At 43.9% G+C, this 72089-nt stretch overlaps 1 protein-coding gene across 2 annotated transcripts; it reads left to right on the top strand.

Annotated features, from left to right (window-relative positions):
* The first annotated feature begins 25588 nt into the window (after positions 1-25588).
* Positions 25589-60097, top strand: vstm2b (V-set and transmembrane domain containing 2B). Of its 2 annotated transcripts, XM_070896953.1 has the most exons (6): positions 25589-26365; positions 27030-27214; positions 29244-29276; positions 29894-30260; positions 37129-37158; positions 59449-60097. In XM_070896953.1, exons 1-6 carry the CDS (start codon positions 26293-26295, stop codon positions 59523-59525), a joined length of 765 nt encoding a protein of 254 aa, XP_070753054.1. In that variant the 5' UTR covers positions 25589-26292; the 3' UTR covers positions 59526-60097. The 2 variants fall into 2 exon arrangements, with proteins under 2 accessions (XP_070753054.1, XP_070753056.1); XM_070896955.1 differs by lacking the exon at positions 37129-37158.
* Positions 60098-72089: the final 11992 nt, after the last annotated feature.

Below are 72089 nucleotides of genomic sequence, written 5' to 3' on the forward strand. Positions count from 1 at the left end.
TGGCAGGATCAAATAGCCAGGTACGCCGTACACGAATTGCATATGAACATACTGTCCAAGTAAATCATGTATAGGGTAGGGAATTCTTCGGGGTGTGTGACTACATACACCACCGCAGACAATTCAGCATGCTCGGCGCCCATAGTACTGGGGAGTTTAATCGTCAGGGCAATGCCTGCCTCGGGGTCATAAACTCCGCAGCCAGTGAGTTAATTTTCCATACCCCTTCTGTGGAACACCAGTGGGATTTCCCTGGATAAATCATGTTGGCTGCGAGTCTTGGCTCGCAGAGATCCTTTACCCTTAGGTCCATTTGAGAGAGGAGCAGGGTCCAGCGAGCAATGCGGGCACTGCTCACTGTCTCGTCCTTGATTCTCCCATCCAGGAGCATTTGGGTGGGCGTATGGTGGGTAAGGAGTGTGATAGGGGACCCTCCTGTGAAGATCAGTGATCTTTTCACAGCCCAGTGAGTGGCTAGGAGGTGCCACTCACAGTTGGAGCATCCCTTCCCCATGTCCGTGAGTATCCTGGAGGAGTAGACCACTGGTCTCAGCCGGCCGTACTACTGCACTCAGGCTGTCCCAACTGGCTGCTACCTCCAGGAAAAACTCTGTACCCCCATCTATGGCCCCTAGAGCTGGCGCGGTCTGCAGGTCTTTCTTGAGTTGGATAAATGCTGCCTCGCAACCTTCGTCTAATTCCCACTCCACTCCCTTGTGTAGGAGTCGGAGCAGAAGGGCTGCTGTGGCTGCATAATCCTCAATGAAGTCTCTGCAGTACCCGGTTAGCCCTAGAAAAGATCTTACTCCTGTCACTGTGTTGGGGGCGGGTAACTTCTGCACTGCTTCCCTTCTAGCTTTGTCAATGGCTCTCTCCCCAGCGCGCACAGCCAGTCCCAGGAACTTTGCTTTCTTCAGGCTGATCTGTGCCTTCTTGGGGTTTACTTTAAATCCCTCTTCTTTCAGCAGCTCTAGCAGCTCAGCCAGCAGTGGGCCATGCTCCTCCCCCTCATCGGTGAACAGGAGCAGGTCGTCCACATACTGTACTAATTGCTGGGGTCTGCTGAAACTCTTTAAACAGTTGGCCATACACTGATGGAAAATACTGGGGCTGTTGTGGAAGCCCTGAGGGAGACAGTTCCAAGTGTATTGCTGTCCTTAAAGGTAAAAGCAAACTTGTACTGATCTTCCCTCCTTAAAGGTATGGACCAGAACCCATTGGAAATATCCAGCACCGTGAAGGTGGTCGCGGAGGCTGGGATACTTCCAATGAGGTCGGCGACAGCAGCAACGGTGGGTGCACAGGCGGGGATGTTACGGTTGAGTACTCGATAGTCCACCATGGCTCTCCAGGAGTTGTCCGGTTTCTTAACCGGCCACAATGGAGAGTTCACATGGGTAGCTATTGGTCTCAATACCCCCTGTTTAACCAGCGAACCCAAGGTTGTTTACATGTCTGTCTCCGCCTCCCTGGGGAAGTTGTACTGTTTCTGTGGTCGGGTCATGGGTCTCCATCTATGCTAACCTCGACCCCATTTATTCTCCCACAGTCGTGTTTGTGAGTGGCAAAAGCTTCAAGGTTTTTCCTCACATATTCTTGATATTCTGTTGGAGTGTTACTGACCAGTGATTCAAGGTCGTAACCCTCCTTTTATTTCATGGTGGACACCGTCCCTTTTCCCTGTTTTCCCAGGATAAGCATCACCCCACTCTCCTGTCCCGTGCAGACTGACCCCCAAAGACAGTGGTTTCGTAAATCCACTAGGATCCCGTGGCCTAGGATGAAGTCAGCCCCCAGGATCCCTCTCCCTTCCTGCTCCCACTTCATCAGGACACAAGTCCACTTAGTGTGGAGTGTACCTAAATGAATGGAGAGCGGAACGGAGAATGAGCCAGTCTGTTCAGTGCCTGTGAAACGCAGCAAGCTGTAGGGGACCCCGTTGGACAGGGATGAGGCGGCGGGGTTAGCTGCATAGACAAGGGTGCTTGAGGCACCGGTGTCCAGCAGGTAGGTCCCTTTTACATTTTCCACTTCATCTGTACGGTCGGTCTCCCCCACACATCATACTCAAGGGAACACAGGTGGACAGGCTGTGCCTGTCCTGGTCACGGTTTTGGTTGGGAGGGGGCAGATGGGATTTCGGTACCGGTGGCGGTGGCTACCTTTCCAGGGCCATCTAACATGGCTCGGAGCGCAGTTAAAAAGGTCTCAAACGAGTGGGGAGGAACTGGCTTATCTGTCTCGGTCTTTTGGGCAGGGGCTGGAGAATTCTTTCCTGCGCTATTCTTCCAAGGATTTTTACAATCCCTTCTCCAGTGCCCACTCTTTCCGCACCCAAAGCAGGTACGCTTTGTATCGGAGGGGTTACCCCCCCTCGTGGCGCCATTTCCTCTTATCTTGGTTAGGTCAGATTTTGTGAACCCTTCCCCTTTGTGGGTGCTCTTCTGTCCCTCTGCCTTTTCTGTAAGCTAGGGTCAGTTGCCTAAGCACTCCCTGTTCTGTGGCTTGGGGATCTCTGGGGTCGAACCAGGCCTCAGCCTTGGTTCTTATTCTGGGTAAACTGTTAGCTACTAGGCTTCGGAGCCAGTGTGCTAATTCGTCCGGGTTTAAGTTATCCCTGTCTATGTCCCCACTACAGGCGCTTTTGTACATTGGCCACAGTCAATCTGCGAAAGCCTGTGGGGTTTCTCCTGTGAGCTGCACCATTTTTTCTACTCTCGAGAAGGGACTCCCATCATTGCACCCCATAGCTTCTAAAATGTCTTTCTGGACAGCTGCAACTGTTTTTTGTCCTCTTTTGCTCTAAGTAGAGAGGGACTGGTACAGTTTGCTGTCTAGAGATAGGAGAAGCACCTTTGCCATTTCTGCATCATCGTACCCATTAATATCCTCTGCCTGTTCCACTTCCACAAAGTGAACCGAGGGGTCTCCCTTTGGAGTTGGCTTTCCCAGGTGGCTTATCATTAGCCCTAAGCTGGTGGGGAGTGTGGGGGACCACAAACTGACTTTTCAGGGGCCCTGGACCCCCGTTAAGGGTGGGTGGGCCAAACTTCTGTTGCTGGACCAGGCACATTGGCCCTGGTTCTGACTCTCCCTGTTCTGGCTCCCCTCCCTCTCTTCCCTGCGGCCAAGCCGAGCTGAAACTCAATGCTACAGGTGGTGATGGTTCACTATCCCTGTCCGGCCTGCAATTGATTTTCCCCTCCTGCTGCTGCACCGGTGTAGTCACCGATGCCCCAGGTCGTGGCCGAGTAGTTTCTTCCTTCTCTTCCAGGTTTACCTGGGGCGTACCCAGGCTTATTAGGCATACCATGCCTTTTGCCTTGGACAGAGCAAGGCTTAAACTTTTAATGTGTTGCTGGCAAGGACCGTGGTCTCCCGATTCAAACCCATTAGTGCTAGCTACTTTAAACGCTGCTTGCACATCTTTTAATCCTTCCTGGAGCTCTTTTACTTGTAGGGTGAGGCGAGTGCTTTCCTCCCTCAGTGACTTTTCATTACTCTTGACCTCGGTAACCTGACATTGAAAATAGTCCTGACTGTTTTTAAACCTTTCCATTATTTGGGTCCTTTCCTGTTTTAGTTTACAGAGTTCTCCTGATAATCTTTCTTCTGACATAACCCTTTCCTGATAGTTCTCTGCGCATTTCCATAACTCTGCCTGTAATGTTTCATTCATTATGTCGAGCAGTTGGACCTGCCACTGTCGACAGTCCAACCAAATTGCTTTCTCGACTGCTTCTTTGTGATCTGTACTTGCTGTGCACTGGGCTGCAGCATCAGCCGGACGCTCAGCGCGCAATAGACTAAGCATGCATTCTTTAGTTACATTGACCTTCTTATACACAAAGGAGAAAATCCTCTCTTCCATTTTGGTTCTTTGCCCCGAACCAGCACTCCCTACATCACACCCTTGTATCAGAATCCTGCCGCGGTCACCATTTTGTAAGGGGGGGTGTGTTTTTGATCTCTATGAGGGAGTCAGGTTCCCTTCTGACCAACTTGAGTGGTTTCGAATCGCTCCCCCTCCCTTGGGTTCTGTACTCTGGATTTATTTGGGGGGTGTGACAAAAGTGCAGAGGACACTGGTTTGATGCAAAAACTTTATTTTTATTACAGTTAAAGTAATACAGGCTTATTACTCTAGTAGGAAAATACATGGCCAGACTTACAATCACTCTAATAAAGAACAATACAAGGAAAGGTACAAGGTCAAACTTATAATCACTCTAATAAAGAACCACACACTATACATTCAAAGGGGGTTGCAGTAAAATTATACCTCCCACCTCCCAATACCTAATTCTAGCTAGGTTAGACTGCAGGGCAGGCAAGGACTTATGCTTACCAATCCTTTTGATAGTTAAGTGGTAGATAGTGATGTTCTTCCTTCCTTCAGGACTTCAAGACTTTGAGGCAGGAGAAGTTAGTTTTACAACTGTTGCATTGGTTTCTCCCCTTGTCTTGATGAGGTACTGGCACCCACTTCTCTCCTCTCTCTCTCCTCCCTCTCTTCCCTCTCTTCCCTCTCTCTCCTCTCTCTCCTCTCCCTCCTCCCTCTCTCTAACCTCTGTTGAAAACAGTGGCCAGTTATATGATTTCAGTGTTCTAATCTTGCCGCCCAATCTGTTCACAATTCTTTGTATAATTTTGGCGGGCTTGGTTCTGCTTTGTAATATTTTGTCGGGCTCGTTAAAGCTGATATGTCTTGGGTGGGTTGATGTTCGAAAAACTGTTTCCTGATGGAAATATTAGTTTGGTAATTGCAATGTCCTTTTGTGCTTAGTCTTTCGCATACAGGCTGGATTGGGTGTCTTTGTGATGTATATGCTGAAATGGTTTGTCCAAACCTATGTTGATGGGGAGCCATCTCTGGGTGATACTGTGATGGTAATGTCTCTTGTGGAGGAAGATTTCCAAATATTCATTCTTCCAGACAGGTTAACTCAGTCCTCATGCCCAGACAGTTCCAATAGTCAAATGGGCTTCTTTTGTTCTCTAGGTCCGTCCACAGGCTTGAATTTGTCTTGTAAAAGTTCATAATTCTATTAAAGTTCGTAGTTTCTTCCATAAGCACGTTAGAGTTCCAAACTTTTCGGTAGATAGTCCCAAATTAAATTTCCTTTCGAATGAGCCCAAACATAGGGTTTTGCTCTCTGCAAGCCTCTTGCTGGCCGTCATGAACACGATGGGCCAAAATGGCCTCCTTCCGTGCTGTAAACATCTATGATTCATCCCCCAACTCTGACAGCTTTCTGAAAGTGCTGATCAATCCTCAGGACATCTGGATTAAAACATTGAACCCATTGTACAAAGCTTCAAAGCCTGATCCAAGCTTTGGTGTCCAAGGAAGAGAGTGGAATTGTATCATTTGAAACGGAATGTGAAAATTGATTTTTGTTAAAGATGATGGAAAGGTTTCTTACCTTCAGTGGATAAGTACTATCAGTGTAAAACGTAGTGGTATTATTATACTTAACAAACTAGAACCAAGGACTGAAGTTACCATTCTGCAGACATTTTATATTGTATGCAATACCTGTATGGGTTTGAATGTCAAACACTGTATGGCATAACTGATGCTTGCTATCTGGCCTCGCTAATAGGAATGTCTCAACAACGACATCTATTTATATAGTGCCTTTAACATAGTAAAATGTCCCAAGCTGCTTCACAGGAGCGTTATCAAACAAAATTTGACACCGAGCCACATCAAGAGATATTAGGACAGATGACCAAATGCTTAATCAAAGAGGTAGGTTTTAAGGAGAATCTTAAAGGAGGACAGAGAGGTGGAGAGATGGAGAGGTTCAGGGAAGGAATTCCAAAGTTTAGAGCCTTGGCAGCTGAAGTCACGGCTGCCAATGGTGGAGTGATTAAAATTGGAGATGCACAAGAGGCCAGAATGGAGGAGCTCAGATATCTCGGCGGGTTATAGGGCTGGAGGAGGTTACAGCGATGGGGAGAGGTCGTATTAGATTCAATGTAGTTTGATTGTCATTAACAATATGATTTACTCTCATTACTAACCCAGCATAAAAGTCTTTCTCAGGAGTCACTAGGGGCCATATTTTCTTCTGCTCACTAATTTTAGCAAAACAGTACACAGGCATAAACAGTGACACAAAAGCAATGAAAAGCACTGGCTGACTCTTTGTCTACATTTAGTACTGCTCCTATCCAAAAATAGGTTTGGAAAAATTAACAAAAGGTAAAAATTTATTTTTTATGCCTTTTTAAAGGAATATCATGATAAATGTTGTGAGTTAGGTAGGGTAGGATGGGAGAAGCAAATCAAAAGGAAATGTTTAAGTCCTGGTCAGACCTAGAGCTGGTAAGTTTAACAAAAGGCAAAATTTCAAAGCATCACCGCAGCAGTGAAAGAAGTTATAGTACATTTGAAGTTCTGCCGCATTTTTGAATATCTGTTAGTGCAGATGACAAATTGGAAAAGGTAGACTGGGAGTGCAGTGGTATAGGAGGTGCAGAATTCACATCAAAGTCTAGTACAGCAGGAAGTCCATGACAACACAGTCAGCTACATGAGTGTGACAGAGAAGCAGTGCATGAGTAGGCACAGACACAACAGGGAGATTGGCACTGAGATGTGTTACTTGGCCTAGGAAGATCTGTAGGAGCAACAGTATACAATGCACTAAAAATGGCACTGCCTTCAACATTTATGCCACGGGAGACATATCAGGCGTTAGCAGTTTTCTTTGCACTACTCCATTAAAGCGGTAACTGAAGCCTGGTATCATCACACACTCCACTTACATTCACTATATAGCAGCAGCAGAACCAGCTGAATTTTAACAAATTGGTGGCTTCCCTAAGGTACAGGGAATTATTAACTCTATTCACGCAGATATTCATGTGCCCACCAAAAGTCTGACAGCATACCTAATAAGAAGGTTATTACAGTATAAACTTGCAAATGCTGTGTCTGCACCACCAGAAAATAATGTACCTCAAAGCACAAATCCTGGCAATGCATGTAATGCTTGTACTGAGAAAATGAAACATGATGCAGTTATTTGAAGAAGGGAGAATGGTGACCGATTCCTCAGAGATATGAGCTGACACTATACCTTTGCACCTACATCCCATAAAAGAACACATATAAAAAGGTATAAAAGCAGACCAGGGCCTTCATTGGACAGATATTTGAGGCACTATAGCAATACTTTAGATGCTATATGTCACAAAGGACAACAGAGTGACAGCAGTAATATTGCCCACAGACAGAAGCCTCAATGTAGAGTTTAAATGAGAAGCAGGAAAATCAGGAAACCAGTTACTGCAGGCAGGGGGTCAGGAAGATTAGGGTTTCATTCCAGTGAGTTCTGCAATTGGGCCGTGTTACTTTCTATTGGCCATCTTTACAATTACAGAACAGCTAGTTGTTTTAGCAGTATATTTTTTGTAGTGAACTGCACATTTTCTGGTAGGTTTACTTTTCAACAACTAAAACTCCCTTTTTTTGCACAATGAAAGCATTGACACATTGCAAAATATATCAAATGTGAAGGGTCTTTACATGTTTCGGTGCCCTTGGTGTACTTGTTTAATCTGTTTATATTGTGTGTTTGCCAACAATGAAGGAAGAATTCAAGGACTTTACAGATGGTCAATGTTGTATGCTCACACAGATCAGTGGTGATTCTGAGTTTCATCAGAACTGCTCTTTTGCATGTTGCTTATGCATGCACCAACTCTAACTGAGGGAGTAGCATGGTGGTGGACTGCACAGGCAACTGGTGAGCTGCGTGGGCTAACGGCAACCTGCTACCTTTAACTGCAACTAACCTGGTGAAGTAGGATTAGCGCGAGAATCTACTTTGCTGGACTCACCATGGGTCCATTTATTTCAGGCAGCACCTGTGCTCACTTAAGCAGGTCTACGTGATGGCAGTGTCACTGACGAGTAATAACTGATTGCTACTATGGGACCTCACACATGTCACTGCTGGAATGCATATCCTCAGAATCACCACTGATTTGCGCGGGCGTAAATCATTGGCCATCTGTAAATCTCTGAATATTTCCTTCAATGTTATCAAAATCATTCTCCAAGCAAATTAATGCCATTGGAATTTGAACCCTAAAGTCTCAATAGCAACAGTCATGAAGGATTTCCTACTATACCAAAGGCTTGACTTACTGAGAATGTCACTGCAGATGCCATCGATGTTTTCAACGGCACTGCATTCAACCAACTCTTCCTTCTACTCCCATGTATATGAAGGCAAGTCCTGCAATTCACATTATGCTTCCTCAGCCACATCATTATCCAATTAGCATCTGTAAGGAGAATAGATGGGACATTTGATAATATAAATATACTTATCCATTTAAGTACCATATTGTCATTATGTGCACTATTATGTGCTTGGTGAAAGATCAGTGTATATACACATATCAATATAGCAAAATCACTGAATAAATGATAAAATACAGTTGGTCTTTGCACCCCTCCAGTCTCTACGGTTCGGATTCTTTAAGAACCAGCCTCCAGAAATAAATCCATTATTCTCTCCTCAATTCAATGAAAGGTTTCTGCTAGTAGAGTTCACTATGCTGTTCCACTCTGCGCCTGTGATTATGTACGAGTTTGGCTTTTAAACATAAGAACAGAGTCAAGTGACTTGGCTCGTGAAATTCCTTCCTGTGGTACATTCTCTTTTTCATCACAGCATCCAAGTACAATTTGCATAACTCTATTTGAAACATTTCTCTAGGAGTACAATATTTTTAACAATTGCAAGTTTTCTTCATCTCCATATATGTCCTGTCTTATTGCTTTATTCTTGTCTATTTGCTTTTTCTAAGTTGTGTATTTACTTCTACAACTCTGCGTGATTTTCACAGTAGTAGATTTGAGGAAGAATTTTCCTCTGAACACTACCCAATTTTTACATAGGATTATATCGGATATACGTCAGGACATTCGGCTCAACCGGTCCATGCCGGCGTTTATGCTCCACTCGAGCCTTCTCCTGTCTTTCCTCATGTAACTCTGTCAGCGTAACCCTCTATTCCCTCCTCCCTTAAATGCTTATCTAACTGCCCCTTAAATGTATCTATACCATTTACTTCAACTACTCTTTTTGGTTGCAAGTTCCACATTCTCACCACTCTCTGGGTAAAGAAGTTTCTTGTGAATTCCCTATTTGATTTCTTGGTGACTATCTAATATTAATGGCCTCGAGTTATGCTCTTCCCCGCAAGTGGAAACACTCTCTCTGCATTTACTCTATCAAAACACATTTTAAAGACCTCAATTAGGTCACCCCTCAGCCTTTTTTCAAGCGCAAAGCGACCCAGCCTGTTCATCGTTTCCTGATAGGTATACCCTCACATTTCTGGTATCATCCTTGTAAATCATCCCTGCACCCTCACCAGTACCTCTATATGGCAACCAGAAACATAGAAACATAGAAACATAGAAAATAGGTGCAGGAGTAGGCCATTCGGCCCTTCGAGCCTGCACCACCATTCAATGAGTTCATGGCTGAACATGGAACTTCAGTACCCCATTCCTGCTTTCTCGCCATATCCCTTGATCCCCCTAGTAGTAAGGACTATATCGAACTCCTTTTTGAATATATTTAGTGAATTGGCCTCAACAACTCTCTGTGGTAGAGAATTCCACAGGTTCACCACTCTCTGGGTGAAGAAGTTTCTCCTCATCTCGGTCCTAAATGGCTTACCCCTTATCCTTAGGCTGTGACCCCTGGTTCTGGACTTCCCCCAACATTGGGAACATTCTTCCTACATCTATCCTGTCTAAACCCGTCAGAACTTTAAACGTTTCAATGAGATCCCCTCTCATTCGTTTGAACCCCAGAGAATACAAGCCCAGTTGATCCAGTCTTTCTTGATTTGTCAGTCCCACCATCCCGGGAATCAGTCTGGTGAACCTTCGCTGCACTCCCTCAATAGCAAGAATGTCCTTCCTCAAGTTAGGAGACCAAAACTGTACACAATACTCCAGGTGTGGCCTCACCAATACGCTGTACAACTGTAGTAACACCTCCCTGCCCCTGTACTCAAAGCCCCTCGCTATGAAGGCCAACATGCCGTTTGCTTTCTTAACCGCCTGCTGTACCTGCATGCCAACCTTCAATGACTGATGTAACATGACACCCAAGTCTCGTTGCAACTCCCCTTTTTCTAATCTGTCACCATTCAGATAATAGTCTGTCTCTCTGTTTTTACCACCAAAGTGCATAACCTCACATTTATCCACATTATACTTCAGCTGCCATGCATTTGCCCACTCACCTAACCTATCCAAGTCACTCTGCAGCCTCATAGCATCCTCCTCGCAGCTCACACTGCCACCCAACTTAGTGTCATCTGCAAATTTGGAGATACTACATTTAATCCCCTCGTCTAAATCATTGATGTACAATGTAAACAGCTGGGGCCCCAGCACAGAACCTTGCGGTACCCTACTAGTCACTGCCTGCCATTCTGAAAAGTACCCATTTACTCCAACTCTTTGCTTCCTGTCTGACAACCAGTTCTCAATCCACGTCAGCACACTACCCCCAATTCCATGTGGTTTAACTTTGCACATCAATCTCTTGTGTGGGACCTTGTCGAAAGCCTTCTGAAAGTCCAAATACACCACATTAACTGGTTCTCCCTTGTCCACTCTACTGGAAACATCCTCAAAAAATTCCAGAAGATTTGTCAAGCATGATTTCCCTTTCACAAATCCATGCTGACTTGGACCTATCATGTCACCTCTTTCCAAATGCGCTGCTATGACATCCTTAATAATTGATTCCATCATTTTACCCACTACCGATGTCAGGCTGACCGGTCTATAATTCCCTGTTTTCTCTCTCCCTCCTTTTTTAAAAAGTGGGGTTACATTGGCTACCCTCCACTCCATAGGAACTGATCCAGAGTCTCTGGAATGTTGGAAAATGACTGTCAATGCGTCCGCTATTTCCAACACCACCTCCTTAAGTACTCTGGGATGCAGACCATCAGGCCCTGGGGATTTATCGGCCTTCAGTCCCATCAATTTCCCCAACACAATTTCCCGACTAATAAGGATTTCCTTAGTTCCTCCTTCTTACTAGAACCTTTGACCCCCTTTATATCTGGAAGGTTGTTTGTGTCCTCCTTAGTGAATACCGAACCAAAGTACTTGTTCAATTGGTCTGCCATTTCTTTGTTCCCAGTTATGACTTCCCCTGATTCTGACTGCAGGGGACCTACGTTTGTCTTTACTAACCTTTTTCTCTTTACATATTTATAGAAGTTTTGCAGTCCATTTTAATGTTCCCTGTAAGCTTCCTCTCGTACTCTATTTTCCCTGCCCTAATCAAACCCTTCGTCCTCCTCTGCTGAGTTCTAAATTTCTCCCAGTTCCCAGGTTCACTGCTATTTCTGGCCAATTTATATGCCATTTCCTTGGCTTTAATACTATCCCTGATTTCCCTTGATAGCCACGGTTGAGCCACCTTCCCTTTTTTATTTTTACGCCAGACAGGGATGTACAATTGTTGTAGTTCATCCATGCGGTCTCTAAATGTCTGCCATTGCCCATTCACTGTCAACCCCTTAAGCATCATTCACCAATCTATCCTAGCCAATTCACACCTCATGCCTTCAAAGTTACCCTTCTTTAAATTCTGGACCATGGTCTCGGAATTAACTGTTTCATTCTCCATCATAATGTAGAATTCCACCATATTATGGTCACTCTTCCCCAAGGGGCCTCGCACAACGAGATTGCTAATTAATCCTCTCTTATTACACAACACCCAGTCTAAGATGGCCTCCCCCCTAGTTGGTTCCTCGACATATTGATCTAAAAAACCATCCCTTATGCACTCCAGGAAATCCTCCTCCACCGTATTGTTTCCAGTTTGGTTAGCCCAATCTATATGCATATTAAAGTCACCCATGATAACTGCTGCACCTTTATTGCATGCACCCCTAATTTCCTGTTTGATGCGCTCCCCAACATCACTACTACTGTTTGGAGGTCTGTACACAACTCCCACTTGGTATTCCGTAGCTCCACCCATACCGATTCCGCATCATCCAAGCTAATGTCTTTCCTTACAATTGCCTTAATTTCCTCTTTAACCAGCAACGCCACCCTACCTCCTTTTCCTTTCTGTCTATCCTTCCTAAATGTTGAGTATCCTTGGATGTTGAGTTCCCAGCCTTGGTCACCCTGGAGCCATGTCTCCGTGATGCCAACCACATCGTATCTGTTAACTGCCATCTGCACAGTTAATTAGTTCACCTTATTCCGAATACTCCTTGCATTGAGGCACAGAGCCTTCAGGCTTGCCTTTTTAACACACTTAGACCCTTTAGAATTTTGCTGCAAAGTGGCTCTTTTTGTTTTTTGCCTTGGGTTTCTCTGCCCTCCACTTTTACTTATCTCCTTTCTGTCTTTTGCTTCTGTCTCCAATTTGTTTCCCTCTGTCTCCCTGCATTGGTTCCCATCCCCCTGTCATATTAGTTTAACTCCTCCCCAACAGCACTAGCAAACACTCCTCCTAGGACATTGGTTCTGGTCCTGCCCAGGTGCAGATCGTCCGGTTTGAACTGGTCCCACCTCCCCCAGAACCGGTTCCAATGCCCCAGGAATTTGAATCCCTCCCTGCTGCACCACTGCTCAAGCCACGTATTCATCTGAGCTATCCTGTGATTCCTACTCTGACAAGCACATGGCACTAGTAGCAATCCCGAGATTACTACTTTTGAGGTCCTACTTTTTAATTTGGCTCCTAGCTCCTTAAATTCATCTTGTAGGACCTCATCCCGTTTTTTATCTATATCGTTGGTACCAATGTGCACCACGACAACTGGCTGTTCACCCTCCTTTTTCAGAATGTCCTGCACCCACTCCGAGACATCCATGACCCTTGCACCAGGGAGGCAACATACCATCCTGGAGTCTCGGTTGCGGCCGCAGAATCGCCTATCTATTCCCCTTACAATTGAATCCCCTATCACTATCGCTCTCCCACTCTTTTTCCTGCCTTCCTGAGCAGCAGAGCCAGCCATGGTGCCATGAACTTGGCTGCTGCTGCTCCCCGCTGATGATTCACCCCCTCAACAGTACTCAAAGCGGTGTATCTGTTTTGCAGGGGGATGACCGCAGGGGCTCCCTGCACTACCTTCCTTGCACTGCTCTTCCTGTTGGTCTTCCATTCCCTCTCTGGCTGTGGACCCTTTACCTGCGGTAAGACCAACTCACTAAACGTGCTATTCACATCATTCTCAGCATTGTGGATGCTCCAGAGTGAATCCACCTTCAGCTCCAATTCCGCAACGCTGGAGGCGGATACACTTCCCGCACACGTAGTCGTCAGGGACACAGGAGGCGTCCCTGATTTCCCACATAGTACAGGAGGAGCATAACACGTGTCCGAGCTCTCCTGCCATGACTTAACCCTTAGATTAACTTAAATTGGCAACAACAGTGTTAAAAGTTACTCACTGATATCAAAGAGAAAAAAGAAAAAACCACTTGCCAATCACCAGCCAATCACTTACCCCCTTGACTGTGACGTCACTTTTCTATTTCTTTCTACTTCTTTTTTGCCTTCTCCCTGTAGCTGCACAAGCTGGGCCTTTCCCCGCACCTCTTCGTGCTGCTCCCGAATCAGCGACGCATCGCCCGACCTCGCGGCTTTTTATAGGCCTTTCCATGCACCTCCTCGATGCTGCTCCCAACTCCGAATTGTATGCAGTACTCTAAGTGTCGTCTAACCATTTGCTGTCACTTGCTAACGTGCTCGTTGCCTCACCATTATATTCAAATGTTTTCCATGCAGGGTATCATGAGTAAAATGGGCTTTTCAAATTTGTGACTCAACCAGTTTGCATCAATATCCAGCATTCCATAATTACATTACTGAAATTTACATTACTTACACCAGTTACATGAATTATTAGCTGCTTAAGAAATGTCAATGGATGATTATTATAGGTGTATCATGATTGGCTACTCTCTCATTCCTGTTAATGAAATAACATTCAACCAAATTACACATTTAAAAACTGCACATTGCTACCATCTTGTCAGTGGACCATAAAAATATAGAGCATTTAGCCACCTTTGAATAAAAGAAGAAAATGTGGCCTAAGGTATTTTATAACAGTGAGTTTGTAATGTGTTCTTTTTATAATTCCTAATTTCTTTAGACATCTGCCATTCTGCTAAATTCAGGGATGATATATTGTATTTACAGTCTATTTTTTGTTCTAGGTAATAAGGAACATCAACACATATGCCAGAACAAAGACTATTGCTCAGGGCTTTCTAGATATAGCCCTATTTACTGCGAATGCATCACAGATGAAACATCTCCTGCAACAAGGCCCAGGGATACAGTTTTACTATTTCCTATTTGTTCTATTGGTGTGTATCTGAAATACCTTTTATTATATAGTACTATTAAAGTGGCCTCAGGAGCCACTGCTCAGCATCCATTGCATGTGATGGTACAACTATTAAAAGCAAAGCAGTGGTTTTTTTTTTGCAAACTATGAATTCAGCACTACAACATAGAAAATCGCATTTGTTTATGGGTGTGGTGGTATATTGGTTATTGGTAATCCGATGTCATAAGTTCAAATCCCATCTCGGCAAATTGTGGAAGTGAATTCAGAAAAATCTGGTAATTTGTGGGATAGCACCAGAAAGATTACCATCAAAGCTGCTGAATTGTTGTAAAGATAAAAGTGATTCACTAATGTTCTTTGGGGAAAGAAATATCACCCCTACCTGGTCTGATCTACACGTGACTTCAGTCCTACACTTAATGCTAAACTCTGATTTCTAGGGCATCTCATTCAATTGAAAAAGCAATTACTATGGCAACTATGGATGGACATTAAATGCAGCCCTGTTAGTCTCACCCACATGCCGAGAACAAATTTTTAAGAAAACTTGATTTGGTTCTATTTGTGTAAGGTTCATATACAATATACACCTTTGGATATTGAGAGGATTGAAATCGTATGGGTTCAGCTATTCAACATTTGAATTAACTTTTTTAAATGAATTAAATTGTCAAATAAGACAATCCATTTCCTCTTAAACTGCTTACTTGTAAGAAATATATAGACAGAAACACAAGTTTTCTTCTAAAACAAAGCATTGGTCTATTTAAGAATGTTTGAAAGACATTGCACTGAATGTAAGTATATATCAATGATGAACCATTTTTATATCTAGAATGATTAGTGAAATATTAAATACTATGATGGGTTGTTGTGCACCATCATACACTACAGATTTTGTTCAATGTTAACATTTGTTGTTTTACAGTGCATTTCCATCATACTTCAGCTGATTGTTGCAGCCCTGTTAATTTATAAAGGATCAAAGAACATAGAATGTGATGATCCCGAGCGCAGGCTCAGTGACAGGTATATTGGTTCATAGCATATATACATAGCTTGTTGTTTGAAGATTTGTCCTGTCTTTCACTTGGTAGCCCATAGGTTAAGATTGAACTTGAACCAGACAAGAATTTCTTGTGTAATAGGTATGTCAGTAGCAGAGTTGATTAGGAATGAGGGGGTAGAGTTGTGCTGGAAATGTTTCCTTCACAATTCGCTCAAAATTGGCCATACCAGCGCAAAAAATTGTGACATTTCAAGGGCATGTTACGTTCAGCACAATTCGAGTTTCCGCGATCTTTTGCGCTAATTTAAAAAACATCGCACTGGAAGTTGGCGCCACCCACTAAACTGACCACGCCCCAAGATCGAATTAATCACCACGGCAAGTTTCTGCTAATTGCCCCCATTTGCGGGCCTTCGAGGAGATTCTTCAAATTAAGCTTTTTTTTTAGGCACGACGGCAGTAATAGGCATCTGTTAAAATTTTTAAATATTAAAAATTATTTAGTTTACTAAGAAACTGTCTACTGCACAACAATGAAACTAGTAAATGGTTCTGTATAGTTTTTTTTTAAAGTCATTTTCAGCTATTTAAATTCGGGTATAATTGGAATATGCAGCATGGGCCAAATCTTATCAAAATAAGTTTCACACTTCTGATTTGATTGCGTAATGAGGTCAGGTCACAAGTTTAAGAATGTTCTTGTGCAGTGGGTCCATGATGAAGAGTCTCTATTTGATGGGCTAGGTAGACTAGGTGGTGGTGGATTGAAAATGCTTTTTTTGTGATAAATCCATTTTCAGCTGTATTAATCAAACTGCGCCAGGTTACCACTCTTAAATATATGAAGGAATATTTTTTAATGCAAGAGAAATAAAACAATTACATTCTAAATCGCTTTCCCATTATGATGGTTCATGGGCGATTTTATTTTTTTGATTATGCAAATGAACTTGAATGAAAATATGAACCATAGCTTAAGTTCTGAAAACTAGCAAAATTTTGAGTGCAATTTGTGCCAAGGTTGTCGATTTCACCCAAAACAGAAACTCTGGACTGTGATTTTTAACTGACAGGATGGGACATTTAACTCATAGTCACACTAGCTAAAGGTTCCAGGAGCAACAAGGATTAATGCTGTTCAAAAAAATGGAAGAAAAGATAAACTTGCTTCCACTCAGGCATGCATCGTCTTAAATTATTATTACAACATGCAGTTTATCAAATAGAGACTCCTCATCATGGACCCACTGGACAAGAACATTCTTAAACTTGTGACCCAATCTCATTACTCAAAGGCAATCAACTCAGAAGTGTTAATCTTATTTTGATAAGATTTGGCCCATGCTGCATATTCTAGTTATACCAAATGCATGTTTCACCATTCCAATTACCAAGCAATACTGGACACATGTTATATACAAGTGTAAGTTACATCCAGCATTAGTGAGGTGGTAATGATGGGAAATATGATGTATGATGTCAGTGTCATTATCACCTGAGTTAAATATGCCCACCCCTTTCGGCATCCAGCAGAAGTGATATGACAGCTGTAAAAACGAGCACTAATGAGTGCCCACACCAGTTTTCACTTTATGTTAAACTTACTTTTTTTTACCATAGTTTTACTATTTTAGAGTGGCCCAAGCAGAGATTGACATTGGTTATGTTGTCTCACTCACAGGCTCTCTCAGAAATCTCGTGGAATATGTGTTTATGATCTTAGACTGTCTGTCTAGAACAGGAAGTTAAACTGTACACTAGCCAAGAAAGTACTTCCCTAGGACCAAAAGGAGACCCCACTGGGTCTGTGAGGAGTGGTTGCTTAAAGGCAAGAAGTCGGGCTGTGTGTGTCCACAGAGACTGGCTGCTAGTGACCTGGAAGGGAAACTGTATGGGAATCGGAAGTGCAAAAATGTGATCATAGAGAATGACAGCCAGGAGCAGGAAGGTGACCTTTCTGGGTATGTGGGGTATGGTCATCCTGATCAGAAAATCTATGTGGAAAACAGCAAAAAGCTACTTAGACCAGGAAGAGATTTGTGTGACAGTGAGCTATGCCTGCCACGGATGATAACAAGAAATTATGAGACTGCAAAAAAAGAAACACCAATGTATGAGGTTAGAGAGAGCCAGTAGCTGCACAAGGGAGAATTGTTGCATTGGACAATGTTTAATAGCCTGAGTGGGACCATGATCAGAACCAATGTGCATTACTTGAAGGTTTCATTGCACATTTATTTTGTTGTACATGTAAACAACAAAATGTTATTTTACTTCTTAACTTTTGCCAATGTTTTAACTTGTTGGCTGTAAGAATAAGGTTTGTTTTAACGTATTTGAGCAAGAGGCCAGTTGTCTTGGAGGAAACGTTGCAGAATCTAGTCTACAAAGGCAAAGTCAATTGCTACGATATTTACTACGGTGTGGTTTCTGAGTGTGGGGTGGGAGGGAAAGAAGTTATGGTCGGGAAACCTGACCCCACGACGTGCGTGTTGTTTTTTTGAACAGATGCCCTGTCCCAGATGCCAGCCTGATTGACAGGCTTGGCTACCTGTTTAGCGGGGAATGCTCCAGAAAAGGCCATAGCCCGGGAGCAGGTAAGTTTTGTGGTTGTTGGTGGAAGATATCCGGTGGGGGGGGCGGGGGTGTAGGGGTACAGCATGGTTGGTAGGGTCGGAGGTGATCGCGGAAGAGTAGGAGGTTAAGGGGGTCAGGGAGACATCGGGGGGGGGGGTGTAGATGGGGGGGCGGTGATCGTGGGCAGGGGTGCGGGTCAGTGATGAGGGGGTCGGGGGGAGATTGTGGAGATGGGGGGGGTGTTTACAGGTAAGCTTATTGAGCTGGGCGGGGGTGGGGGGCGCTGCTCCTCCTGGCCCACAGCACTGTTGGATCCAGCCCTCCTTGCCTTCTTTTACCCTGCCAGGTTTCCTAAGGCCGGGGAATCCTGGGTTAAAAATAGAAATCCAATTAAAATGAAGGCACACAGCCTCCTTAAAAGGTTTCAGTAACAGACCTACCTCCTGAGAGTGGATTGGTCTCCCACTCATCATCCCATCTCTGTTAAAACCACAAGTGCATGGGTTCAAGGCGGATTGGGGTCCCCGTTTCAGATTTTTAACATTTTAACTTCTGAATCAATCCAAACCCACCCATTTTGGGGCATTAAAAATATCCCAATAACATTTAATTTTACTGAATGTCTTTATTGTACCATTAAAAGTCCTGAGCTAGGACTGTTTAACAACAGTTCCCACCAAAAATAGTATTCAATAGATAGTATTCAGAGACCTTCAGGTTCTATTTCTATCCTAAGTTTTCTAGGTGCAGAATTTTCTGCCAGAAAGCTCTGTTAGAATTGACCCATAGATAGCTGGACAGTGAATAAAACTTCAGTGCTTACACTGGAAGACCTTTTTCCTGCAACATCCGGACAAAAGGAAGGGTCAGCAGTCAGCATCTGACACCACAGTCATCAGAAAAATACAAAATTACCTTTAAAGTCAGAGTTACTGAACAAAGCTCTGACCAGAAAAGATATTGTCCTAAGCTAAAAAATTAAGTTTTAAAGGTTTATTTGGGGGGGGGGGGGGGGGGGGGGTTCATTGTTCAAGAGTGAGGGGAAGTAAAAAATATTTTTAAATATTAAAATAAGTAAAATTCAGCACTTGAGTTTGATGTTGCCCTTGTGTTTTCTGAAATGATACAAAGCTATTGAGGAAAGTTCATAAACAGAGGCTAATGTATGCTGCTGTATCTATAGCAATGTATTAGACATTAACAAAAATCTTACATCAGTGCCTAAGTAACTCAAGTTACAGGCAGCCAAGTAGCACAAAATGGATTGAAAGTTAACAAAAAACCCTAAAGCCATTGCCCAGGTAATTCTACCGAAAGGCCCTGAAAATGCACAATATCTAAATTTAAAACATATTAAAATGCTAAATTAAAACTTCACATCGTGAAACTAAGAGAAATAAGGTTATACAGCAGATTATACCCATAATTGTGTTCACTAAAAACTGCAGGGCATTGAAATCATGCGTGCAGTATCAGTAACACACACATGTATATGTATGAAAAGTCCTCTATCCACTACTTTAACAAAGATGTTCACCCAAATAAGGCAAGCAAGTCAATAACTAAAACAATAAATGCTGGAAAGGTCAATAGGTCAGTCAGCACCTATAGAGCGGAAAGACAAGTTGCAGTTTCAGGTATGGACCCTTCATCATGCCAGTGCCTTTGTTAAAATAGTAAAAAAAATGGATTTCATGCCAATACATCTGTTATTAATATCACACACCATGATACCAACCTTCAAGAGATGTTTTTGTTGTGTTTATATATCGCATTTGAAATTGATAACTTGTTTTATTTTAATTCTGGTACAAATCTGTGATTGCAAAATTTAACATGCATAATGTTATAAATGTTCAAAATGCAGATTGTGGGATTCAGTACGCAAATTCCAGTGTAACTAATATCAATTATCAAATGTTATATTTATATGTGTGGTGCCGACAACCTGGCACTTTGTTGCTCTTATTGCTGCTCTATAAAAGCAGTCAACTATCACCAATCAACCTGCATTTTGTTGGGATATTCTAAGGGTATCATTATACCACAATTACTGGTCTGGGATGGGTAGCAGCTAAGAGGCCAGCAGGTCCCCATTATAGTGATGGTCCCATTATACTTTGGCCAGAGAAAACTGAAATCTTTAGAATTGAGAGTGTGAGAGGAGGACGAGTGTTGGTACCACACAAATATAAAGCAGTGAAACAAAAAATGATGACAATTGGCTTTTGACTATTTTAAAAGTACCTGCTGGGCCCTTTAGATGAATTTCCATCTTCACCACCTATCAACACTAGACACCTGATTTCTACAGGCATGATTTAAGTTCAGCAGTAATGAGCCATAATAATGGAAAGTGGCATGTATAATATCACTGCATCAGTACCACCTCATACAATACGCCCATCTATTTTAGGGTGGATACTTCTGGTGTCAGACAAACATGATGTAAAATTTCAGGTCGGTGAGAAAGTGAGCAATTACAGATCGCCCTGCATTTCCTATTGCAGTACATCTTGGAAAATTCAAACTGAAATGTGCAGTATAATTGACCTATTAGACTAAGTTCAGGTCATAAACCTTTTCTAAAGAATTTTGAGTATATTTACCTCAAGCAATCAGCATATTATTTCATACCAACAAGTTCCATGGACTCCATTCACATCATATATATATATACATACATACATACATATACATACATACATATACATACATATATATATATACACATACATACATATATATATATACATACATACATGTACACATACATACATGTATATAAATATATATATATATATACAGTGTACATATACATATACTGATAGTCCAGTTCACACACAGCAGCTGTTTTATTTTGGCAGAACCTCACTAAGACTGATATTAGAGTATTCAGGCACTAATTATATTACCACGGTAGAATTTCATTGTGATTTTTAGATAAGTAGGTACCCAGAAATATCTTCTGGCTTTTTACTGCCTTATTTTGGGATATGTAATTTCTTTAACTGTGATCTCAGGGTGAAGCTGCTGTTTCACTCCAGGGTGTTAGTAAAACAATTACTGTGTTAATGGAGCCTGGAATAAGAAATCTTGCAAGTGGATGCACTAGATATCCTTTGAATTGTGTAGGAAATTAAATGATTTATTAAATGAGGCTGATGGAGGTTCTGCCAATTTAAATTAGATGCAGAAGATGGACTTGATTTCTAGTGATGCCACTAAACTGTTTTTGTGGTTCAATGCATGACCAAATATAACTGGACTTCTTTAATCACAGCAAGTAATGCCATTATTTATTTATTTATTTTTGTGGCATTGCTAGGATTTTGCAGTTGGCTCCTTTTGGGGATTGGGGTCATTTTAATTAGACATATTAGAGGAAGGTTTATTCTGTGTGCTTTTTGTAGCAAAGTCGCAAAGATTTGTAAAGAATATATTTGCATGGTAACTGCATAGCTGCTCATTGTGGGCTTGCAAGTACCATTTGCTCTCTACCTGAAAACATTATCATCACAGTTCTTTGAGCACCTAGTATCAATAGCAAACATTTCCGAAGCATTCTCAGGTTGAATATAGCAAGTAACTGATGAACAATTAAGAGGTTGTATTTCTGCCCTTCCTCCCATTCCATGCTAAATATGAGCAATGTACCCGAAATGGCCTGCCCTGGGGTATCCATGGAACTTTGAGCTGGCAGGCTACAGTGCCATGTTTTCTGAGCGCCCTTTGTCCTGGGGTGCCAAGCCGCCCAGTGATCTGGACAATTAGGTGGGAGGCTGAAAACACCCTCTCCCACCTCATTTACATGCCTCTGACTGACCTGTACTTATTGCGGTTACAGGTCAAGCTCTACCCTCCTCCAGGAAAGCTGGGGCAGCATCAAAGGATGGAGATTCCACAATATCGGTCTCTACCCCTTTTTCCTGACTTTTGCCTGTGGTACTAGGCATTTTCCAGCGACAAGTGTTAGGAAATTTCTCTTATAATCCCTATCTACTCTTCTCCAACAATGTCCTTGAACCCCAAAAGCGCGATTTAATGCACCAGCAGATTTCAGTTTTCCATTTCCCAGACTGGGTATCCTTATGGCCCCTTGGAGAGAGGCTGTTAATTTAAGGTTCATTTGTGCCAAATTGTGCATAGGTGTGTGCTGTGGACCCAAACCCTATAGAGACTGGGTTGAGACTGCTCAAACTCATAGCACATGGGACTCCTTGCAGATGGGAGGTATGAAGCGAAAAGGAAACACGTTTTGATTCTGTAACGTAACGACTACACCCCCAAACTTCAGTTCTTGTTAATCTTTGTATTAAATGTTGTCAAAATATGTAACACTAGATGTAAGGAATGCTTCAGATTTACCTGCAGTATCATTTGTTATTTCCTCTCCCGGGTTAAACTCCAAAATAGCTACAGTCGTACATCGTGTGGCGAAGCTTGGTTTGTTCGACTGGGGGAGGGGTCGAATGAGATTTGGCCAACTTGGCAGGAAGGGAACCGGACTGGGGAATGTCAACTTACCGAGTCCGAAAGGCCAAGCTGGCAGATGAACAGACTTGCAGGCCGCACCTGGTGACAGAGGTTCCCAGGAGCAAAATAGAGGCAGTGATCCAAAGCCGCATTGGCCAACCTCCAAATGATTGGAGGGGTCATGACCTCCACATTGGCTCCACCCCACTGGATCCGCCACTTGGTATAGCATGAACAAATGCTAACCTCAATTAAAATATTTAAATGCTGGCACTGATTACAGTGGCATCGCTCCATATAATGTAACACATTTAGTCCTGGGAGCTGCCACCTGAAGCCTCCAAGCTACTAGTCAGTGTAAAACCAATGTCAGCATGTCTTCCACCATGACCTTGATGTACTTGATTCCTGGTTCTTTACTCTTTGCTTTCAGAGTACATCTGCTGAATAATATTGTAACCGGTTTGATCCTGGTGATCACAGCTGTCAATGTTTTCATCACATCGTTCTGGTTCAATCCTCCCCACTCCACTCCACAAGAACAGCGCCTCGGTCAAGTTCCCAGCTGCATCAACTGTTGACCATTGTCTGTGCACACGATAACACCGCTTCCGAAAAATAAAGTATAACTGTACAAGCAAACGGCTCCATTGCCCCGTTCTTTTGTTTGACATTCTCTTATATCACAGGTTGACGTGTTCCTTTGACCGCCTCTGTTGGTGGTTCTTCCCAAAGGCGCAGAGAAAAGGCTCCATAACGCTCTTACTGTACACACAACAGACAAAACGGGTTAAAGATGTTTCGCAAGGAATGCCGTCACCTTCGGGAAGGGAAAGCTGTGAGATTATTGCACTTGTCGCTCGACTCAAAGCTCTGGGAACATGAAACGATGTTCACATTAATCATTAAACTGAACCACTCTTAAAGGTCACAGTTAAAAGGGCGCTGATTTACAGTATTTTTGTCTAAAACTGCACTTTGCCGAATTAATTTACAGTTCCCTTTCGAAAGGCTTGCTTTTTAGCTACCTTTGGAATTATTTGTTGAGATGGTCCTTGGGCACATGTCTTGTAGTTTATGATATATGTCAGTATATCAAAGTGCTGCAGATTCTCCCGAGTTCATTCCAGACGCTAAAACTGTGTTTGCGGTTGGTTGGTCAAATGTGTAGATGGTGTGTTTCGAAAAAGCCAATTTATACTCAAAAACAAAAGCAAATAACTGCAGATGCTGGAAATATGAAATCAAAACAGAAAATGCTGGGAAACACTCAGCAGGTCAGGCAGCATCAATCTTCACCATCTTCCAGGTCCGCTGAAAGGTCTTGTCCTGAAAGGTTAACTCTGTTTCTCTCTCCACAGATGCTGCCTGACCTGCTGAATATTTCCAGCACTTTTTGTTTTGATTTTATATTAGCGGATTTATATTCATCTGACTAATTAGTGCGAGTTTTTATATATATATATATCTTCAAATGGCAATGCAGTCTGTGCATCAGCCTATTGCACTTCTCGTGATAATTCAATCGAAGTTCTCTAAAATCATAACCCTCAGGGGATTATCAAAAGATTATACTCTCTCCCATATAAATATAAAAGCTTTACCAGGAATGAAAAAAGCAAACCAGCTTATATTTAGTTGCAGAATTCCCATTGCATTTATAAATCGCATCAATCCACAGGTTAACACTGAACAAACAGGGCTGCTGCCCGCTACCAGCACGGTTCAACATAGCAAGTACACGCGTGCTTGACACACTTTGCTTGAGAAACGCATTTGCCCTGAGCTGACCCGGTATGATTGTACAAAGTGTCTATGCGGGATGGCAGCCAGCAATGCATCAACCGCACAAAGCAAATACACCCGAATGTGAACAAGTCATCGGGGCAAATTGTAGCAAGATTAAGTGGAACAGGAGCTTTTTCCAATTGAACAATCTCTTGCTTTTGCATGAAAAAACTTCTCAATGTCGTTCCAGTAGGATAAGGAAAGTGAAATATTATGAAATGATTGGATAATAATGGACAGCCTGAGCTGGATCGCCGACTCACCCCAAAATAATCAGATATTTCGCTATCCCCTTTTGTTCACGGATCTTACTGTGGTTTAAGACTTATGAAGCAAAGAACTGGGAAATGAGAGAGGCGCCCCACAAATATAGCAGATGGGAGGTTTGTGGAGACGCACAGTACATTATCAATATTTATAACTGGGCACATAACGGACTTTAAGTTTGCATCGTGTACTGTAAAGGAGATGGGACGTGTCTGGTACATACTATTACAGTTTGCTAGTGTGATGTGTAATCGGTTCAGACACACAAAATACAGACCATGGGCAACCAATTATATGCAACACGGTCATGGGGCAAATGACAAGACACGGTGCATTCATTAGAAACATGCTGGTATCGGGACGGCGTGTTTTATATCCGACCACGTTATCCGCAGTCAACTGTATTAAATAATAGATAATGATGGAAATCTCAGCGGGTCAGGCAGCATCTGTGGAGGGAAAGCAGCGTTAACGTTTCGGGTCGATGACCCTTCGTCAGATTTACAGCATGTTCTGTTTTTATTCCAGATTCCAGCATTCGCTTTTGTGTCAACAGTACTAACATCGTTCAAAGAATTTCAGCAGTATCTGGTAACTGGGAAAGAGTTGAGACAGTCTAGTGTGTCACCGGCATGCAGAAATCCAACGTCCTCGCACGCAGACTACACACACACTGTGGATTAGAGAGAATTTCCCCATTCCAGTGGTGTGCTGTTATTATAGCTGCCCCTCAGCACTGCTATCAAAGCCAAAAGTCTGATTGAAATTCGTCCTCTTGCAGCTAAATTCATTTCGGATTTTTTTTAAACCCAGCCAGAGGCACCGGTTTTATTTATTGTCCCCAGGGGCTATCTGATTAGAGAGTCCCTAATGCATTGCAATTCAGGATGCACCTTTGCAAACATATATATATATATATATACGTGACTGAAAGGCATATCATATAGGATGGATGTGGTGCTTGCTCGGGATGGCGCAGCCGACAGAATTCGCAACTCGGGCTGCTTGCGTGAGACGTCAGTGTTATTCATTGGCCCGATAGGTTCAGGAGGGTGTTGATGTTGGAGCCGTTCGAGTGAGTGTGTGTGTGTATTTCCCGCTCCCTGCCTGTTGGTTGGGATTTTCGAGCACCGTGTTTTGTGTTCGTGCTATCTGTGAGCGCGCGCTGCTCCCAGTGCTGCTCCTGCTGCTGCCGTTTAGAGATGCCCAGGAGCCCTCTTCGTCTCTCCTCCCGCTGACCCACAAAGTCAGCGGCAGCAGCAATAACAACAACAACAAAAAAGGAAGATCCGACCCAGCGAGGTGCACATTTCCCACCAGCAGACTGGAGAATACGCGGCTGCATCGGTGAGCTTGTCCCGCGGATCAGAGACTGTTTCACACGGGAATGGGTGCTAGCGAGTGCAGCTCAAGTATCATTGCCCTGCCTGGTCCCTGCAGCCACTTCCCATCTCTGATTCTGGGGAAATAACCTGTGCTTCCGATCACACCTATATTCCGAATATGAATTCAAGCGAGACGTGTTTGTGAGATTGGGAGGCATCTTGGTCAGATACCAGAGGCAGCGTGTTCCCGCCAGGAGTAAATCGAAGGACGGGGGTCCCATCAAGTTGTTGATCGCCTTCTTCGTTTCCAGTCGGACTGCACTGAGTATTGCCCATTTGTAACCTTGGAGAGCGATTATTTGAGACTCTGTTAACTGGGATGGGATTGCCGCACTCCAGAGGACTCGAGATCTGACACTGCCTGGCGCTTGTTCTGCCCAGCACAAGTCTCTCTATGAAATGGAAAATCGCGGGATCGCCAACATTCTCTATTACTTGATGCTAAACGCACCACTTTTGCTGTGTGTAAACGGTGAGTGGTGTTTTGTAATCGATGCAAGCGGCTTATCATTGTGGAGCTCTGTGAGTATCAGTGGCTTTGAGCGGGTCGAGGCCACGGAAACTGCAGTAAATTAGACAAGAAACAACTAAGTGGCCGCGACTTGTAACTAAATGGTGCCAAGTGTTGACTGCATATTTTACAGAATTAGCCATTTCAGTCTCGCTGAGCTGCTAGTGTTGGTGACAGCCTCAAAATACGTCGTCAGTCAACAGTCTCTAGTTTTCGGAGTTGCCCAGTACTGAGTGAGAATGTTAGAATGCTCGTTCATTTTATAATCATTTGATTTTCATTGAAAGTCGCACTTGAAAAAATGGAGCGACTTGGACAGTTGGGCTGCTTCGCATGGGTGTTTTTCATTTTTTTGTTATATAGCATTGTGACTTATTTTAAATGCCAGCAATGAAGAAAACTACTGACGGATGCGCGCCGTTTAACTGGAATTGGGCGAAGTATCAGTAGTGTGTCATACCTGTTGTAGGCGAAGTCAAATGATTACATAGGTAGGAACAGGAGTAACGGGAGTACTTAAACACGGTAGGCTCTCCACGTTTCACTGAAGTCAGGGGTAACTGTCCGAGAAAGACTCATCCTGTATGTTAACCATCGATTTATAATGTTCTCTTCCTTCTGTCAGCCAAATTTCTTGAAGTCCCCCAGGATGTGGCTGCTAAAGAAGGGGACGACATTGAGATGTCTTGTGCGTTCCGAGCCAGCGGGACCACCTCGTATTCCCTGGAGATCCAGTGGTGGTACCTGAGGGAAGTCTCCAGAGAGCTGGCACAGGAGCTGGCACACAGCGCCCAGGGAAGCAGAGCCAAGGTAAGAACAAAGCTGGACAAGGGCAACTTGGACGAGGGCCTCCGGGGCATTTGTGGAATACTGACCGACATTCCTTAACCTAAAGAAATCCTCTGTCTATGTGATAATGCATTTACCGTCAATTATGAGGCGGTGGGGGTGGGGGATGAGAACTCGAATTTGCAGGGAGTCAACAACAGTCAGTGCCACATCTCACAACACTGAAAGAGAAAGTATATGAGGAAGCTTGTGGTAGAGACATTTCTTTAAAAAAAGAAACTAAAATTCAAGGCAAGGACAAGAGAAAAATCCAGCCAACGCTGAAATAAATGCACGAAATATGACAACTATGCAACAGTCCTAATAGAAGGCCACTGTAAGTCAAGGTTTGAACTTTCAAGGAGATACCTGATAGAGAATCTATCTAGAGAAGTAAAAAACCCAATGACGACGAGTCATAGAATCATAGAAATGTACAGCACGGAAGGAGGCCATTTCGGCCCTAATGTCCACGCTGGCCGACAAAGAGCCATCCAGCCTAATGCCACTTTCCAGCTCTTGGTCTGCGAGTGCATATCCAAGTACTCGTTAAATGTGGTGAGGTTTTCTGCCTTTACCATTCTTTCAGGCAATGAGTTCCAAACCCTCACACCCTCTGGGTGAAAATAAATCCCCTCAAATCCCCTCGAAACCTCCTACTAATTACTTTGAATCTATGTCCCCTGGTTGTTGACTCCTCTGCAAAGGGAAATATGTCCTTCCTATCCACTCTATCGAGGCCCCTCATAATTTTATACACCTCAATAAGGTCTCCCCTCAACCACCACTGTCCCAAAGACAAAAACGAGGTCATGTAAATACTAGTAGAGTCAATTTAGGGTTTCTTGTAGAAAATCGAGGCAGATGGGAATTTTCTCGGGTAAATGATGAATAATTCGGGACAGTACTTGTAATAGTTCAAACTCACTGCAGGCGAAAGTTTAGGATACAAACGCCACAATAGACTTACAACTAAACTGAGACTGTAAGGTGTATTGCACAGTCCTGAGGAAGTCAAATGCAGACCGTCTCATACGTGTGAGACAGCAAAGCAGACATTGGAGATGTGAGGAGAGCTGGAGAATGTCAGGGTAGCCCCGACATTGGAGATGTGGGGAGAGCTGGAGAATTTCGAGGTAGCCCCGACATTGGAAATGTGGGCAGAACTGGAGAATATCGAGGTAGCACCGACATTGGAGATGTGGGAGAGCTAGAGAATGTCGGGGTAGCCCCGACAAACGCCAGCACTACAGTGAACTAGCATCAGAATGGAAATCTTAGCTTTGATTGCAGTCTCAATCCTATTGACCGTAGTCATCCTGAAAGAGTCTTGAGGACAGACGAGCTTCCATGTAAGGGAGGCCCACACATGATGCCAGGAACTCAATAAGTCCTTTTCCTTTGGTCAAAGAGACAACGATCAAGCTTGGGGGGAGTTCGGGGACAGGAGTGTTGTGTTGTGGGACGGATCTGTCGCACAGGGTCTTCAATATGATCTCTTTCATTTGTTCCTCTGCGATCGGAAACCTGCCACATGTACAATAGCAGACTCCTGCAGATCTGCGTTAGTCATCCTCACACCGAGCACACAAAGCTGGCTGTGACACTGTAATACATGTAGCATATTATAATTGAACGAATACATGTATGAACACACTGTTACGTGCAATGCAATTGATGGCGTCAGTTAATGGTTTCAGGGCGGATTAGTAATGTTTCAAATGCGCTCTGATTCAGGTGCGTTATTTGCATAATAATTGCTGACGTCTAACTCCAGATGTGGCAAAAACATGGGGTGGAACCGAAATGTGTTTAAATAAAACACTAGTTAAATGCATTATTGATGGCCCAGAGCAATCCACACCATAGAAAAAAAATCAAGACCAAGCAATGACATTCCACTCTTGTTTCTAATAACCTCTTCCCCCTGCTGATATCTGTCAGACAGATTTGTCTTTCAGAGTGGCTTGCTTGTCTGGGGATTCTGATACAATCTCTTTACTTGTTCCAGGTCACATTAAGTAAGGATGCGACCAAAATAAGCGTAAGTGCCATTTTCCTCTACGTGTTGTTAATAAACAAAACCCTACTATGAATCCTTTGAATATGTAGCAACATTTTCCCTAAAAAATTACGTGGAGGCGACCTAGCCACATTAGAGAAGGTCATCCGTAGCTCTGTACTTCCTCCTCGTTGTAATCCGTAAAATGCTTGATTCACGATTTTACAGAATTGCGCTATAAATTCCTGCCGATAGAAATGATAGCGATATACTTAAAACGAGAAAGCTTTCATCCTCAGACACTTATGTTTCTTCAGCCACTATTCCCTAAATTAACTAATTACATGTTTAGCATATTTAAACCCAGTCATTATTTCATCATCATGCTGTTCTGTTATTATTAAAACTATTCCATTACCTCTTTCGTTTTTGTGAAAATCCACACACGTATATTTTTTTTTACAATGTTTCAATTGAATAGTGTTGCCGTTTTAATTGTTATTTACTTTTATTTTCTGTTATTTCCCCACATTCTTCATGTTGACTGGTATTAAGTTCATAGTTTGTATATGTTTCAATTCGATCATTTCCCTGTTAGTGACATTATTGTCTTGTGTCTGGAGCCCCGTGTTCTGATACCGCGCTTTCTCTGTCTGCAGACTGTCCGGGTGATGGGCAATGACATTTCGCATAAGCTGCGGCTCTCGGGTGTTAAGAAGGAGGACGAGGGCATTTATGAATGCAGAGTCATCGACTTTATCGACGACGAAACTCAGGAACACAAAGCCCAGGCCACCTTACGGGTCACAGCCCGCTACAGACCGGACATGCAAGCGGCCGAAGCGGTCTCCCACATTCAGAGTAACGGACCCCGCAGGAGCAGCGTGCGCTCCACCCCGGTGCCCGGCTCCGACAAGCGGCGAGTGGCGGAAGCCGCCCCTGGTGGCGAGGCAGCCTCCTCATCCACCCCCGCCTCTGTCTCTCCACCCCCGGGTAACGCAGCCATTATCGGACAGCACACCTCCGGTAAGTGGAGTCACATCGCCACCATGTGGGGAGTCAGTGCGATGTAGTGCGGTACTATGTGCTAATCTAATCCATTTATTCCCGGCATATAGAAAACCAGTCTCCAAATGGGGTTCCACAGGTTTTACGATGTAGCCTTACATTTCTATAATCTTCCCGTTTAATAATCAGTGCAATATCTCACGAGTCTTGCTACGTTGTCCAGGATCGACCGGAATATGTCTGAGCAGATTGCTGCTGGGTTATTTGAGAAAGACTTGCATTTATGTAACACCTTTCACCTCCTCAGGACTTCCCAATGCCCTTTATACGCAGTGAAGAACTTTTGAAGTATAGTCACGAGTATAATGTATCAAACGTGGTAGCCAATATGTGCACAAACAGCAATGAGATAATGACCAATTAATCTGTTTTACTGCTGTTGGTTGAGGGATAAATATTGGGCAGGACACGGGAGAACTCCCCTGCTCTTCTTCAAAATAGACCGTGGGATATTTTACGTCCATCTGACGGGGTAGACTGGGCCTCGGTTTAACTCTCATCTGAAAGATGGCATCTTTGACAGTGTTGCATTCCCTCAATACTGCACTGAAGTGCTAGCTTAGATTTTGCTCAAGTCTCTGGAGTGAGACTTGAACTCACAACTTCTGATTCAGAGGTGAGAGTGTGAAAATTATGTCAAGGTTAACATCTAATTACTACTTTGTCAATTTGCCATTGCTTAATTTGCATTTAAAAATATGAAACTATAGTTATTACCACCAATAACATGCATAGTTCGCAGTTCTGTGAATCTCTATAATGTTGAACACTGGACATTTAGAAACTCGCAGAAATAATGTCACATTTTTATCATATATATCTGTAGAAAATATCTGCTTATATTGAAAATCCTCCAGGAACCAAAACATAAATAAAAGGAGAGTATTAGAGAAATTAGTTAAGCAAAAGGAGAACAAAGTACAGGGACCCAGTGGGATACATCCAAGGATAGTGAGGAAAATGGGAGAAGAAAAAGTGGAGGCCGAGGAATCATTGGGGAGGGGTTGTTTCCTCACTGTTTTTAGTGCATTAGCAGTGTATAAATGGCGTGATAATTTGTTCAGGCAAGAGTAATCACTTGCTCCACTAGTTTGCAGCCATTAAAACACTATCCCCAAGCTGCATTGCATTATTTGAGCCTCCCTTTGGTCCCATTTTGCATATATCAGACTGATAGCCAGTGGCGTAGCAGCTGAGAATTTTCTGGGTTTGCACTGCCAATGCAATCTTGGTAAGTTAGTTTGAGATTCACTGGTAAGGCTGGCACTTTTTGACCATCCCTAGTGGCCCTGAGAAGGTGATGAACCGCTGCAGTCCATGTGGTGAAGGTGCTCCCACAATGCTGTTAGGCATATTTGTAGCAGTTTGATAGAACTGACTAACTTGCTAAGCTGCTTTAGAGTCAATCACAGTGGTGTGGGGCTGAAGTAACATAAAGCCCAGACTAAGCAAGGAGGGCAAGTTTCCTTCCCTAAAGGACATTATTGAACCAGTTGGATTTTCACGACAATCCAATAACTTTGTGGTCACTTTTACTGATACAAGCTTCTAATTTCCAGATTTAAAAAAAAACTGAAATCAAATTCTTATACTGGTGGGATTTAACCTCACCATTCTCTAGATTATTAGACCAACTCTCTGGATTACAGGTCCAGTAACATAATCACTACACTACCGTACAGTTTTGGTCTCCGTATTTAAGGAAGGATATATTTGCATTGAAGGCTGTTCAGAGAAGGTTCACTAGGTTGATTCCGGAGATGGGGGGGTTGACTTATGAAGATAGGTTGAGTGGGTTGGGTCTATACTCATTGGAGTTCAGAAGAATGAGAGGAGATCTTATCAAAACATAAGATAATGAGGGGTTTCGACAAGGTAGATGCAGAGAGGATACTCATATGGGAAACTAAGACTAGGGGGCATAGACTCAGAATAAGGGGCCATCCATTTAAAACTGACATGAGGATAATTTTCTTCTCTCAGAGGGTTTTAAATCTATGGAATTTTCTGCCCCAGGGTCATTGAATATATTTAAGGCAGAGATAGACAGATTTTTAACTAAAAAGGAATAAAGGGTTATGGGGAAACATAGAAACATAGAAAATAGGTGCAGGAGCGGGCAGTGAGGTAGACCTGAGTCCATGATCAGATCAGTCATGATCTTATTAAATGGCAGAGCAAACTTTAGGGGCCAAATGGCCTACTCCTGCTCCTAGTTCTTATGTTCATATACCTAGTTAAGTAATGCACCAGTTGCCAGGATCACCTAACCACAGCAGAAGTGAGGAGTTAGTGAGTTTTGATTTTTACAGCTGGGAAATGTTTTTTACAGGTTTTTTTGGGGGGGGGTGCGCGGGGGGATACCTGCACTTGCTTCTGACAGGGTCGGCCCTCTGGCATATTTTTGGACTCCACTTCTCTCAGTGAGGGCTTCTCCTGAGCAGGTATGGCATTCTTTATTGGCATATCATTGCATGCCATTATCATGGAGGAGGAGGAGGAGGAGGAGGAGCAGCAGCAGCACAGGGTGTTTCTAAGGAGAGACGAGCACCATTTCAGGAAATTACAGCACACCAGGTATTCCCTCCACCTCCCCCCCCCTCCCCAACACCACCACACCCATAGTATATACAGGCAACAAAGGTATTACAAGAGCCTATCTGCTGAATTGTGCATAAGTTGAGTGCATTTCAACAAAGAAGCAACAGGGCACCTCTTTCTGCTTCATGAAGACCTCAAGCCATTCTCATTTGCCTGCCTGGCTATATAGTTGACCACCATCCTTCAACTTCTTCGGCACAGGATCATTGCAGGATTCAAAGAGGATCTATCAGCCAGTGTGCAGTGCAGGCATGGATTTGTCAAGTCACTGGCACCCTTTACAGGAGAGCAGGCCAATTCATCACCTTTGATAATACTACAAGACAGCAGTGAGAGTGGGCCATACAGTTTTTTGGGATCGCTGGCTTCCTCAAAATACAGGGTCGAATCGATGGTAGCTACATTGCTTTGAGAGTGCCTACAGAGCACCCACAATATAAAGAGGAAGAGCTTCCACTCCCTCAGTGTCCAAATCGCATAGGACAACAATCAGATGATCCTGCATGCCAATGCTTGATTTGCAGGAAGTTGTCCTGATGCCTTCATCCTTCATAATTCAACCCTACCTGACCTCTTTAGAGAAAAGAATCAAATCAAGCGATAGCTTCTCGATGACAACATCTACCCTCTTCTCCCATGGCTAATGACCCCAATAAGAGTGACCCGAATGGCAGCAATGGAGAGGACCATCAGGGTAGTGAAAGCAGGATTTTTGCTGCCTGGATATGTCATGAGGGGCACTGCAGTATGCTCCAAATTGGGTGTCAAAAATAGTTGTAGCTTGCTGTGCCATTCACAGCTTTGCACTTCAGGAAGGGCTGGACTTTGACATGGATGATGAGGAGGCCCTTGCTCAGTTGGAACCAGAACTACATGGAGCAATGCATCACGATGGCCAGTACTCACGAATCCTCAGTGACTGTTGCAATGAGCTTGGCAAACAGATCATCTTTGAAGTCTTCTCTGTTGTGTGGCATAGTCCACCTTTGACACTACAGCCTGATCTCCTTCTCCCACAGGTACAAAGAGAGGCATTCTCTCAATCCACTACCCATCCCACCACATGACAGCACATCATGCCTTTTTGCCCTTACCATGCCAGTAATAATCATCAGAGTGAATAAGTCAGCACTAAATAAATGCATCCTTTCCTGCATGACTAACCTCCATGAATAACAAAGCACATGTCAATGTAAAGACTATTTTAATACAATAGCTGAAAATACACACAATTGCCCTACTCTTTCCTAACACCCTAGGTCCCTACTAGTGCTCTTTCTAAGCGCTATCTCAGAGCCAGGATCTTGGGTGGTGGTTGGCTCCTCATTCTGTACATGCGACTGAGGTGGCCCTTGTCAATGACTCTTGCGTAGCTTGGTGTCGCCTCCCATGTTCCTTGGAACAGAGGGGGCTGAGCGGAGGCCTCATTGAAGTGTATAAAATTATGAGTGGCCTAGATATAGTGGATAGAAAGGGCCTATTTCCTTTAGCAGAGGGGTCAATAACCAGGGCACATAAATTTAAAGTAATTGGGAGAAGGTTTAGAGGGGATTTGAGGGGAAATTTCTTCATCCAGAGGGGGTCTGGAACTTACTGCCTGAAAGGGTGGTAGAGGCAGAAACCCTCACCACATTTAAAAAGTACTTGGATATGCACTTGAAGTGCCGTGACCTGCAGAGCTACCGACCTAAAGATGGAAAGTTGGATTAGGCTGGATAGCCTCGTGTTGGCCGGCACAGACACGGTGGGCCGAAATGGCCTCCTTCTGTGTTGTAAATTTCTATGATTCTATGATTCACTCTAACTTGTTTTTTTTTTCAAACCTCACACTGCCCATTCTCCACAGGTGCTGCCTGACCCACTGAGATTTCCAGCATTCTCTGTTTTTATTCCAGATTCCAGCATCCGCAGTATTTTGCTTTTGTACCACTCATTTACATGACAGTCTCAATCTGCAGCTCTCTCCATATTGCCCATGCCTTCCCTGTTCCCTTTTTTTTGCTTGTTACAATATTATTCTGGATGAGGAAGCCATTCAGCAACATCCTCATAAATCTCCTCTGTACCCTCTCCAGTGCAATCACAACTTTCCTGTAATGCGGTGACCAGAATTGCATGCAGTATTCTAGCTGTGGCCTAACTAGTGTTTTGTCAATCTGCCCATGCTCCAATTGGAGTGGCGTGGGCAGATTGACAATCATAGAATCATGGAAATTTACAGCACAGAAGGAGGCCATGGCCAGCCAACAAGAGGCTATCCAGCCTAATGCACATGCTGCTCCCTGGAGTAGTATGCCGTCATGATGTTCCTTCTGCTCCCCGGCCTGCTCCGTGGTGCTCGCAGGCCAGGGGCCGCGCAGACGGAGCAGGAGAGCAATGGCAGCGAAGAGGGCGACTGGATTGGACGTCACCAAGATCCAGGTCACTGATTGGAGCGTGGGCAGGTACAGCAGGAGTGGCGAGGTCGGGGTAAAGGACCAGCGAGAGATTGTAGAGGGACGTGATCTTGGCCCAGGAGAGGCGTGAGTTCGGGGCCCAGAAGAGGCGTGGGCCCGGGGTAGCACAGCCAAGCCCACACTGCGATATGTGTGTGCACTAGGTCTGTGCAACAGAGCTGGTCTTCAGTTGTCTTGGATAACCCTTGTCACTGGACCAAGACCTTGCTCTGTCAAGCCCATGTGGTGGCTGGTGTGCAATGGCCACCACACGTTAAAAAAATCCACACACAGGCATCTTCCACCCTTCAAGATTTAGTTCTGGACCTGGAATATTAGGTCCTTCATTGAAACACCTGTGAACATTTTGGCGTGAAAACAAGTCGTCCTCGACTCGAGGGACCGCCTATGATGATGACTTAATGCTTCTCCTCTAAGGGGGTGAAATATGTAAAGTTGGGGAAGCCCCCTCTGGTGCTCTACCTGTGGCGGGCTTCATGCGTCAACTGGTCCTGCAAGAAGATAGAGTAAATGAGGGTAAAGCTCAGCAGTTAAGGAGTCTATGAAAAGTGGCATGGGAGAGGTGGCATAAGGAATGTGGGGATCTGAGGCTGTTAATGTGGAGCTTGTTTGTTTAAGTAATTATTGCAATGGGAACTGGGGTAGCCATAGTGCAATATGCCAAGTTAGAGCCCTCCCAAATGTTTGGAGATAACTGGTAACTTAAAGCTCTGATACAGAAGGCTTTTTTGTAAAGATTAACATGAATAAAAGAAACACGCTGTAAATTGAGGTGCTTTTGTATTTATTCATGTTTAGTTTGGATCTGGCAAGGCCATCGCCCATGTTCTGATTCCTCTAGTGTACATCGCCAAATCGATTCCCTTATCTTGGCAGCAGAATCATAGACCTACATTTCTGCCCTCGGGATAAGCAAGCTGGTTTTGCAATGTAAATGCTGCGCTTGTGCCATCCAAACTAAACAAGCAAGAATGCAGAAACATCTTCAGATAAACAGAGCTTGCTGTGGTTTTGAAAAAAAAAACTTGTTGTCAAGGCAATATTCGCCCTAATCCTTTCGAGGTTGAGGTAACCCCAGAGCAGCTTTTATGCAAAAATTAACCATTTTCACTGGAAATCATGTAGTGCTTGTTTTATGTAGCTGATACAAAAATGATACAGTGGGTTAGTGCATTGTCTTTTCACCTGGAACCTGGATTTGAATCCAGCCCAAGCTGATGGCATGACAGTCTTCTCTCTCTGCCAACTATAATAGCTCCCAGTAATATTATTTTATGAAGGTTATCGACCCACAGCACAAAACTGTCCATAAACCAGCACTAATTGGCAATCACACTCAAAAAGGCCACAATGATGACCAGTGCGAGAAATTGAAAAGTGCTGGTGCAGTAGGACTTCTCTTCTGGCTAGGATTAAGGAAAACAGTTGAGCTAAAGTAGATGGAGCTTTACTCTGTCTCTGACAATGTTCTATCTGACCTCTGTGTGCTTGATACATATTTGCTTATATGAAAAATATAACGATGTTCCATTAACTCCCTCCTGTGCCTCCGCCCCCGCCCCCCCCCCTCCGCCCCAGTCTGACCTTTATGAGAACAAAACTCGCTAAAAAGATTAAGGAAGAGCACTTGCATTTTTCAAAATTGCTGTACTCAAAATGGACAGTATTGAGTACCAGAGCCTCAAGAGGAAGAAGAACAGTGCAATTCTGAGACAGACTGAGAACACAACAGTTGCCTAAACATTGTCATGTATTTGCTTTTCATACAGGTGGGAAACCAACACAGACACTAACTTCAGGTAAGGCAAATAATAAAAGACTGTTTGACTTCTTTGAAAATAACATTGCCCGAGTTTAAATCTTTATGTTTGCCTCAACTAAAGTCATTACGTACTTTCCCTTTATTTCCTTGTTATGGTGTTTGTGTAGCCAAAAGTTACTGGCTGAGCCTCACATTTTCAATAAAGGTGATGTGAGCTAATTTAGTCCTACAGGACATCAGTATGTAGGCACATGTGAATGTATATATGTGTTTTTGTCTGTGACTGTTATAAAGCCAATTCATTTTCAGTCATTAAAATATTATGGGCCTGAAATTGATGCACTCACCGCCCATTACCGCCTTTTCTTTTGCACCTTTTCGGAGACCTTCACATCCTTCCTAAAATGCAGTGCGCAGAATTAGATACAATACTCCAGTTGGGGTCGAACCAGTAGTTTATACAGGTTCATCATAATTTCCACACTTTTGTACTCTATACCTCTACTTATGAAGCCCGGGATCCCATAAAACTTTTTAAACTGCTTTCTCAACCTGCCCTGTCACCTTCAATGATTTATGCACACATACCCCCAAGTCTCTCTGTTCATGCACTCTCTTTAGGATTGTACCATTTAGTTTATATGTCTTCTCCTTGTTCTTTCTACCAAATGTATCAATTCATACTTTTCTGCATTAAACTTCATCTGCCACGTGTTCGCCCATTTCAACGGTCTGTCTGAGGGCCCAACATTGATGCACTCACTGCCCACTGCCGCCCACTGCCTCCTCGGCTTCCGCCCAGTGCCAGTTTCAATCTGGTCTGGAGCGGGCGGGAGAGGAGAGCTGCCGGGAACCGCCCGCTGATGTCAGCGGATGGCCGAGTGGCGTTAGTGGACTCCCGCCCGCCAAGATGCCAGATTGGTGCGGGCGGGAGTCGGCGCCAGAACGGGGGTGGACCGCTGCGAGGAGACTGGTCTGTTCCCGACGGTAGGTATGAAGAGCTGAAAAAAAAAGGCGAGTAAACATTTTTTTTTCTCAACAGGGACTTACCTGTATGGGGTCCCCTGAAGATGTTCCGATGTTTTTTTGTTTTTTTTGATGCTTTCTCTTTGCTGGTCTTCGACCCTCTGTGGGCCCGACTCCATCCTTGGCGGCACTTGGGCGGCAAGCCCCTTTGCCGCCAAGATTGGGATCTCCCGCCGGCTGCCGCCCAGATTGGCGGGGTAAGTCCCTCATTTGCCGCCCGACGCCCTTTGAAGGACCTTTTTGATGAAAACCTCACCCAAAGTGCCGTCAGGTACCTCGGTGGCCATTGGCGGTCCTTTGGGCGGCACTTGGGCGGGTGGGGGCATTCACCAAATTCGGGCCCTATGTCTTTTTACATTTAAAACATTGTATTCATCTCAAAAGAGATCCTTTTTTATTTTCTCACCTTTGTCTACTTTCTAAGCACTCTTCCACTGTGTCCCCATTGTCACACTTTCACCTTCAGAAAAATAGGATGTTCTAGATTGGAGAATCAGAGCCATATCTCTTCTACATAAAAAGGTGCAATGCTTGCCATTTCGTGATCCACCTAAGAGCTGTCCAAAGCTCAGTCACACAAGTTAAGAACATCGAATCTCAGTACTGAGATTCATACACATGACGCTCAGAGTTGGGAATCCAATGTTCTTCCCTTCATGTCCTACCTGGTTAGCTATAAAGACATTTTATAAATAGAGGATATATTATGATCAGGGCCACTGGTTTACAGTGACTGAATGTCAAATTCTGTTCTGTTTATATTGGCATTCCTGGATTTTTTTACTGCTTTTTTGTGAGTTTCTCAATGTGTGAAAATGGAAAATTCATTGTATTGTTTATTAAAGTCAAAGGGTTGCTATTTCCTCGAACTGGTTTATGATAACGAAGTCACATTCCATTTTTTATTTGAGATTTTTGGATTGTTATTAGTGTTCTGGGGATCATATGCCATAATTTTTCCACAAAAGCAAAATAAAAGATTTAAAAGACTTACATTTATATAGCGCTTTTCACAACCTCAGAACGTCCCAAAGTGCTTTACAGCCAACAAAGTACTTTTGATTTGTAGTCCCTATTGTAATATAGAAAAATATATGTGGCTTTGGTCACGATAAACTGTGAAACACTTTTTATTTTGACTCTGAACCAACACCTCAAAATTAATGAATTTACAAGTGAATTATGGTCAGCCTCACAATTGGGAATAAAATGGTGTTTCAGAAGTGGCCATGACATTCTCTTTCTGATAATTCTTTGAACATATATAGGGGTAAATCTTCATCCTTCAACTTTGCCACTGAGATTTCCACTTTGAGAAAAGATGAAAATTTACCCCTTAAATTATATATCCTGACTGGGAGCGATCTAACACATTTGTCATGCAGGGTGTATTGATGCCCTTCACCATCCTGGGTCACCCCGACCTGCGAGAGAACACCTCCGCAGGTCGGGGCTTCAAAAAGAGCTGGAGCGGCGAGCCCTTCATCATCGGGGGCCACCCCGACCTGTGTGAGAACATCTCCGCACGTCGGGGCTTCAAAAACAGCTGGAGCATGCCACTGCAGCTCCCAGCGCGAGCTGACACAAATGTGCAACGGCTTCGAGGTAGGCAATTGGGTGACATCATGTGGACCCAGGTCACCGTTTGGAGCGTGGGAAGGAACATCGGCTGGGCCCTGGTACAGCAGAGGAGTGGGAAGGTTTTGGCGTACTTGCAACGAATGATCGGGGTGGAGGACCGATGAGGGATCATGGCTGAGATTTGCTGGGTGATCGCGGTGGAGGTTCTGCGAGTGTTTTTGTGGCAGAGGAACGGTAAGGGATCGTGGTGGAGATGCAGCGAATGTTTGTGGCGGAGGAGCGGCAAGAAATCGTGACGGAGATGCGGCGAAAGAGGGTACGGGGCGAAGAAGAGCCGAGGGCCCAGGGGCAGCACGGGCCAGCCCACACTGCGATATGTGCGCACACTAGGTCCGTGCAGCAGAGCAGGTCTCCAGTCATCCTGGTTAACCCTTGTCACTGGGGCCAGTACCTTTAGAGTGGAGGCGGGAATGTCCGGAGGACCACTAGATGGCCTTGGGATGGAATGGCTTCTGGAGCGTTGCGTGCAGGTTCCTCGAAGTTCGCGCTCTCATCCGTGGAGAACAGACCCAGCAGATTGATGGGCGAGAATCGGAGCTCCTCAGCACCAGATGTAGTAGGATCGTCCACCGACTCCTGCCCCACGCCCCCACCTTCTGGCCTCTGTGGTCTTGCCTTGGGACGTGCTGCTGACTGAGCTTCAAAACACAAATGAGGTTATTAGAGGAGAAGTGGGTGCTAGGGTGACAAGGTGAGTCCAGCGCTACACACATCATATGCATGACAAAAGCATCACCGCTATCAAAATCATCACAGACATCACATTTCATAACCATCAACACATTTGCATTGCAATGATTTTCATTAGGCCATCATTATTTATATGACAATTTTAGAAATCATCTATCATATATGATTGTTCAGCTATGAGTGGGTGTGTCATCTATTGATTTTACATCACACAATGGTGTAAACTTTACTCATGTGAAATCACTTCAGGGTCTGCAGATGTGTCCGTGGCTGTCCGGGTGTGCTTCCCCATGAGTGCGAACACTCGCTCCTCCATGTCAGTGGTGTCGCTGGGGACTGGTGGCTCCCCACCTGTTCGCCTCTGCATGGAGCTCATCATCGATAGCTTCTTTTGTAAAAGGTGACAGGACGACATGGCATGAGATCATTGCATGATATCATTGCTAGGTACTGTCACAGACACTGATACAATACATAACTGACAGATGTAATCATGATTATTATGATAATTATCATTCTTTACCTAAAGATGTACACCGTGACCACAGACTTTGAGTAAAACATTCTCGGTAAAAGTGAAAGACCTTACTTCTGATGATAGTCACTCATTACTGTTACAAATCAAATTATATAAATACATAAGTACATGTAAATCAATGTAATACTTACTCTTGCGGATCCCACAAGGTCATTCCATTGTTTGTGGCATTGGTGCATTGGTTGCCCTCACGCACCTCGTTGGTCGCCGACGAGACCACCTCTGCTATCTCGGTCCATATCTTCTGGTATGCATTTGGGGTGGGCTTCCCATGCCCTCTCTGTGTGAAATCACTCCAGCGTAACTCGACCTCCTACAGGAGGGAGGCATTTGCCTCGTCCAAGAACCTCCTGGCTCTTTTGCACCCTCCATTGTGCTCCTCTCCCACCTCACTGCTCTCTCCAGCGTCAGTCTCCACAGCTTGCTGTGATGCCTCCTCCTCTCACTCCATTTTAGGGCAAATTCAGTCAAACATGTGGCTGGTAACTGCTACTTTTTGTTTGCCTACTTGCTGTGAAGCTCTAAAGTCTCCCTCCTTCCTCCCAAAGCAGCCACACCACACCCAGACATGCCTTCAGTCCCTCGGAGCTCCGGCTCTCCCTGTGTTCTCTTCTGCGCATGTCATGATGACCCTTGACCTCCAGAATCGCGAGAATTGAGCGTTGCCATGCTGTTGCTAAGGACAGCTACACTTTACGGCAGAAGGTCAAAAAAATTTAACGCTACCGCCCATTTTATATCACTCGCGGTAACGCCCATTTTCAAAAGTGGAAACTAGGTGCTTTGTGAATGGGTGAGAGGCCGGCGATCTGTAAACCCTTTTTTAATTGCCCACGCCAGAAATGGGCGATAACCACAAAAGTGGAGGTTCTAGCCCTATGTATCTTAGGTTATCAAACTCAGCGGTCCTGTGAAGCACTTTAGGACATTTTATTAAGTTGAAGGTGCTATATAAATACAAGTAGTTGTTATCCTAAACTGACTCACTTACAAGGATTTGTTTTGAAGTGTGTATAGTCACTATTGCTTTGTGGGTGCACAGCAAGATCCCATTCAATGAGATGAATGACTAGTTAATCTATTTTTATTTGTGTTGGTTGAGGAAAGTATATTGTCCAGAACGCTGAGTGAATTTCTTATTCTTTATTTTTCAACTGGTAACATGAGATCTTTAACACTTCAATGTTGCCTCTCAGCAGAGGGACAGCAATCCAAACCATAACCTCTGGCTCAAAGGTCAGCATTCAGAGTGCCACCGACTGAGCCAAGCTGCCATGAGCTGAGAGAACATATTCATTATTCATACTCCTGCAGGCAGTCAATTCTAGGCTGGTGCTTTGATTTGAAAAGAAGTATTAAGAGCAATTGCATTGTTAGTCATCAACAAATGAGTATAGTGCACTCTCCAGCAAGTTCAATTCTGGAATTGGGAAGAAAATCCTTGCCTAAGGACCAAATTATCATGCTATACTTTAAACACCTTTCCCTCTCTGTGTCTCTTGCTCTGTTTGACATTTCAACATTAAAATTGTTGGAAACTGCATTGTAAACAACATTAGTCAAATGCACAGACCCACTTGTAAAACATTTATTTTATCCTGTATTCTCTGAATAGTCTTTTTTTATTTTCATCTTAATATAGAAATGCTGGTTGAGTTCAACCACAAATTGCTCTTGTGCTAATGGAAATATTCCTTTAGAATCATACCTACTGCTAACTTTTTAAAATGTCAAACATGGCGACCTTTAAATGTAGCTAAATTTTGTGTTGTCTGCTAATGTTAGGTTAATATTGGAGCCACTGAGAAATACTTATTTTAATTCGGCAGCTGCAAATTCAATACTTTCCTGATTCATTCATTGCAACAAAACATTCTGTCATATTTGGAACAACATCCCATCATACGCAGATTGATGATAATTTTATTCGTTCTTGGATCAATATTAATTCCATAAAATGGAGCCATTGCACAATTTAATTCTACAAAAATCATTCACTGTAACCTCTTCCACCTACAAGTTTTTAACCAATATTTCCAAAGAATGCTGCACAGGCAATTAGTTACAATTCTGACCAAACACACAAGGTACTGTCATTTTATAGAACATCAGACCGATAAATAGAAGGAAATAGAAATCTGTTTTGTTACTACATCTTTGATAATAAATGGTTACAAGTGAATTTCAAGGTAGTTACATGGGTGAGAGATTCTGATGGCATCATGAATCACAAGAGCATATCTCAAGCAATTTATGCCATGAAACTGGGATTTGTGTAGCCCCTTTGAACTTGCTCCATGGCATTTGTTGTTTTATATAAAAATTGATATAGATCAGTAACTTTACCCACAAACTTACTACTTTTTATTTACAGAGATGATTTGCACCCATTCTGTTCAACAGACATTGGGGTTATTTCTGTCTGACTGGATGCAAGACCCTGCCACATGGAAAAGTCAATCTTGATCGGCACCTGGGTTTTCCCTGTTGCTTAATATGATTTATGGATTCAAGAATTTAAATTCACCCTTTTGTTGGAATTAACTAGGGTTCCAACGTCAGTGAAGGTAAGTAGAAAAAAGGGGCTGGATTTTGATGTTCAGACGTGTTGGGAGCAGGGGGACCCGATAGCGTGTGGGAAACCCGGAAGTATGTTAAGCGCACCTGTCAGTGTCTTTTTAATGCAGCCACTTCATTATAATTTTATTTCCGGGTTTCCCATCCAATCAGCGGCAGCGCGTGTGATGATGACCCGCATGACACGATCTCAACTCCAGTATATAAAGGGACAATCCAATCATGCAAGTTGAAGGAGTTGGATTTGGGAAGAAGAGAAAAGGAAGTGTTCCAATGGAAGGTTAAAGGCTGCACCCCGCTTCACGGACACCTCCCTGGATGTGTTGCTGGGAGCTGTGAGACGTAGAAGGGAGATACTATTCCCTCGCAATGGGAGGAAGAAGCCTGCTGGGGAAACCAAGAAGGCATGGTTGGAGGTGGCAGAAGAGCAGATTGCCACATGCCTGGATCCATTGCAAGAAGCGGTTTAATGACCTAACCAGGATAGGAAAGCTGAGAGCAGTGGCCCATTCATCTACATCCTCATGTGAGTATCACCCCAACCTCCTCACTCTGCCTTCTCAGCCTACAGTAGCACATCACTCCTTACATCCAGTTATCTTGTAGGTGCTCCCATACCTCTCTGCCTCTGCACCTCCTGACATCTTCATCCATCCATTCACCACTGCCATTTACTCTCATCCTTATCCAATGTTATGTCTCTCCCTCATAGTCACCCTCAACAAGTACTCTCCATCCACCTGATGAACACATGACATTACTCTCACTCATAGGTCTCTTCTTTCACTCCATGCAGGAGAAGAGAGCAGAGAATACCAGGGAGAGTTGGAGAACCAGAGTTAGCTCTCCACAGATCTCACAACTCCCAAGAACAGTGGAGGAGGCACTGGTGACCAGCGAAGTCTCGGCATGCCAGGCTGTTGGAGATGGGGGCGTCCCAGCTACCTGGTGACAGAATTAAATATCAGAAATCCACATGGCATACAACACTCAGACATGTTGATGTGGTGTCAACAGCGAGTGAAATATGATCATGCTCACAATGATAACTTCAAATATTCTTACATTGATTGTGCTTATTGATGTATTTTATCTCCCACAGGGCCCTCACATGTGCAGCAGGAGTTGGTGGAGGTCGCCCATTATGACTCCTCAGAGGAGCTCAATCCCTCTGAGGGTGCACCATCACAGGACTCGTGCAGACCATGCACCAGCTCAGATACTCATACTTTGGTGGGACCAGTAAGAGAGATACTTGGGTTCTCACCTGGTGACTCGCACTTCACAACTCAGCAAGAGCGGATGGTGGAGTCAGGGACAACAGCGGAGAGTCCGTGTCGGAGGGCACAGGCCTCCAAGCTCTGCTCAGCTGACCGCAGATGCTGTATCCCGGGGCCCGTCGATGAGGAAGATAATCATTGAGCAGCAGCAGAGAATGTGCAATGTACTGACAGGCATTCCAAGCACACTGTCCACGATTGCAGAGAGATTGGAGCAGTCTGCCTCGAACATGAGTGGGTTCCTGTTGCAGGCCATCGTGATGATGTCTTCTTCCATGGATAGAGTGACCAACTGCATAGAGTATCAAATGCAGCAATCATATGAGTGCATACAGGCCTTCAGCAATGACTTGCAGACTCCGGGTGCTGCCTTAAATAGGATGAACAGTACCTTAGCCTTGGCCATTAAGCATCCCACTGATCTGCAGCAAAGTGTTCTCCAGCACAGTGGTTGCAATGGTGTGGCTGGGCAATGAAAGGGATGATGGCGAAAGGGGACATGAAAGTTGGGTCTCTGCTCAAAGCGCTTTTGCTTCTCACCCGTTGCCACTCCCCACCCCCCAGTTAGTACCTGACAAGCTACCTCATGTCCCAATAGCGGAGTTTGCCCCTACATTGGTGATGGAGCAGTCTTTGTTGGGGCCTTCACAGGCTCCAAAACCCAGAGGGTGTCAGCCAAGAGCAACTCAACAGTCAGCAAGGATTTGAGCAGCCTGCACCGACCTCTGCTCAAGCCACAGAGATTGCACCAGATCGAAGCACTAGGAAAAGGAAGAGTATTTGTTGTTGCACAAGGATATGTACATGGCTGTCTTACACATTTTGTATTGTTAAGTTTGATGCTCATAAATATTATTGTTTTACTCCACTTTCCCGTGTTGCCCACTCTTGGATGTTGGTTCACAAGTGGCCTATCTAGTTGTTTGATGATGAATGGGAAGACCTGAATTGATGACGACCAATGGGGGGATGCAAAAGGGATGCTTGGTTGTTTATGTTAGTGGCATTGGCGTTGGGGGTGGGGACAAAAGTGGATTTTGCATGAGGTTGTGAGATGAGTGCACTGTTGGAACCCAACTGAACCTCACAATGATCAGGGCATTCCGGGCAGCAATATGCGCCACTGGTGGTACATTGCCCCCATAACCTTCCGTCTCTTCTTCTTCCTTCTCGGAATCCTCCAATGTAGCTCTGCGCTCTGCGCCTTGGTCCTCCTGCAGATCCGAACCTCGCTGTCGGGTAATGTTGTGCGGAGCGCAGTGCATCAAGTCTATTCTGGAGACCCTGGCTGCGCATATTGAAGGGCGCCTCCAGATCTGTCCAGGCAACAGACGCGCATCTTCGTCATGCCGATGGCTTGTTCGAAGACACATCTGGTGGTCATATGACATTTATTGTAATGCTCCTTGGCCTCATTCCTCGGGTTTCTGAGAGGTAGCATCAGCCAAGTTTTACTTGTGTATCCCTTGTCTCTGAGCAACCAGCCGATAATTCTGCTTCCAGGTGCGAAGATATTTGGGAGAGTGGACTGCCGCAGGACAAAAGCATCATGGCATCTTGTGCACACCTGCATAAAGAACCTTTTGTGGTTACACATTGATGGAGTGGAAGCCCTTCTGGTTGACGGACACTCCTGGGTGATCTTGCGGTGCCTTGATTGCCACCTGTGTGCAGTCGATGACACCATGCACCTGTGGGAAGCCAGCCAGAACTTTCTGACGAAGGGTCATTGACCTGAAACATTCACCCTGTTTCTCTCTCCACGGATGCTGCCTGACCTGCTGAGTATTCCCAGATATTTGCAGAGCTTTGTTTGAATCTGGAACTAAATTCTGAGCACTCTGTGCGCGGTTGCAACCTGATTGGAGCTCCCCAGCTTTGTCGTTTGCTGTGAGTTTATCGAGTGAATAATTGAGCCATACTGACCAGTAAATTCCAGGTTTGATCCCCAGTCTGTGCTGATCTCAGCTGGAACAATGTTAGGAATGCTACAATTTGCCTCAGTGCCCCAGGTTAGGGAGTAGATAAATTGCGAGGTTGCTGCTCATGGTTCTAATGCAGCATTCCCTCCTGCACAGATGGATGTCAGGTGAGGACAGAATCAAGCCGGGATGTCCACCACGGTTGAATCACCTGCCAACACTCACTATCAATATTCATAAATAAATAGCAGCCATTTGGCAAGGTACAGGAGGATGACCAGAACCAATGTCTTAAGGTAGGAGGGCGAGGGCTAGAAAAATCACCAGAGAAAAAAAATTGAAGTCCATTCTGGATTGAATTTAATACCATAGGAAATCAGCAGCAGTGAAGATTACCATCAACCCACCTTCAATTTACATTAAAAAAACAACAAGAGTATTAATCTCCATTGGTTTGCACACCATGGAGGAAAGATATAACTTCACCACCTGGGTAGTAATGGGGCTGAATGGATCATCCACTCTTTGTAGAATTTGCTCGAGCTTTGATTGCAATGGGATGCAATTGTGACCAGTTTTATAATGAGCAGGCGATCCGCTCTCACATTCCCACCCAGGCAGTGAAGTTGAAAATGACCCGCAATGTCTGAAACCAGTTAGCACCAGTGGAGCAGGAAACGCACCTTCATCTGGAAAACAGGCCACATACTGGCACAAACCTAGTAAAAGGATCTATTCTGTGATGTGTTTTCACATAAGCAAGCATACATAATAGATTGTTTTACTTATAGGAGAATGTTACAAATTAATCCTGAGAGACAGGGTTATTCATTGTACTGTATGTGCACTATGATTGGAAGTTAGGTAAGGAATAACGAGAAGTTAAAGTGTTCAACCCTGAGTATAAAACAAATGTATGTTCATCTCATCTGATTCCATGCCTAAAACATAAATTATTTAGGACACAAATAAGACAATATATAATTCAATAATAACAGGGAAACAGGCAAAGACAGAATGTGTTTGAGAAATTGAAGAATACATCATGAGTATTAAATCAATTTTTTTGCCAGAATTCTTACATTATAAGAAACAAATCAATATTTAATGCATTGTTGCTTTTGAAGATTCACTTAATATATGCAGAAAGAAAATAATAGAATGTATACTCTGCTGTACAGTAAAGTCAAGAAAATATAGCAGTCTGCAGTGGGACTGCTAGGAAGATGTCTTTATTTGTGTATTTTTTTTAAATAGTTAGGGGAAGAAATTCAGGAGCACCCCGTTTGGGGCGCTAACTTTTGAAAGCTGGAGAAATTAGCAGCAGGCATTAATGATTCTCAGCTTTCTCTAAATTCGGTGATAGCGCTCCAGGAAGGAAGTGGAGCGCTAAATCAAGCGCTACTACTTCCATTGCAGCACTAAAGGACGGAGGCCGGGCAGTAGTGGTGCAGTGCTGTACAATGTCCCATGGTGCTGAGATACGAGGCTCCTTCCCTCCCTTAAAGAGAAGGGCCATTGCTGGAGGCTATGCATTGGGACGAGTTAGCTGATCCCTGACAGAGGCAGCGATCCAGCCCAATCAGCCCCAAGCACACCAGCAGAGTGCTGGGCTGATCAATCGCGGCTGAAGAAAAATCTAACATGATGCAATGAAACAATATTTCTACTTACCGCACCAATATCTGCTTTAACTTGCACCCCCCCAAGCACCCGACCTCTCAAACAATGGCTCCTGCAGCTGTTGGTGTTGTCACTCAGCGACACTGCAGGGGGTGGAACCGAAGTTTGGGTCTGTGGCGCTACTGGGACGATGCGCAGGACAATGATGTCATGATCTCTGGGTGCAAGAGATGTCGCAAGGTGTTACCGCCGCCGACAACCTCTCAGCCAATTTGGCGGGAGTCATTTCTTGTGCCGTGCCTATTTGTTAAGTCGTTAGCGCCCCCTGGCAGCAATAATGGGAGGCGCTAAGGAGGCCAATTTCTAGCCTCCGTTTATAAGGATAAATTATTTTTTACAGCTTTAGTACCCTTTTTCTGAAACATTTCACCAAGGGCAGCTTTTTCCTTCCTACATCATAAATGAGGGAAACATTCTGCCCTTGATGTGTATAAAACAAAATAAATATTATCTGCTATTAATACATCTACAGTTCTGAACCTTTGACCATTTAGGACTGCAGCAGAATTTCTGAAGCAAAATCAAAAGAAATGTTTTTTAAAGTTTGCTTTAATTGTAGCACAAATTAGGAAAGTAGATAATGCTGTGAGTTCACACATGACATTTCACTGCTGTAACCGGAATTTGTACCCAACGCAGGCTGACAGGCTGTAAGTGTCCTATGTTAAATGGAGTTGAGCAGTCCCAACACAAATTTACGAGGCACAAGACCAAAAAAAGGTTTACATCAATTAGCCATCTCACTTAGAGAAGCCACAAGTTGTCAAGTCATATTTGTATAATAGAAAGTGCTTTCCTGAGGTTGAAATTAAGATGGACTGTTAAAGTCATATACACGCTGCATGCTAACTCAACCTTGCAGTGCTTGGTGTTAATACTTGTTGCCAAAAGTAGAAAAGTGTCTCATTCCTCAACAGTAACACCTCTTGATGAGCACAAAAAAAAAGATTAGGTTAAAGAGTAAAATCTAACTGGCCAAAAGTGTGGACATTAATTTATGAGAAAACCTGGGATGAGCTCATTGTCACAATTCAATCAAATCTCAGTTCTCTAGTTGGTTCATTAGTCCCTTACTTGATTCAGATTGGCTGGGCATAGGAGCATAAGAACAGGAGTCGGCCATTCAGCCTCTCAAGCCACTTCCACAACTTAATCAGATCATGGCTGATCTATATCTCAACTCCATTTGCTGCATATCCCTTGATACCAATGTTCTCCCTAAGGTGTGCGGCCATGCATCAATTGCAAGGTCCCTTGCAGGCCTCTCAGCAGCTGCTGCCACTTTAAAGGGACCGGGCTGAAAAATAAAATTAGTGGGAACATTGCTTGATACCCTTAGCTAACAAAAATCTATCGATCTCAGTCTTAAAAGCTTCAATTGACCCAGCATCCGCAGCCTTTTGGGGGTGAGATTTCCAGATTTCCACTAACCTTTGTGTGAAAAAGCCCTTCCTGCTTTCACTCCTAACTGGCCAAGTTCTAGTTTTAAGACTTTGTTCTGGATTCCCCCACCAGAAGAAATAATTTCTCTGTATCTAGCTTTATCAAATCCCTTTATTATGTTAAAGACTTCAAACAGATCACCCTTCAGTCTTCTAAACTTGAGGGATTACAAGCCAAGATTATGCAACCCGTCCTCATAATTTAACCCTTTTTAATATAGCCTTCCTGAGGTTCAGTGTAGCAGCAGGTTCCGTGGTAAAAGCCCCTATTTGCTTTCATAGTTTTTGTAATGTATTCTTAGGGATCTACTGTCTATATCGTGTATACAAACAGTCAAAGACTGGACAGTAATAGTAAGTCGAGAATAATAAATGTATTTATGTTGTGCACATGTTGAACAGTCAAGAGTAAATCATCATCATAGGCAGTCCCTCGAAATCGTGGAAGACTTGTTTCCACTCTAAAAGTGAGTTCTTAGGTGACTGTACAGTCCAATATGGGAATTACAGTCTCTGTCACAGGTGGGACAGATAGTCATTGAAGGAAAGGGTGGGTGGGGAGTCTGGTTTTCCACACGCTCCTTCCGCTGCCTGTACTTGCTTTCTGCATGCTCTCGGTGACGAGACTCGAGGTGCTCAGCGCCCTCCCGGATGCTCTTCCTCCACTTAGGGCGGTCTTTGGCCAGGGACAGTAGTGACAGCAAACTGCTTGGATGTCTATCGCCTCTCCAGTTTCTTTACATTCGTGGTTCTTCTGTGTTTATTCAACTGAATCAGAATTTTAATATAAAATTCTTTTATTTTTAAACAGAATCATCCATCAAGTAATGATAACAATAAACAATGGAGTATGTTTCATGCTAACCCAGTCCACCTTGTTAATTAAAGTACTTTGTGCTTTAATCAGCTCCCTATCCTCTACTTCAGCATAAATCATACATTACTGTCATAATAATCCATGATCATGTAGTGTCTGGGATTGTGGTTACATTACCAGCAGCCAATAACTCCTAATAGATGTATTGGAATTGGTGAACATGTTCTAAATTCCTTATTATCAACAGACTGCAGGAGAAGAAAAAAGCAGCATTCAAAGAAAAATTCTTAAACTATTACCAGAACAGTCAAACAAAAATGCTTACCCAAACTATATATAAAAGTACCTCAGCATGAACCATGTTCCTCTAATGGCTGTGGTACATATTGGAGCAGGTTTAAAGCTGAAAGATCAAAACGTTGAGCTAACTAAAATGTGAGGTTCTCAGCTGGCACCTTATTATACTCTCCCTTCTCTACTCCAGCATGAAGCCCACTCACATTGGCCGGTTCTTCAAAGTCTGAGTCTGTTGAATCTTTGACTATGACTATGAATTATTTTTGTGGTTCTTTACATAACTAGAAATTGTATTTAATTTTAAAAATTCAGAAATTATGCAGATGGCAAGCTTGAGGCTGAAAAACTGAAAGGGTTCAAATGTAATTCTATTTCATTGCATTAATTTATATGCTGGCAGATCTTAATCTAAATCAGCTAAATTCACATAGATGATCAGCTGGTTTAATTTGGGGTCGTAAAAATGATCTGAAATTGGTAAGTAGTGTTAGGATTATTGGAAAAAGATACCCAGGTTTAAACCTAAATGTGTTTTTGTCAATTCTGACAGTGATGGGGTAATTTTGTCTTATTTGTTGCAACCTTGTGTCTCACAATAAGATTAGATTGGAATGTGAGAGGATCAGAGGTATGGTTACTGATTTCTAGTACTGTGCCAATCCATTACGTTTCTGTCTGAACAGGAAATATTTAGTATATAATCATATATAAGTATCAACTGTATATTATTAACAAATAGATTTAGAGCCAGACCTTGTCCTCTGTTTGCTACTGCGCTGGATAATTATACAACTAGAAAGGACATGATGCAAGCAATCCATGGTTCATTCAGATTAAATCATTCCAGCAATATACAGTCAATTGCTCAGCTAACAACCTGCAAGAATTTGCTTGTTTTGTTATTGAAACAATTTCAACAGTTTTTTCTCCGGTAGGATCTGAAGGACCAGATCATCTGTATTTTAATCGCTCCATCATTGGCGGCCGTGTTTTCAACTGCCTGGGCCCTAAGTTCTGAAATTCCCTCCCTGAATCTCTCTGCCTCTCGACCTCTCTTTTCTCATTTATAAGATGTTCCTTAAAACCTACCTCTTTGACAAAGCTTTTGGTCATCTGTCCTAATATCTCCTTATGTGGCACGGTGTCAAATTTTGTTTGATAACACTCCTGTGAAGCGTCTTGGGACATTTTACTGCGTTCAAGGCAGTACATAAATGCAAGCTGTTGTTGTTGTTGCACTGCCCATGTCATGCCAGCTTGTTCTCTCAATTATATTAGCCAATTAGTAAGTGTTTTACTGTTTGGATTTTGATATGCTCTGCTTGGTCATAAAACTGGCATTGTGAATCAGCACTGTTATGGACACCGTCCGATTTTCATTTCGATAACAGACAGCCGATTTGCAATGCCAGCATTACACCTAAACAGCAAGTTGAAAAATCCACCCCCATATTTCACAGCAGTGATAATAAAAACAATATTATTCTTGCCTGAAAATACTACATAGCACTTGTGTGGTCTTGACCTTGTGTAAACCCTGAGGTTAGCACTGGCCATGGGATTAATAGAATATTGCATCCAATGGCAGTGCATTTTTATAACCCTTTCACTCATGAAATAAACCTTCAGAATACATGATTTCCTGGGGAGTTCACATTTGTGAAAGAAACACAAAGATCCATCAGTATGCAGTTTCCGATATTTTTGATGATTGTTCATTGTTCACCAACTGAGTTAATATGGTTGTTGGATCTTGCCTTAAATATTCTCAGCTACAGCACTCCTATAAATGGTCTGACCATCTTATATTTACAGGCGTGCCTCTGCTGATTGATTTCTAACTATGCAATAGCATAACCCATAGGTGTAACAATCCTGGCACCCTTATGATCTGAACCAGGCATTCATGTCCCTCAGACATGCCCTCTCATTCCTCTCCAACCCTCTTCAAAGTGGACCAAGGAAATAGCTGGTAAGACGGGGCCAGATATTCATTCTTAAGCTGTTTTATTTCACAGTGAGTGAACATACACAGCAACTGATCAGACTCACTTCATACCATCAGTACAATTTAATCCTCATGTAATAATACAAAATAATGAAAATACTATGCATCCCCATGTTAGTGGATCATATTTGGGTCTCATTGCACCTGTTGTTCAGGCGTAAAATGGGCACAATAAGGAGCAAATTTGGGGACCAACCTCATGCCCAAAGGATGCCTGAAAGATGACCAAGCTGATATTAGACCAGGTCATGTTTCAGGCATCCTTGGTGACCAGTTAAAACGGTCATTAGGTCCTGTACATTTGTACAAAGCTCACCCAATTAATATTAAACTTTGTTTAAATAGTAAGGATTAATGGCATTATTGGGAGAGGTAGTTTGGAAGAGTTACTGAGCCCATTAGTGTGAAGGAGATGAATTAATATGTACAACTGAAATTACACGATTACTTGTGTTTTAATAGCTGATTTTTTGACCTTCCACATTCTACCCTCCGTAAACTTGAGGTCATGCAAAACTCTGCTGCTCGTATCTTAACTCGCACCTAGTCCAGTTCACCCATCACCCCTGTGCTCACTGACCTACATCGACTCCCAGTTAAGCAATGCCTCAATTTTAAAATTCTCATCTTTGTTTTCAATACCCTCACCCCTCCCTATCTCTGTAATCTTCTCCAGCCCCACAACTGTCCGAGATGTCTGTGATCTTGCAATTCTGGCCTCTTGAGCATCCCCGATTTTAATCGCTCAACCATTGATAGCTGTGCCTTCAGCTGCCAAGGCCCTCAGCTCTGGAATTCCCTTCATAAACCTCCCAACATTTCTTCCTCTTTTTCCTCCTTTAAGAATGTCCTTAAAATCAACCTCTTTGACCAAGCATCTGCCCTAATATCTCCTTATGTGGCTCTGTGTCAAATTTTGTTTTATAACACTGCTGTGAAGCGCCCTGGAACGTTTTACTACATTTAAGTCGCTATCTAAATACAAGTTGTTGGTGGTGGTGTCAATTCTTCTCCTGTTGGTATTGACTCCTTGTTGGGGTTCAGTTCCCAAATGCTGGGCACTGTCCAGTATCTTGCCCGAGGTTTCCTCTGTGAGTCGTGTAAGTGGGATGGTCAAACATGGGGGCATCGCAGCCTGTAATTTTCTTCATATTAAAACCATTTTTTTTTAAATGTCAGCCTTTTAGTACAGAAGTAGTTTTCATTCTGAAGAGCAGCTTATACGAACTCCTGCGCAATGTATTTTTTCCACCCAGCAGACTTTACACAGGAATGGTTGCAGGCATGCGTAATATAGAAAGCAACAGTTAAGAAATTAAATGTTAAAGATAAAAGACAACGCACATAGAGCAAGAGCTGAACCCGGTGCCTATTAGAGCAGAGCTTTATTTTCAGTAATTTCCTGCAGTAAGCCTGAAGGCAGCACAGGCAATTTAGTTTAACAGATGAATAGGTACCTGAGGTAACAGAGTTTAAATAACCTTCTCCCACCTATCTCTCTGAAGGTCAGGCTGAAGAGCTGTTAGTTTTTATAATGAGAACCTGAAGCAGTTTCTCTAACAAAAAACAATTGGAATACAGAAATCTTCAATTAGTGCCATTAAGATATATCCCACATACTGCCCGTGCAAAATGCGATTTTGGTCAAAAAACACTTACATACCGGCAACATACCGCTTGGCGGAATATTCATCATTGACATACCGCCGAGCGGTACGCACACCGTCGTGCAGGACCACCCGCATACCGCCCAAAAAGTCCAATTTTCATGTCATACCGCTGACATACCGGAGCTGCATACCGTCCTAGAAAAGGTGGTTTACGCGATGTTAAGTGGGCGGAAATGGGTGGAGTGCACAGAGCTGCCATTTTGGAAATCGGGAATTGTCAGCTAAAGCAGCACCTCTATTTCAGAGGTGAACAGTGACTTAATAGTGCAATTTAGAATGGAAAAGTTATTTTGATTGGTACTGAGTAACTTATTAAGATAGAAGACATTTTAGTTTTTTTTTCATTGAAAAATTTTGTGGAGATTTAAAAAGAATGGGGCCTGTACTATCTCAGCCTGTATTGCTGACTACCTGTCTAATGGAGGAACCAGATGTGAGAAGGTTTATAAATGAACGCTTTGCTTGAATGTGGAGAGCTGCATTTTGGGACCCTGATGACTGATACCCCAAAAGTTTGACACTGTACAAGAGTGTTTAAATTCAATTCAAACATTTATGTAAAAATGTCAAAAATATACAACAATTTAAAAACTTATAACTATAAAACAACTGTAACAACGTTTACAACTTTAATAACAACTTTAACAAAACTTTTATAACTTTAATAAACTTTTACAAATCAAACTTCAATTATTCAATGAACAAGAACAAAAAAAGATCCTTTACTGTCCTCGACCACGACCTCAATCCCATCCTCGACTGCGCACTACACCACACTTGGGACTATTCTCCTCTTTCTTACTCCTGCCCTTCCCTTTCCCAGTGCCTTGAGCCTGGACCTCCCTGGGTGGTACCAAGCCGACGTGCAGAACCCCACCCCGAGTGCTGTTGCTGTCGTTGGGGGGCAGACATTGCAGGCGCAATAAATGGGGCCTCAGGAGTAGCTCGTGATGTGGAAGGCACGGCTTCAGTGCTGGAAGATGATGTTGTGCTCCCCACCTTCAAGTGCTTTCGACCTGACTACTATGGCACAGGGGGGGGGGGGTTCTGCGCCATGTCCCAATCCCATCAATTGCCACATGGCTTCAACGGCGTTGGTGATCCGCTCCATCGCAGTGATCATACATGATATATCCTCTGACTGCTGCTTTGATAGAGCCGTGATGTTTGTAGCTATCATAGTCACGGCCTTGAGCAGCTCTCGACCTATGTCGACAGTGGCCTGTGACAGATGCACCATGTCCTGGTACACGCCTACAGCAACTGACCTTTTCTGCACCAACCTCCGGCGCTGCGACAAAGATGCTGCAAAACTGGGGGTGCCTTGCTGCACATCACTTGGTTCCACAGAATCAGAGGAGCCATGGGGAAATCCCCTGAATACAGACTCGGTGGTGGGAGATGTTTCAGTTGGCCCACATGGAGCTGGTGTACCCTCCATCTCCACCCCACCTCCACTGGCTCCAGGATCAGCTACTCTTCCTCTTCCTTTTCCTCTTCTTCTTCCTCATCTCTGCCAGTGGTGAAGTTGGGAGAGGGCTGGGTGACGCCAGAGGTGGAGGCAGTGGGTCTGTCATCTGATCTCTCTGTGTCGGTGTGGTCTGCATCACCCGAGTCTGGAAGTACAAAAACAACATTGAAAAATACTTGACACCAGGGGAGGGGTCAGGGTTTCATGAGTACATAGTACAGTGACTTATCGCATGTCCACCACTGCTGCAGTACTGCATTACATATCGCAGACAGACAATGCCTTTATGCATTGCGTTACATGCCCCCAACATTGCAGTACATCACATGAGGCCAACATTACAGTGTAATAAACTTACATTACATTACATGAGGCCAACATTACTGTCACAGTTACATTACATGACATAACAGGAGTGCAACACCGACCGGGGATTGTATTCAACTTACCATCCTGTGAGAGTGGGTCAGCTCCAATGCTGGTGGTGGCACGACTGCTATCCCCGACCAGGAACAGGGCACAGATCTCGATTTCAGTCAGAGGCTCTTGGGTTGGCCTCATGTGATGTACTACAATGTTGGGGGCATTTAACACAATGCATAAAGGCATTGTCTGTCTGCGATATGTAATGCAGTACTGCAGCAATTGTGGACATTTAAGTAAGACTGCGATAAGTCACTATATTTTCTCCATATGCCACTGATCGGCTGCTATTGCAGATATCTTCTACTACAAAAAGTAAAGTAAATGAAAGCAAAAATCTTCAATCCATTTAACATCGCACCAACATCATCATCATGGGCAGTCCCTCGTACGAAGATGACTTGCTTCCACAAGAGTTCACAGATGTTTCAATGAAGGACCCGATGTTCCAGTCCTGAACTCCAGTTGAGGGGGTGGAAGATGCCTGTGCGTGAATTTTATTAACGTGTGGTGACCGTTGCACATCAGAGCTAGGCCTTTATCCAGTGGCAAGGATTAACCAGGACGACTGGAGACCTGCTCTACTGCACGGACCTAGTGTGCACAGATATCGCAGTGTGGGCAGGTCCGTGCTGCCCCTGGGCCCTCGGCTTTTCTGGGCCCTGTATCCTCATTCGTCGCACCTCCGCCACGATGTCCCAGGACCCGGCGCTCCAGCTCTATTTATAGCCCCGACCTGCAGTGGTGTTCTCACACAGGTTGGGGCGGCCCACATCACACACACAGGGTCTCACACACACAGGGTCTCACACACACACACACCCATAAAAAACACTGTTTATCCTCTTGTCCTCGCCTGAAAGCATGAATACATTGCCGTAACTTTAAGATAAATAAAATCATCCGTGTGACACTGAACCTGCATTTACATGGTACATGGCACATGGGGGGGTGGGGTGCATAAATAAAATCATTACTTATTCTTGTGACCCTCACCAGGTCATTCCACCTCTTACGGCACCTTTCCCCGGTGCATACCTTGGTACTTGTGGAGGACATAGTCTCCCCGATCTCATCCCATATTCTGTTGTACTCCTTTGGCGGGGGCTTTCCACGACCATCCTTCATTAGCTCGGAGTACCACCCTGTAATATTCTCCAGAAGGGCAGGTAGCTCCGTCTCGTCGCAAGCGGGCGCCCTCAACCTCCCATCCTTCTCGATGTTCCTCCGCTTGGATTTTTTTGAACATTTCCATAATATTTCTTTTGATTTTTGCTTTGTAAAATATGTCTTCTTATTCTTCAAACTGTAGAATTATTATTTGTGATGAATATTTTTTAACTCTGCAATGTGTTTTTAAAGTAACTGCCCGTCGACTAGCTCGCTGCTCCTTCTCACTCTCTCTCCCTCCTCTTCAACTCACTGCATCTGCACGGATGACCCCTGACCCCCGAAATCACGGGTAAAAGGCTCTGTTAAAAAAAAACGGGGAAAAAAAATTGCACATGCGCAGTTCAGTGCCGCACCGTCCATCGAAGAGAAAGTCAGTCTGGATCGATTACTAAGTTACATACCGCCTGTTGCAGACCGCTGACATATCGCCAACAAACACCGAAAATACATCGACCAATTTTGTCCTCTTCGTTCTCGGCAGTATGCCGGCAGTTTGAAATGACGCCGAGAAATGGGCGGACCTTATGCATCGACCAATTTCAGGCCCATAGAAGTGAGTGAATCCAATAAGAATTACAATACTGGAACAAAGGAAATATGTTTTGAGTTCAAGCTGTGAATCATGTATGAAGATGCTGCACCTGTTCTCCTTTATTTACTTACTTGTGTGTACTATTGCTGATTATAAAAGAATGATATAACAGATTGTTAGCAATAAGAGTGCAGACTACATACTTATGAAAAGTTTGTGTTTAGTGTGTATTGACAATCATAGGAAAACTGCTGCTGGCAGCAACGTGTTTAGCCATAGGTTCCGAATGCCATACAGTAGTTAGAACAGCAAAAGGAATTTGGCTATGCCCAGAAATCAGGACACCTTTTCTATTGAAAATAACCCAAGTTATTTAGTTCTGATTTGTCACTTGCGATGGGTTTGCCCACCTCAGTGATGGGTCTGTTCCCATTGTCAATTGGAGGAGTTATGTTTGGAGTCTGGATCCTTCTCTTAGCTGCAACTCTCTCCAGTTCACTACTTACTTATTTTCCTACATTACAACAGTGACTTCACTTCAAAAGTACTTCATTGGCTGTAAAGTGCTTTGGGAAATCCTGAGGTTGTGAAAGATGCTATGTAAATGCAAGTCTTTCGCCTTTCTAATTTTCTTTTTTCTTCTACCCACTTCGTGTTTATCAAACTGGTATTGTAATGGTGACACAGGGAGGGAGTACTTTGTACGATGCATTGGGTAGAAGAGACTTCTGGCAACTAAAAGTTAATTGAAGATCTGCTTAACTTGGTGTCCTGTTCACATGAACATAAAATAGGACCAGTTTAATCATATCCAACAGTATAACTCTGATCCAAACAGAGCAGTTCCATTTCTTCACCAATTACTGGTTTATTATCAGAATTTAATTATATTACTGTTCATTCTATTTATAGCCAGGTACTTTGGATCTGAAATAAACCAATTTGGTTCAGAATATTTTGAGGATAAAAGCTGTGGGCCGATTTTCAAGTTCCATGTAAATCAGGAGGGCGATGAATGGGGCATAGTGGATTAGTACCAAACCTTATGTTTGTCTATTGATTGCAATGATCAGGAAATGTCATTAATGACTGTACAAAGTGAAGTACTGTACAAATAATCTTTAATTTTGCCTGCAGGTTGTGAGCCCCTTTCTGCTACGCACCCATTCCTGTTTATCTCTTTGCTGATCTTACAAAGGCTCTGCACATATTAGTAAACCTTTGAGTGACTTCTACAAAGTAATCCTTCTCAAGAAAACAAAGAAAATGTGCAGTGGAGACAAAAATAGACTATGAAGAGCGAAGAATTTAAAAACTGGTGACATCAATCTGCCTTTCAAAAATTGCAAAGGAAGCACTCGAAGGCTTGAAAGGGAAAAATGTTCATGTGAGAACGTCCTTCAAAAATTTTCAGCACATTCTAAATGTTCTCAACGTGGTGAATTAATTTCCCAATAAACACAATGTAAAGCCTTGCTGTATATAGCATGGCAATTATTATTAATAAGATTATTTTCTTTGTAACAAATTCAGCCTGCTTGTTTTCTGCACAAATTGTTCCATAGCCACCTATCAGTTCTTGATATTCTAAAGTGATAATGCAGGGTCAGTAAACCTAATGAAATGTGAATATTTTAAATTGATCCCTTTGGTTAGTTCCCTCAGTTTATTTGATGGTATTTAGATTTGATTCCCTTTGAGAATTTTAAGTAGATACAACACATCCCATCATAAATACTATTTAGCATCAACAATATTTATTTTTAATAAAGATGGGAATTAAGGTAAGACATTCATTTATAAACTGTATTGATATATTACTGAAAATAAGTTGGAATAAAGAATTTTCAAATAATGTCTTCAATACCTGTATTGTTGTGCATCTGAATCATAGCACAAAAAATTCAGATACATGATATTATTTTTCTTTAACGATATTGGTCCGATAAAGATGCAAATGCATACTTCTATTGTGGAGTCTCACCCCGAGAGCACATAGCAGAAAATCCCAGGTCCATTCCTGTACCGATTCACATTGCTCTGAATGAGATGGTACAGTAAGCTTTTTATTATATATGAGACCACTACAGCAGGGATAGACAATAAATTCAGTAGGATCTGGGATTACGCAAGATGGAAAATTGTGGGGAGTGCATTTGCAATTTCCTGATAATACTCTTCCAGTTGGCGAGTCACAGTGCAGGATGTGCATCTTTGTAATATAGATGCCAAGTACAGATATGTCTAGTATCAGTGCTTTTGTTACAAAATTGTTTTGCATTCAACTGCAAGGAAAGTGCAGCCATAATTTAGGATGAACTGTCGGCCCATCCTAAATCAAGACATGCATGGTTAAGCTATCCACCCCCACCTATAAATGTTTTTTTTCTTGATGAAAAGTATCTTGTAGCATTTTCTGAACATTTTACACATTAAATTAGGTTACTTCTCCAGTCTTGCAAGTTAGACTATACAGAAATCACAAAAATATTCTTTTGTCCTAATCATCTAATATTTTGCAGGCCTGGTTCAGAAGATGATGCTAATACTAATCAATCTATATAGGAATGTATGATATATTATACAGTGAATAACTCAAAACGGGAAAAACTTTGTAAAAGCATTCTTGTAGTCACAAGATCTAATCGTTCAGCAGTTATGCCTTAACAAGTTGTAATATTCTCTTAATGATATTGTCCCAATTTATGACTTATGAAGAAAGGTTGAGCAGTTGGGCCTGTACTCATTGGAGTTCAGAAGAATGAGATGTCATCTTATTGAGATATAAGATAATGAAGGGGCTCGACAAGGTAGATGCAGAGAGGATGTTTCCACTCATGGGGGAATCTAGAACTAGGAGGCATACTTTTAGAATAAGGGGCCGCCCATTTAAAACTGAGATGAGGAGGAATTTCTTCTCTCAGAGGGTTGTAAATCTGTGGAATTCTCTGCCCCAGAGAGCTGTGGAGACTGGGTCATTGAATATATTTAAGGCGTAGATAGACAGATTTTTGAACGATAAGGGAGTAAAGGGTTATGGAGAGTGGGCAGGGAAGTGGAGCTGAGCCCATGATCAGATCAGCCATGATCTTATTACATGGCAGAGCAGGGTCGAGGGGCCAAAGAGCCTACTCCTGTTGCTATTTCTTATGTTCTTATGTTATTATTTCACATCCACTGTCCAAGAGAATTGCTGAATGATGTACAGAGTGATGCATTAAGTCAAGAGGTAATTTTTTCCTTAAAGAAATTTATCTTGAACAAGCATTTTAAGGATAATTGTTTTAAAGGTAGCAGAACATTTGTTATTCGTCTGCACACTATTGCAGAATCTTATATCAGATTAGAACTTTAACATAACGGTTTATGGTCTTCCTGCCTCTGCTATTAAAGGAGCAATTCTGTATCCTTGGGCCATCCCAATAGCGAGCTAAGCCAGCTACCAGGAAGGGCTCAATGCCACCTCAGCCTACTCTCCTCTCCAATGTTGCAGCAACGTCTGCTCAGCATTACTTACATCAGGAGCATAGCAGTGAAAGATACATTCTAATGAAAGATACATTCGTCTCAGCAACTGACAACTCTGACTTCAGTGATGGTTACAAAAAACAAAAGGAAAAGGCAAGCGAGCTTCAGGTTGGTAGTTCCTCACCAATTCTTGCCTTTGTGCTCCAACCTAACCTACCCCAATCTCATTTTCATTATTAACTGATCTATACTAGGCTGTTGTTCCTAAAAAAAAATACTAATTCGAATTGAAAATAGACTGACTGGAAAAATGTTCACTCCTCAATTGTTATTTGTCATTTATTACTATGTTGAAGAAAGAGTCATATGAGTGTTATATTTCTGTTTCATATGCAACTAATTATATACCTATTTTGTGTAATTGCTTAATATCTTTACCAGCGCTAACCTATTTGTCAACTAAAGTAAACCTGCATAGCATAAATAACAGCATGCATACAGTCTTTACTTCAAGCTTCTTCCAATTCTCCAGAGTCGATGATGATTTGAAAGCCAGGATGGAGCCTGAGGTCATATGGGAACTTATGAAACCATTGATCAAATCTACAGCAATTGATCTATCATCAAATGAGAATCTGACTCCCATTTCCATAATGCTGTTTTTTTTACTGCTGTTGGCTCAACATACACTGTACAGTTATGATCATAATTCTCTGCCTTCTCAATGACAACATTTTCACTGCAACAAGAATAAAAATATGTGACAAGGACAAATGTATTAAATGCAGTGCGTGTTATGCTTGTCACTGATTATGACAGACTGCGGATGAACTGTGCTGAAGACAAACTGTGCTTTGAAATTCACCCCAGATCTAAATGGCACTACTTGAGTACCAAATATATGATATATTTATTTGAGGATTCATTGGTTTTGAGGTAGGAGGAAATTTAAGGAAAGTAACAGGAGAGACAGATTGAACAGTTACATCTATTTATGGAAAATAAGTAGAAACATTGGGCCCAAGTTTCCACATGATTTACGCCTGATTTTTAGGAGCAACTAGTGGAGAACAGACTATCTTAGAAATCGCAATTCTCCACATTTTTTTTTCTGCAGTTCTAGTCAGGTAGAACAGTTCTACTTTGGAACAGAATTTTTTCTTCAAAAGGGGGCGTGTCCGGCCACTGACGCCTGATTTGAAAGTTTCCACAGTGAAAACGTACTCTAAACTAAAGTAGAATGGAGCCAGTGAAGATTTTTGTAGAACTAAAAAAACCTGTTCTACACATTAAAAAATCAGGCGCAGGTTACAAATTAGGCGTCCAGAACGAGGTTGGGGGGGGGGGGGGGGAGGGAACTCATTAAATTCTACAATAAATCCTTATTTATACTTCCACAAATATTATACAAATAAATCCAACCTGAATAAACATTTATAAGCCAAGAAAAGATTAAATAAACCATCTTCCTACCAGTGTGAAAGTGCTTCAGCCAGGGAGAATTCTGCAGCCATTCGTGTCGCTGAGCGGGAGGGGGGGGGGGGGGGAGAAAGTCGTTCGTGCCGCTGAGCGGGAGGGAGGGGAAGAGAGAGAGGGAGGGAGGGAGAGAGAGAGAGAGAGGGGGAGGGAGGGAGAGAGAGAGAGGGGGAGGGAGGGAGAGGGAGAGAGGGGGAGGGAGAGTGGGGGGAGCGGGTGTCGGGTCGGATCTGGTCGGCGGGGGCGGGGGGGGGGGAGCGGGTGTCGGGTCGGGTCTGGTCGGAGGGGGGGGGCGGGAGCAGGTGTCGGGTCTGGTCCGGAGGCAGGGGGGGGCGCGGGTGTCGGGTCTGGTCCGGAGGCAGGGGGGAGCGGGTGTCGGGTCCGGTTGGGGGCGGGGGGGGGGGAAGCAGGAGCTGGCCGTGGGAGGAGCCTTATTCACGCAGCCCCAGTGAGGCCATTCAGCCAGGGCTAGGGGCTGCGTGCTTCGGGCCCCTCCCACACAGTTCGGCGCCTGGAGCTACTGCACTTGCGTGCCCACTGTAGCGCGCATGTGCAGAGGTCCCGGCACTGTTTTCAGCGCAGGGACCTGGCTCCGACCCCCCACAGCTCGTGCTGCACCGCGCCGAGGGCCAGAGGACCTGCAGGTAGGTGGAGAATACCGAGGATTTTTTTAGGCGCCGTTTTAGGCGCGAAAAACGGGCGCCCAGCTCGGAGGGGCGCCCGTTTTTTTTCTTGTGGAAACTTGGGCCCATTGTCCGGTTTCAGTGGATCCTCTGACTTAGTCTTCAATTTTAAAAATGTGCACTTCACATTTACTATAAAAGTAAAAGCCACCATAACTTCGGCGGACGATTGGCCAATACCCCACTCACGCAGAATAAATGGGTTTCGCCAAAGTAATGGCTGCTGATCAGGAAAAACCCTGAAGAAGTTCCCGGTGAAGATTTTTATCTTTGGTTCAATATTATATGAAAATTTGAATATAAAATCATAACTGTTTTTAAGTACAGATATTGGTTACTTTTTTGTATAAGTGGAATTTTGGTTTCAGCTACCTCATATCCATCTGTCCATTTTCTCCAAAAGCTCCATTTCTAAATATTAACATCGGTCTTTCATTACTACATTCACTGCAAACTCTCTGAGGATTGGAGGAATGTTGCATTCTGTGTGACATCAATTCAATCATACCCTACAGCTCATCCTGGCCTCTAATCATCCTTTGATATCCTTGGTTCAGTATGCGTTCACTGCTCTTGAACTACACATAAAACAATAATCAAAAACTAATATAATTAAATATATTGGGATTTGTGAGAGTTACAGAGTAGAACAAATAGCAATGGACACAAGAACATAAGAAATAGGAGCAGGAGTAGACCATTTGGCTCTTTGAGCCTGCTCCACATTTGATAAGTTAATGGCTGATCTTCTACCTCAACTGCACCTTTCCGCACTATTCCCATATCCCATGATTCCTTTAGTATCCAAACATCTATCAATCGCTGGCTTGAAAATGCTCAGTAAGAGAGCATCCAACGCCCTCTGGGTAGAGAATTCCAAAAATTCACCACCCTTTGAGTGAAGACATTTCTCCTCATCTCAGTCTAAAATGGCTGACCCCTTATTCTGAGACTGTGACCCCGGGTTCTAGACTCCCCAGTCAGGGAAACATACTCCCAGTATCTACCCTGTCAAGCCCTTGAAGAATTTTATATGTTTCAATGAGATCACCTCTCATTCTTCTAAACTCTAGGGAATATAGGCCTAGTCTACTCAATCTCTCCTCATAGGACAAACCCATCATCCCAGGAATCAGCCTAGTGAACCTTTGTTGCACTCCTTCTAAGGCAAGTATATTCTGTAGACGGTACTCCAGGTATGGTCTCACCAAGGCCGTATATAATTGTATTAAGACTTATTTACCCTTTTACTCCTTTCTAATAAAGGCTAACATATAATTTGGGGGCCAAAAGTGCTCCTCTCGTTAAGGCCTGTTACCACCGCAAATAGGCGGCCAAGCTGCAGAGTGGAGTGGCTGCCGACTTTTCGTGGAATGGCTACTGATAGTCCAATTGCCCTCCTGAGGTTTGCCAATGGTGCCCAGATCTCCCCCATCAACCACTCCGCTGCTGCCGATTTGTGGTAAACGCGTCATCACTGTGCGCACCGCCGATCTACCCCCCAACGGCGACATTTCCCTCAGAAAATCTACGGCCCACCCGGCGGTGCCAAAACCTGTTTCTTCCCGGTGGTCCAGTGAGGCTGTAGCCTTCTGCAATGGCAGTGCGGCTTCCTTTAAAGGGGAGGATGCACTGCTGCTGCCAACATGTTTTTTTTGTCCGCCGACTGCCATGCCCCATTAAGAGCGACTTCCGGATCCAAGTATAAAAAAAACAACAAACAGCTGTGGTTAAAAACCATTCAAACGGGGTGCATGCACCCCATTCGGGCAGTGGGCAATTTTCAGCCCCTTGCTTTCCTAATTGCTTGCTGTATCTGTATGTTAATTTTCTGTGATTCGTCTACAAGGGCACATAGATCCCTCCGAATACCAACGTTTCCTAGTCTCAACATTTAAAAAAAATTCTGCTTTTCTATTTTTCCTATCAACGAGGATAAAATCACAATTCTCCACATTATCTCCACTTCTCCACATCATCACCGTGTGCACCACCGATCTACCCACCCAACGGCGGCATTCTCCTCAGGAAAATCTTCAGCTCGCCCGGGGGTACCAAGACCTATTTTTTCCCGGTAGTCCAGTGAGGCTGTGGCCTTCTGTAATGGCGGTGCGGCTTCCCTTAAAGGAATGCCACTGCCGCCATGTCTTTGGAAGGTGCTGTCGAAGAAACTTTGGCGAGTTGCTGCAGTGCATCTTGTAGATCGTACACACTGCAGCCATCGTGCACTTGTGGTGGGGGGAGTAAATGTTGAAGGTGATGGATGGGGTGCCAATCAAGCAGGCTGCTTTGTCCTGGATGGTGTCGAGCTTCTTGAGTGTTGTTGGAACTGCACTCATCCAGGCAAGTGGAGAGTATTCCATCATAATCCAAACTTGTGCCGTGTAGATGGTGGAATGGCTTTGGGGAGTCAGGAAGTGAGACACTCACCGCAGAATATCCAACTTCTGACCTGCCCTTGTAACCACAGTAGTGGGTCCAGTTAAGTTTCTGGCAATGGTGTCCCCCAGGATGTTGATGGTGGTAGACTTGCCGATGGGAATGCCATTGAATATTAAAGGAAGGTGGTTAGACCCTCTTTTGTTGAGATGGTCATTGCCTGGCACTTGTGAGGTACGAATGGAATCGAACACTGTGCAATCACCAGCAAACATCCCTACTTCTGACCTTATAATGGAGGGAAGGTCATTGATGAAGCAACTGGAGATGGTTGGGCTTAGGAATCTGCCCCGAGGAAATTCTGCAGCGATGTCCTGGGGCTGAGTTGATTGGCCTCCAACAACCACAACCATCTTCCTTTGTTCTAGATATGACTCCAGGCAAAGTACTGGGTGTCAATAATGTTCACCTTACTACTGGAAGTTCGTTAAGAGTGTGTGACATGCTAAGGAGTTTAAATGACAATGGGAATTGTAAAGAACAAAGCCCTGTGAGTGTGTTACAGCTTTAGTCTGTGGCATTTTATCAATGTTATGAGGCCTGCTATTCAGGTTTTACCACAGTATCTACTTTCTTATTGTTAATGCCTTATTTTCCTTACCAGTACTGACCATTGCAGTTATGACAGCCAGGTTCTGTAGTGTGCTTTTCCATCATGTAACAAAAAGAGAGTGATTTTCAGCTTGATAAAACCAGACAGCTTTTAACAGATTTAGTTGAAAGGAAAAAAGTATTTTGCTGAAAAATAACATACTTTTATTTAAGAGTATATTCAGCACTCATAATGATCTATATTTCCTAGTATGTTCTGTGCAGTCAGAGGCTAGTAGACAGAACCCCCATCTTGTGTTTAAAGTTCATGATGTTTTTCTTTCCCGTGTTAAGAGCTGTGTGAGAATGCAGTATAACCGTGGCTAACAATCACGCTGCTCTCAGAAGTGGCCTTACACAACTACAGCATAAAGGAAGAAGAGCCCCTCTTTTTAACAGCAGGGCGCAGATTAACAACACACCATTTCATGAAATAGTAGCATGAACTCATGCCTTATCATTTGATACCCAGCTCACCGGTAATCTTTTAAGAGTAGCATGGATCTAATATATCTTTTCATTTTCAGCATCGCCCTGAATTCAATTTAGTTTCTCAATGATACAAGATTATCAAGATACAGCCAAACAAATACACTGTTACATTGAGCAACAACTGCTAAAGGTTTTATTAGGAAAATAAATCATTACTCCATCTTTTATTGCGCTCTTAGGCAAAACTGTCTGTATCCGTTAGATTGTATTCATCATCATAGGCAGTCCCTCGGAATCGAGGAAGACTTGCTTCCACTCCTGAAGTGAGTTCTTTGGTGGCTGAACAGTCCAATACGATAGCCACAGACTCTGTCATAGGTGGGATAGATAATCGTTGAGGGAAGGGGTGGGTGGGACTGGTTTGCCGCATGTTCTTTCCGCTGTCTGCGCTTGATTTCTGCATGCTTTCAGCATTGAGACTAGAGGTGCTCAGTGGGTCTCAATGCACTTCCTCCACTTAGGACGGTCTTGGGCCAGGTGTCAGTGGGGATGTTCCACTTTATCAGGGAGGCTTTGAGGGTGTCCTTGTCGCGTTTCCGCTGCCCACCTTTGGCTCATTTGCCATGAAGGAGCTCCGAGTAGAGCACTTGCTTTGGGAGTCTTGTGTCTGGCATGCGGACTATGTGGCCTGCCCAGCGGAGCTGATCGAGTGTGGTCAGTGCTTCAATGCTGGGGATGTTAGCCTGAATGAGGACGCTGTCATTGGTGCGCCTGTCCTCCCAGGGGATTTGTAGGATCTTGCGGAGACATCGTTGGTGATATTTCTCCAGCAACTTGAGATGTCTACTGTACATGGTCCATGTTTCTGAGCCATACAGGAAGGCAGGTATTACAATGTCTTTCAGGAATATTCTTGCAATGGCTATTCTCTTGTTATCCTTTATTGGAAATAAATGGTACAGTTCAGTTGATGATGTCAGTTGCATGAAACTCTTCAAAGATTTGGCAGAGTTCATGCTGCATTTTGCAGTAAAAGCTGACCCGTCACCATGGCAACAACTGAAAGCCATTAATAAAGTACTTTGAAAATAAGTTCATGATTTGGTTGAGGACTGCAGTCTTGATCATTGTAGAATATTTTTGGTAAAGCTTATATGTAAATGCTGAATCCCACATGTACAATTAATAATTACTAACAGGTCTCTTGTGGCATTGATCATTGGCAGTCGGAAGATATCATAGGCAGTCCCTTGGGATTGAGGAAGACTTGCTTCCATGCTTAGCATGAGTTCTTAGGTGGCTGTACAGTCCAATACGAGAATCACAATTTCTGTCACAGGTGGGACAGATAGTTGTTGAAGGAAAGGGTGGGCAGGGAGCCTGGTTTGCCGCACGCTCCTTCCGCTGCCTGCTCTTGGTTTCTGCATGCTCTCAGCGACGATACTCGAGGAGCTCAGCGCCCTCCCGAATGCACTTCCTCCGCTTAGGGCAGTCTATGGCCAAGGACTCCCAGGTGTCAGTGGGGATGTCTCATTTTATCAGGGAAGCTTTGAGAGTGTCCTTGTAACATTTCCTCTGCCCTCCTTTGGCTCATTTGCCGTGGACAAGTTCCGAGTAGAGCGCTTGCTTTGGGAGTCTTGTGTCTGGCATGCGAACTATGTGGCCTGCCCAGCGGAGCTGATCAAGTGTGGTCAGTGCTTCAATGCTGGGGATGTTGGCCTGGAGGAGGACGCTAATGTTTGTGCGTCTGTCCTCCCAGGGGATTTGCAGGATCTTGCAGAGACATCGCTAGTGGTATTTCTCCAGCAACTTGAGGTGTCTACTGTACATGGTCCACGTCTCTGAGCCATACAGGAGGGCGGGTATTACTACGGCCCTGTAGACCATGAGCTGAGTGACAGTTTTGAGGGACTGATATTCAAACACTCTTTTCCTCAGGCGGCCGAAGGCTGCGCTGGCACGCTGGAGGCGGTGTTGGATCTCCTCATCAATGCCTGCTTTTGTTGATAGGAGGCTCCCGAGATAGGGGAAGTGGTCCACGTTGTTCAGGGCCACGCCATGGATCTTGATGTTTGGGAGGCAGTGCTGTGCGGCGAGGACAGGCTGGTGTAGGACCTTTATCTTATTATGTTTAGCATAAGGCCCATGCTTTCATACGCCTCAGTAAATACGTCGACTATGTCCTGGAGTTCAACCTCTGTGTGTGCAGAGACGCAGGCGTCGTCCGCGTACTGTAGCTCGACGACAGAGGTTGGAGTGGTCTTGGACCTGGCCTGGAGACAGCGAAGGTTGAACAGCTTCCCACTGGTTCTGTAGTTTAGCTCCACTCCAGCAGGGAGCTTATCAACTGTGAGGTAGAGAATGGCAGCGAGGAAGATTGAGAAGAGGGTTGGGGCGATGACGCAGCCCTGCTTGACCCCAGTCCGGACATGAATTGGGTCTGTGATAGATCCGTTGATAGGGATCACGACTTGCATGTCGTCGTGGAGCAGGCGGAGTATGGTGACGTACTTTTGGGGGCATCCGAAACGGAGGAGGACGCTCCATAGACCCTCGTGGTTGACAGGTCAAAGGCCTTTGTAAGGCCGAAGAAGGCCATGTATAAGGGCTGGCGCTGTTCCCTGTATTTTTCCTGCAGCTGTCGTGCTGCAAAAATCATGTCCGTTGTGCCCCGGAGGGGACGAAATCCGCACTGCAACTCTGGGAGGAGCTCCTCGGCCACGGGGAGAAGACAATTGAGGAGGACTCTAGCGACGACTTTCACAGTGGTTGATAGTATGGAGATTCCTCTGTAGTTGCCGCTGTCAGACTTGTCCCCTTTTTTAAAGATGGCCACGATCACTGCATCTCTAAGATCTCCCGGCATGCTCTCCTCCCTCCAGATGAGAGAGATGAGGTTGTGTATTCGCGCCAGTAGTGCCTCTCCGCCATACTTCAGTGCCTCAGCTGAGATTCCATCCGCTTCCATAGCCTTGTTGTTTTTTAGCTGTCTTATGGTCTTTTCTACCTCATGCAGTGTTGGGGTCTCACTGAGCTGGTGGTGGGTAGCATGCTGCGGAATGGAGTCGAGAAAACTCGACAGAGTCTCGGTTGAGGAGATCTTCGAAGTGTTCCTTCCAGCGGGCCCTGACTGCCTCGGTGTCCTTGATGAGTGTTTCCCTGTTCTTGGCCAGGAGTGGGGTGGGAACACCAGGACTGGTTTGATGAGAATGATCAGGAAATTCAAGAACTAATAGACTGCAAACGCAGGGCATTTCTGAGCCTTAAACAGCAACCCAACTCGGGAGCAGCAAAGCAGCATTACAGACGGCTAAAGGTTAAGGTCCAACAAAAAACCCGGGACCTAAAGAACAGGTGGTGGATGGAGAAAGCACAGGAGATACAGCAGCTGGCTGACAGCCATTATGTGCGAGGATTCTTCAGCGCAGTCAAGGCCACATACGGACCAAACTCCCAAGTCGGAAGATATATTAAGCCATGTAATACACAATGTGTTCTTATGTGATAGTTTACACCTCAGTGAAATGTTAGAAGGAATTTCACAGCCATAAGCCCTGCAAAAATCATCAGCTACCAGCTCTGAGTAAAAGATAAGGCTGCTGAAAATCCATGGCCCTTCTGATTTGCTCTGGCCATAAGCGTCCAATTGGCAGGAAACCAGATCCTGCAGATCCTTCCTTTGCACCCTAGTTTCTGGATTGGCCTTGCTGGGGACAGAGCCCACACATGTCCTATCGTAATGAGGGGGCAGGGCCAAAGGTGGGGACTCCCTACATCAGGAATGACAATTCTCTGGGGCCTCAAACAGACCTAACATATCGTCAGCAGCGGTAAGTTTGGTCATACTAGGTGTACTTTCCTGACAACTGATAGACATATGGATCACCAATGGGTCCAGGTCATGTTCGAAGCTTGAGCCTCCAACGATTCGGCCACAAACTTTGTTTAATTTTAAGTAGCCCCCTTCAGCCCATCTAAAACTCTGCTGCCCATATCCTGTAACTCTGTAGTCCTGCTCACCCATCATTCATGTCCTTATTGACCTACATTAGCTCCTGGTCCTCCAATACCTCAAATTTAAAATTCTCATACTCATGTTTAAATTCCTCATGGCCTAGCTCCTATTTCCACAACCTCCTCCAGCCCTATGACACCCAACCCACTGCCCTCCATTCCTCCGACTCTGGGCTGTTGTGCATCTCCTCTTCCTTCACAACACCGCTGGTGGCCTTGCCTTCAGCCACCTAGAACCCATGTGCTGGAATTCTCCCCCTAAACCCCTCTGCCTATCCACCTCAAAGGATTCTACTCAAGCAAAAGAATGATAGAAGTAAAGAAAAATAACTGTCTCTGTACATCTTGGAGTGCAACTGAATAGAAGTATGGTTACTGCCTGAAAAGGTGAGCATAGTGTAAATCTAAGGACCATCTGTCTTGGTGTGGTACGTAAGATGATTTCCTCAAGAAAATTTGCACTATCTTCAACATATTAGGCAAAGGATCCCTATGGCCATCATTGAATTCCCAATACTTCTTGCAGCCACAATGCACTCCCCTATAAGAGGTGCAGGCTGCCTTTAAGTACTAGCCACACGCAATTTTGGTCTACCTGCTGATGCATGCAGCCAATGAACAGCGTGAGTCACCATGTAATACAGCAGGTACCACGAATTTACCATGCTGCCTACA

Source organism: Pristiophorus japonicus, chromosome 13, assembly GCF_044704955.1.
Source record: "Pristiophorus japonicus isolate sPriJap1 chromosome 13, sPriJap1.hap1, whole genome shotgun sequence".
In the NCBI taxonomy this organism is placed as follows: Eukaryota; Metazoa; Chordata; class Chondrichthyes; family Pristiophoridae; genus Pristiophorus; species Pristiophorus japonicus.

Coding starts and splice junctions, on each gene's coding strand:
- vstm2b (XM_070896953.1), top strand. CDS start 26,293: ATGGAAAATCGCGGGATCGCCAACATTCTCTATTACTTGATGCTAAAC. Junction 26,366..27,029: donor ACTTTTGCTGTGTGTAAACG/GTGAGTGGTGTT, acceptor TCCTTCTGTCAG/CCAAATTTCTTGAAGTCCCC. Junction 27,215..29,243: donor CCCAGGGAAGCAGAGCCAAG/GTAAGAACAAAG, acceptor TACTTGTTCCAG/GTCACATTAAGTAAGGATGC.